Consider the following 72089-nt stretch of genomic DNA (forward strand, 5'->3'; position numbering starts at 1 on the left):
AAACACAAACAGTGCAAATGTCAGAGAACAGACTTTCAAAGTGCTTTTTACTGCTGCTTCTTTTTTGAATGGCTAAACTGTAGTCTTTTGTGAAGCCTCAATTGTACTACTTTGCCTCATCTCCCATCCCCCTTCACACCTAACTTCCCTAGCTGTCAAAGTGCTAAGGGTAATTTGAGCTGTTACCTACTGTAATTGACAGCTCACAGCAGGAGACTTGACTCATGTACTGTTTTCTTGTTCTAGCCTTTACTTTCTGTATGGGTAGGGGAAGGACCAGGGAGCTGTGACATCATAGCATGAGTGGGGTTTTAGGATGATAATGGTGATGTCAGTTTGGGGAGGGGAATGGCCAGAAAACTATCTGTATTCAGTGGCCTTAATGACATCAGTGAAATGGAGACTGCAGCAAGGGCAGGACAAAAGTTTTTTGAAAGTGAAACCACCACAGTACAGTAAGGTACTGTTCTAGTGGAGAGAAACAGTCAATTTAAAATATTTTAAATGCTGTATTGTTGTTTACTCATAGCAGGGACGGTAAATAGGGGAAAAAGGACAGAGAAGTTGAGCATTTAATAATAGAATCCCATTGCTGTCCTTTAAACAGCTGTCAGTGAAACCCTTTCAAGTTTTTCTTTTGCTCACTAAGCAGAGTTGCCTTATTGATCAACCATAGTCAATGCAAAGTATAGGTCCCTGTTATAGTCTTGGCTCTACCAGCACAGTCCTGTCAAATTAACCCATTTTTTCTATTTTCTAATAAGCATACAGTAAAAGCCTGCTGTCATGGATGGGCAGTTTACTATCATCTCTCTGGCCAGACTGATAGACATGGGCATCCTGAGGCAAGGTAGCAATTGTCTCAAGTATATTGACAACTGCTTACTTCTGAAAAAAGAAATACTTTATGTGAGAGATGCAGTTACACTATGAAAGTGGAGGCAAGACTCTTACATAAGGATGAATTAAGTGTCAAACAGACTGACATCACACACACACTTCTCACACTAAATAAGGACATGACACATAAACCTACATTTGCAGCAGTACTCACTAGTGATTTATCAAAAGATCAGAGGCCTCACAAACAGAAACCGCTTACACACATAACAATGCAAAAAACAACTACAACACATAATAACACACATACCAGTGTCTCAACAAATAAGCTCGTAAGGCATAACACCACAAAACCTAATGTGCTGGTCATAGGTGACTCCATTGTGAGACACATGGATCTTCCCCTCACCAGGCTGGATAAGGTGTCGGCTACAATTAGCTGCCTGTCAGATGTCAGGATCCGTCAAGTCACTCAAGCAAGTCACTCAACCACAAGTACCAGTATGACTCCATTGAAAAGAGACATGACTGAGCTCTCAGATTATGTGTCAGAGGCAGGTATAAGCCTAGCCTTAAGCAGCATTGTACCTTCTCCAAGGATGATGCCACAATATAAACAAAAAAATATTGGCTTAGCTTCTGGTGTCAGTCCAAGGAATCCAGTATCTGTCAGCCTGGGAAGATATGGTCGACAGGCCATGCTGCTTTGCCAGAGATGACCTGCACATCTCCACTAGGCTTTTGGATACTGGAAAAGGCATTAGCCACCCTTATTGTGCTTTTTTTAGGCAGTGTCAAACTAATCAACCTCTCAACATAACAAAATCCTCTCTAGATAAACTCAAGGTACTGCTGCTTAATGCTAGGGGTCTAAACAAGAAACTGCACTCCATACTTTGGAAGATGCTGAAGTCTATGCAGTCACCAAGACATGGTTCAAAGGTGTGGAATGCACCCCAGTCATACAGGGCTATAATGCCTTCCATACATTCAAACCACAAACTAAGCATGAAAGAGCCAAAGGAGGAGGTGTATCTATCTTAATTAAGGATAAGTACACCTCGAGACTGATTAAGCAGTATGACTCTGTTGAGCTACTCTATGTCAAATAAACTATAGCCAAAGCCCCTTACCACATCATAGCCAGCTATAAGGTCCCCCACCATGAAACAGGAAAAGCATACTGCATAACTGGACTTACTGGAGTCATTTGCCATGCAGCCCAACATCTTACATATGTGTGATTTTAATTATCCTGCAATCAGCTGGGAAACATACACAACCACAAACATGCTGGCTCAGAGGTTCTTGAACTTTGTCATTGCAAATGCTGTGGAACAGCTAGTAAGCACACCCACAAGAAGCTCAAATGTCCTGGACATAGTAGTCACTAATGTGGGAGAGTATTGTACCCCCCCCATGTGATGTCCTCCCTGGTAAGATCGGACCATAAATCAGTTTTCATAGGTTCAAAGCTTGGTACTAGGCTATTGGCCCTCGGGCCTATACAAGCCTAGCCATAACAATTCCCTGGATATTTCTTCCCACAATATTTACTTCCCTGGACCCCTGTCAAGCAGGGTGATTGACGTGATCCCCAGGGTGAATTTCCTATCTCCATTCCAATCGTCAAGGTTCCTTTTGAAGAGGGCCAAGGAGGCACTCTGCTTGACATGTATGGGCAGTCTATTCCAGAGTATGGGGAGTCTCTGGTTCAGGAACCTATCTCTCCAGCATGTTTTGTTCATTGTGATAAGGTTTAGATCCTTGCAGAGTGTGGCTCTGAGGGATTGGGATTTCTTTAAGTGGAGCATGTCCAACAGCTCAAGGTTTGACATGGCCTTGTATCGATATAATTATAAGACAGATACCCCATAAAGCTCAAAAGTGTTTAAGACTTTTTCAAAGACAAATTACCTCCTCCTATTAAGTGATGGTACAAGAAGTTTCAATGCCTCTTGAATGCAGATAACACAGACTCCTATGCTGAGGTGTACACTAATGCCTTGTATAACCACTTAAGCAGTTGTATAGAATCAGGTGTACCTGACTGGACTGAAACCAAGTTTTGCCGAAAAACAAGCCACCCTGGTGGACCCCCTACTATAAAAAAGGTTACACAACAAGAGAAAGACACTAATGTCCAAGAACAAGAGAGAACTGTCTCAGCAGAGCAAGAAATCCCTTTCTAGCTTAAACAAAAAAATTAGAGATCTTGTCAAGTCTTCCAAAGCTAATTATAAAGCAAAAGTAGCCTCCATTGCTAAGGATAATCATAAGGCATTATTTAACTGTCTGAAATCTAAAAAGGAATACCCAGCTATGCACTGAATGGGTTGTGGATGGCACCACCCATACTCAATCAAAGATAATAGCCAACCTGCTAGCTGAAAGATTTAGAGCAAGCTTCACCCCCCAGTCCCTCCCATCATCCTCCAAAGTATACCTGCTACCATTCATCATCCTATTATCTCAAGAGAGAATGTTATCTCTGTGCTCTTCAAGGCCAAAAACACAGCATCAACGGGATCAGACAACATCCCAGGTTACCTTTTAAACAACTTAAAACATGACCTAGCAGACCCACTTGGATCCCTATTTAACCACAGCCCGCAAACTGGCTATGTTCTGGTGGAATGGAGGACAGCAACAGTAATCACTCTGCACAAAGAGGGACCATCAACCAACCTTGGGAATTATAGGCCTATAAGCTTGACTGGCCTCATCTGCAAGACCATGGAAAGAATCATTATGGACCTCATTAACAAGGACATAGGTAATCTCCAAACTCTGGACCCAACCCAGTTCAGATTCATTAGAGGTAGATCATGCCTGTTAAACATGGGTGATTTCTGCAAGAAAGTCAGCTAGGCCCTGGAAGTGAGAAAGACAGTGCGTACCACCTATCTTGACCTAGCCAAGGCATTTGATACAATCCCCCACTCAGGTATTATAGAGCAGCTCTCTCAGTTTGGAATGAACTCCTGTATTACCAGATGGGTAGCCAACTAACTCGCCAGTAGGACACATGCTGTCAAAGTGGGTGAATTCACCTGTAGCAGAAGAGCAGTCACTGGTGGCTTACCACACGGTTCAGTGCTTGGCCCCTTACTGTTTGGAATTTATTTCTCAGAATTCCAGGCAAACTTGGACAGCCTGTGGCTGACTGAGTTCACTGGAGATTGCAAATTGGAAGCAATCACTGAGTCCCCCAACGATGTTAATATACTGCAGACAGGGTTAATGCAGACAAATGATTGGTGCCAAAACCATTGATTAAAGCTAAATGCAACAAAAATGCAATATTATTCTCTTTGGAATATCCTTAATAATTACATTATAGACAGCACCCCCCTAAGTGTAGATCCAATGTTACATGATCTGGGTACTCAGGTTGAGAACAGTCTAAACTTTGACCACCATGTATCAACAGTAGTAAGGAAATACTTATATGTGGCACATCTTATAAGTAAAGGCATTGCATCTAGATCTAAGGATGCTATAATTCTATTTTACTCAGCCCTCGTCAGACCAATAATTTATTACAATGCTCCTTTTTGCATGTACCTCTCCAGGCACCTGCAACAATTAGAGAAATCACAGAGTTTTTTCACCAAGAAATTATAGGATCCACAAAACAAGTCTTACGTGGAAAGACTGAAATCCCTGTCACTGTATTCTGTCTCCTACAGGTTGCTAAGGGGTGACTTGTGCCTGGCTCACAGGGCAGTCTCTGATCTGGCCCTGATGGAAATACTACACATTCATAAATCAAGCTGCATGAGGGTCATTTGCTCCAGGGATCTTTACCTAGACTCTGACATGAATAGGTCATACTGGAGAGATAAATACATCTCCCAGAGACTGTCAGTTCTCTGGACCAAGCTTCTGATTCATGTGAAACCTAGCTCTCCCTGACCCTCTTCAAGCATAACCTAGATCAATGGATGGGTGACTGCAAATTTACCTCTGTGAACTTCACTCACCTAACCACAGACAGTTGGGGTAACTCCGGATAAATATGGCTAGGCTTGTAGGGGCTCTAATAATCTTCTATGAACCTATGAACCTATTGTGATTGTGTGCAGTTTATCCACTGACGTGGCAACTAACCACGTAGATTCCAGGCTATCAGCACAGTGAAGATGCAAATGAGGTAAAAACTCATTGGTATTGCTGAATCCCAAAAAAAGAGTAACCCTGTAGGGATGTTCACTCCATGTAGGTACTTCCACTGTGTTTTTATTGTCAATGGATGTCAACAGTGAGTTAAGACATCAGGGGTGTGCATCAGGTTACACTTTCAAAGTTGTATAGGTCATCCAGTGGAAGGTGAAAGTGCATGTAAGCTATGCACAAATCACAGGTTGTATGTCATCCTCAGAATTTAATTGTAAAATGTGTCTTCTCTGTCCATTTTGAATCATTTTTGCACATTTTTAATGTCCTTGTTTGTACATCGCTCAGTGGAGGAATGAATGAATGGCAGCTTTTGTCTTGTAACTAATCATGTAGCACTATATATATATATATATATATATATATATATATATATATATATATATATATATATATATAGGGCTAGTTGTAGCATTCTTTGGGTTCGAGTACAGGATGGGCAAGCTTTCCTTTTTATACTGAATGTTTGCACGATATCACAGAAATGGAGGAAAATAATTACAATTTTGCTGTGCTTGCTTTATTTATAAAAAACTGCATGGAGTGGGCAGGGTTGCATGGAGGTGCGCCTAGCACAATGATGGGCAAGCAGCAGATGTTTGTAATAGATGCTAATTACAGTATAAGCAAGTGAATTCCATTTTCATGAATGAATCAAACATTGTGCAGCTATTCTACATGCTATAAAGCATCCATGTAACCTCCATTGTTGTTTTCCTAAATACTTCAATACCATTGGAGTACTGAAAAGGAAATTTTATCTGACACAATGTTAGAGGCTGCTGCAGCTATTCTACATCTGCATGTGCTAGATTCTGAAGTCAGTGCTGCTGGTGCTGATGACAATAGACCTAGGCAGATAAGGAGAAAAGTGTTCAGGCCCAAGGTAACTTATCAGACTCTACATGACCTGGAGATTGTAGAGCACTACAGGCTGGATGGGGACATCTTACAAGAACTCTGTGAGCTCTGCCACCCTGAACTCAGAGCCAGAGCCAATCGTGAGGAATCCATCCCAGTTTAAACTAAGGTATGTGTAGCCCTTAGAATATTAGCTACAGGTACTTTTCAAAGACCACCTGGGGACATGATGGGTGTGTCACAGGCATCAACATCCAGGACCTTCATCAATTCCTGGAGGTGATGCTCATACGTGCCAGTGAGAACCCATAGTTCTGAGGAGAGGGCTACCAATATGCAACAGTCCTACCTTGTAGCACACTACCCTAAAGTGCTGGGTGCCATAGAGTGCACTCATGTACACATCAAAGCACCACCTGGGGAACAGGGTAGAATCTGCATTAACCACAGTGAATACCACTCCAACTGCCAAATTATGTGCAATGCCCAGGGAATAATCTTCAATGTGTGTGCTGGCAACCCAAGTAGTTATCATGACTCCCATATGTGACACACATCACAGCTGTATCAGATGTTTGTTAGGGGGGACATCCCACATGGCCATTTACTAGGGGATGCTGGCTATGCACTGGAACCATGGACGATGACACCCATCAGAAGTGCACACATACCCATAGAAGATCATAATGAGAGATATGCCCAAACCAGAAGCATCATAGAGCATGTATTTGAGATGTTGAAGTCACAGTTCCAGTGCTTAGATACATCTGGTGGAGCCCTGCAGTATAATCCAGAGACATGTGCACAAGTCTTCAAAGTATGTGCTATGCTACACAATCTGATCTTGTGGAAACAGACACCACCCCCCACCAACACCTAGGTCACCACAGCCACAGTCAGAGGAGGGCTCAGAGGAGGAACCACCAGCTGCTGTGCCTACAGGCAGATGTAGGCATGCTCAGTATGCCCTTGCTTTGACTAAATAATGCATAGCCCATTCACTGACCACCTAGATGTCTAATTCCTTTCTCCTACTCACACACATAGTATAATTGAGGCCAGACAACTCACATAACCTGTACCTCCCCATGTATTGGCTGCATACTCCTTGAATCAGACAGATTCAGGCCTGAACTCAAAATGTGTCCACTGCTGCATTTGCAAGGTAAGTCCTGAATTTATAGTGTAGTTTTTGAATGATATGGCATACCCTGGTATTTAGTATGTTAGAATAGTAATTAAGTAAACAGTGCCATGGATTTGTGCAAAAAGTACTTTAACGTGACAGCAGGGAGACCTTTACTCTACTCATATGTGTCCATTAGTAAGTACTAGGCCTCTGGTTTCAAAGATTCATGCAGCCCTACCTCTAAAGTACACTGCTGTTCACTGCATGGCCTTATTTTTGCACTACACCTTTGTACTCGAAAATGTGTAAAGAGAGATGTTAAACAGTACTGATACACATTGCAGTTTCTGACTTCACAACCCTTCCCAAGATCAAACAACAGGCAGGAAATAGAACAAGGAGAATAACATGATCATCATATCATTGTTTGTGTCATAGCACTATCAACCTTGCTTATCCACAAAAATACAGGCTATGCTATGCTTGTTTGTGACATAACAGTACATGAGATACCCCACCAAAGAACAGTGTAGCCTTGCTTGTGCCTTTAGCAGTAACTCAGCAATGGTCTCCCCAAATGAAGTGTATATGTCTGTTTGTGCCATCCAACCTGGCCTTCACTTGCTGGCAAATGCATATCATATAACTCCCAGTTAATATCTGCACACATTTTAAGGCCAAGGATATTGAATGCTTTACACACTTGAATGTCTGACAGTATGCTCAAATAACTTGAAGTACCAAGAAACACAAACAAGTAAGACAAAGTTGTATATTTGACAACAGAATCCTAACAGGTTATGTGATCAGTAAGTGCACTATGTCTAAATGTAATAAAGAAGGTTAAAAGTACAAGTCACAGCTGAAGATCTCATAGCAGTGTACATTCTGATGCATTTATTTGTGTGAACAATGACTTCAGTTGTTTGCTGCAAAGCTGTTTGTGTGGCAAAAAGGGCTAAGAGATCCATCCTGTTTTCTGAATCTGCAGTGGTGAGTTCAAATCTTGAACTGTGTAGAAATATCTGATGTGTAGTATCATTTTGTAGTGTGTATGTCATACCTTGCTTTTGCTCAGTTCATGTATGTCTCCATTTCTATTTATTTTCCTACTTTTTTACCACTGTTTTTGCAATCCGCCGCATAGCACAAACAAAGGACTACAGGTTTGGCTGTGCTTATGTGGTTTGTGCAAAGCACAGTATTGCTAATACTGGACCATCTAGGAAGCAGACAGGCAGACATAGAACCTGTATTCATTCAATAAATGCTTTTAGCCAGCACAAAAACCTAGTGTGGAGCAACTGTCACACATTAGCAATGTGGCTCGCATTCGCTCACTGCTTATCTATATGTAAACAGCTGTATCTTACATGTACATGCACTTAGTTAACTACAGCTCAAATCTGCTGCCCAATGCATACCTTTCAACTGTATAGATATTTGTAGAATGTCCTGATTTTGGCATCACTGTTTTGCCCTGCTCCTCATAAACAATTTGTTTTCTGGCAAATCATTTGAAAATACTTGACTATTTAAGCCAGAAAACAATGACAGACATTTGAATTTCAAAACTCCTACACTTTAGACAATTCATATTAATGCAAAATATGATAATCTATTAACTGTATAAGTTTATAAGAGCAGTATGTAAAACGTGTCCCTATGTCTGGTTCTTGTTTAACCCAATATGTATGGCTTTGTCCAGATTCCTCACTATATATAATAGGTTAAGAGGTATGGCCCAATGTGCTTTGGAAATGTATATATGATGCTGTCTGACTTCAGTCCATATGTAGGCCACAAGCATTATAACCCTGGGTTTTCAGTTCATTTTTTTCCACACATATATCAACCATATGACAAAGTATAATTTATAATGTTGTGTGCTGCCTCATGAACAATGCCAGTTGGTGGTGCTCACAACCATGATCTGCTAACCTCAAACATCCCAATATGCTCAGTACACATACTTCTGTTGTTATACAGTTAGGCATCTAAGCAGCCTAGTGCTATTAGGCTATTAGCCTCATATAAATCTATGACCCTATGCTCCTATGCAAGCATCTCAAGCTGTTGTCCCTCACATGGTCTGCTGATGTCATCTACTATAAGTTCATCCACACTGCGGTATAAGTCAGACTTGTCCTGTGGTACATGCATTAAATATTGTGTTCTGTAGTCTGAGGAGTTACATAGGTAGGAGTTCTGTTCTCACTGCAAGTGTGTGTGTGTGTGTGTGTGTGTGTGTGTGTGTGTGTGTGTGTGTGTGTGTGTGTGTGTGTGTGTTTCTAGATAACACACTAGAAGTACTATCCTGCAGTTGCTTCTCCAATGGCATGGCTTGCCATTTTTTGGATAGCTACTCATCCTTACACAATCATTCCATAATGGCCTCCCAAGTTGTTGTCTCCCACAGGGCTTGCTGATGTCATCTAATATAAGTACACCTGGACTCCTGTGTAAGTCACACTTGTTCTGTGGGACGTGCATTAAGTACTGTGTTCTGTATGCTATGCACTTAGATAGGTAGGGGTTCTACTCTCACTACAGTCAACTGGATGTGTGTGAGTCTAGGCAGCAGAGTTTAACTGATATCTCACAGTTACCTCTCCAGTGATATGGCTGTCCATTTTTGATAGCTGCTCATCCATGTACAGCCATCCCATACCAGCCTCCCAAGCTGTTGTCCCCCACAGGGCCTGCTGATGTCATTTACTATAAGCCCACCAGCAATCATATGTACGTCAAACTTGTTCCATTGTGTGTGCATTAAGTACTGTGTTCTGTAGTCTGTGCACTTAGATAGGTAGGGTTTCTGTTCTCACTGCAGTCAATTCTGTGTGTGTGTGAGTGTGAGTCAGCTGTAACTTGATATTATAAAAAGCATTTTACACCAGTAGGTGGGACACTGTTATATTTGCCTCAACAGACAATGCTGATGTCAACAACTATAAAGTGTTGTCAGACACACTCCAAGCCAGCCTTGTTCTGTGGCACTTGTGTGAAGTACTAGGTTCTGTATTCTGTGTGTTTAGATAATTATGAGTTCTACTCTCACTGCAGTTAAGTGTGTGTGTGAGTCAGCTATAACTTGACATTACAGACATTTTACACCAGCAGGTGGGACATATTCCCATATGCTCAACAGACAATGCTGATATCATCAGCTACATCAGGGTACAGTATATGCTTGTATCTTAGTAGGGCATGATCAGACAGTGGCCTAGATGTCAGGCAAACATGACACCATGAGATAGATACAAGGCAGATTAAAGTGTCATGTGTTTTAATCTCTACGCATACATCATGACATGGTTTGTAGACTCTGTGTTAGCTTGATGAGAAAGCCCTGTGGGTTGTCCTGCAGATGCACATTTATGGTGAGCTACTTGCAGCAGAGAGCATGATACTGTACTGTTCTGATGACATTACACTACAGTGCTGTCACTCAATCTAGAGATCTGAATGTGATGGCCTGGCTTATGATGTGCACTATACATTTGCACTGGATAATCATTAAAGAGAACATTTAGAAAGTAATGAGGCACTTTGCAGTTGTTGATTTCACAACCCTTATAAGAGAATACACTAAAATTTAGTACAATGATGATACTATCCATTGTACAACTTGGCAAGGCAAACATAATTCACATGTACATTTAAACACCACAAGTGTAGATATACTAAGCAATAATGTAGATAAGCACCCTGTGCATTAGACACAAAGCTTTAGTTTCCCTGAATCCAAAAGAGAGAAATCAGGGATATGGCACAGTTATCATCACTTGCACAAGGTGTTTTTTGGGGTGGGCAGGAGGCCTAGGATGACAACAAAGGTGTGTGTGTGTGTGTGTGTGTGTGTGTGTGTGTGTGTGTGTGTGTGTGTGTGTGTGTGTGTGTGTGTGTAAGAATGGGGAAGCAGGCAGGCTGAACCATGTAATTGTTGTGTGTGTGTGTGTGTGTGTGTGTGTGTGTGTGTGTGTGTGTGTGTGTGTGTGTGTGTGTGTGTATATCTGTAGGGATCCTCCATGTGAAAGTGGTATGTGACAGTGTGCATGAACACAGCCAAGCTCAGTGCTAGTGCTACATCTTGGTATGTTGGACAGGTATGAGCTGTGTATGGTAGAGTTGTAATTTCATTGTTATTGCTCCCAACCATGAGACCTGGCTCTGCCAGGAGATGTATTGGCACCTCCACACCTAAGGTCAGATGCAGTGCTACTACCTGACTGTGACTGTTGTCTGCTGGATGTTCTCCCTTCATGGGAATGCCCAGGGCCACAACCCTATGTCCTACTACATCTGGGTGTTGACAGCACACTCTTGATGTCCCCCTCCCAGCAGATATGTCATCACAGACACTGAACAGTTCTTGATATAAACCCCTCATTCCATCACAGACATGCCATGTTCCAATATGTCATTCAACTGATCCACTGAATTGGCTACACAGTGGAGGCAGTCATGAATGTCAGACTGTACCACATCTATAGCCCTGAGCATTTGTCTGGAACTCCTTTCACAACATGCCTATGCCTTCATGATGGCCCTAAGCATCTCTTGAGTGACACTACATGGAGGAGGGACAGCAGGCCTCCTCCGAGCAATCCATCAACACTTCTGCATGACACTTTGCCAACACTTTAGCTATGGACAGATTTAACAGGCACTGAAAGCACAGTAGCCACACTTCTCTGATCAATGTCTTCATCCTCAACCTGTCCAATATCTCTGACCTTAGTGGACTGGGTAGGCATAGGCCTACTGGCTGTGCCCAGCGAAAATGAAGGGGGTCACTGGATGTCAACCTCTGTGCCAGAGTCAAACTCTACACCCCCCAACTCTGCCTCAGTTTGGTCACCTTCATCATCAGTGTCTGTGGAGACACTGACATCAGTTGTCAGAGTGCCCTTTTAATAATTTAGTTTTTATCTATTTGTTTAATTGATATGTGCTTAATTAAAAAGTTGTTATTTGATTGGTATTTAAGTAACTCAATGAGTCCTCCTTTTATTCTGCACTGAAGAAGGGTTGTTGTACCTGAAAGCTTTGCTCTACCAATAAATGTTTTAGCTGTATTGGTTTGTTATTCTGCTGCTTATTCTGGACTTTATAAGCTGTTACTTAACCCCTGTTCTTGTTCTACATTGAACAACATCACATTTAACAGTAACACAGAGGGTAATACATTTACAACTCTATATCTTCAGTACCTCAAATGTCAACAGGAGTGTGGTTGACAACTTCAAATTAAGCTTCTAAATGTAGCAATCCTAAATTCACCCACCCAATAAACAATTGACACAGATATATATATATCATTGAAGTTAGTGCACTATGCCACAGTATTCCAATTATCATCCAACAAAACATACCTGCCAGCTCCTCTTGGGATGCAGGAGTTGCACCCACATCCAGAATGTAATGTGCCATGGATTGCTGGGAGATATCCCGGGTGGCAATGCTCACCAAGAATTCTTCAGTGGCAGTGAGAAGGGGTTCTGCAGCGGGGCCTCCACCTGTGACATGATGATCACATGCCACTGCAGCTGCACTCCTACATCCAGCTGTTACCATGTCTGTTGGTCTGTGCCACACCTGCTAATATGTGTGATTGTGTCACCCAAGGTGTTAATGTTGGCCACTAATTCATCCCAAAGGGCTGTAAGCTCAGCCATATTAGCCCACCCCCTGGACAGCAGCACAGCAGCATATTGGCTTAAGACATCAATTATCAGATTATTCTCTGCATCTGTAAATGGATGCCTATGACAAGCAGATGGTTTACCATCACAATGTCACAATGTCGAGGTGCACATCTGTGATGGCAGATGTGCAAAAGGATGTTTTCAATGGTATGTTTTAGCGAACCAAAAGATGCCGAAAACACAAAAGAGCGAATGCCAGTGTGCATTCGCACTTTTGTGAGTTTGGCATTCTGAGTGGAAATCGCACTACAGTGGGGATTGGGACATGTACCCATTCCTTCACTGTAGTACATCCTCAGAGTTAGTATACATAATTAGCAGGGGTGTGGGGGGGGTGCAGGGGGGTTTGTCCCCTGCAAAACATGTTTTGAATGGCACCAGATGTTGAGGTAAGTTCGAAAAAATGTCAACAGTTCGATTTTGAATTGTTGACATTTTTTTTATTCATTCCGAAGGTCGTTCGCTAACATAATTTTCAACAATGTTTTTCGAGTAAGTCATTACTTGCACAAAACATTTTCGAAATTGTGATGGTAAACCCAAGCAGACATATTGTGTCCTACAAGACAAAAGAATAATAATACATGAGGATCACATAAATCCAAATTAACTGTTTACCAATAAAGATGCAAAGGAAAGATGTCGGTATTCTCCCCTGGATAAACATGAAAGAGTCTGCATAGTTCTACAAATAACAAGATGGAGGTTACAAAACAGGGAGACTACAAGAGAAACATATCTTTGTTTGTGCCATAATAGTAAGTATAATATGCTCACCCACCCAAAATAACAGTGCAGTCTAGTGAGTGCCCTAGCACTAACTCATCTTTGTTCCCCCCAAACAAAATGACAGACTAAAGACCCATTGTGCTAACAAAACATCTCTGAGATGCTAAAAGTGCTATCAAAAGACCTCTCCATGTAACATGCACATATTTATAAAGGGACAGAATATTAAAAGCCTGCTTGAACACAGAGTACCCCACAGGGTTAACAGCTTGAGAAAGACAGAGATGTATAAATGTGGTGCATGTTCACAATGCACGTATATAAGTCATGGAGTAGGATTTCATGTCAAGGGTAGGCAGATGCATCTGGTAGGGAAGGTTTTCTCTAACTGTAACTCTAGTGGGCTTGTGTAAATTGTCCAGTGTGACACCTGTGAAGCCTTTTATGTAGGCAAGACCGAGCGTCAATTAAAGAAAAGGGTTTATGAACATCTGTATGATGTTAAAAACCATAATAAATGAAATGCCCTATACAAGCATACTTTAAATTGTAAAAAAGCTTAGTTTATATTTTTTGTAATAGAAGTTGTCCCTAAGGATGTGAGGGGGGTCCATGGGAAACCAAACTGGAATAAATTTACTTACTCCGTAAAGGTGGCTCTTCCAAAGAGATAACTAACTTCTGCCCTATTGCCATTCTTTTCCCCTAGCAGAAATCTTAGAAAAATGCATCCACAAACAGTTCCTTAACTACCTCACCTCTAACAATCTCTTATGCAATTCACAACATGGTTTCAGACCCAAACACAGTACTTCCGCTGCTCTAATCTCTTTTACTAACACCATTCATCATCTCCTAAATGAAAGCCAGGCAGCCTCCTCCATCTTTCTGGACATGTCAAAAACCTTTGACACCATTTCCCATCAACTTCTACTCAACAAACTCTCAACCTCCAGCATCAGCTCAGCTGCTCTGTCTTGGTTCCTCAGCTATCTTTCCAATTGGCAGCAGGCCACCAAATGGCAAAACACTCTTTCCCCCTACTCCCCATCTCTGTTGGTGTGCCCCAAGGTTCAATAGTTGGCCCTCTCCTCTTCTTATTATTCACAAACGACCTCAGCTCTCCAACCAATCAAGCCACCACTGTCCAATATGCTGACGTTGCTACCTTTATATGCTCTACCCCCTCTCCCCATGAACTTCAAATAAAAATGCAATCAGCCTTACAAAGTATAGAAAAATACCTATCAGAACATCAACTAATTCTCAACCCAAATAAAACCAAATTAATAATCTTCAAAAATAATATCTCCAAACCTTGTCATACCTCTCTGCCAATCTGCTCATCAAATGAAACCAATATCGAACCCACAACTCATACTAAACTCCTAGGGGTCATTATTGACAAGAAAATAACTTTTGAAAAAAATGTCTCTCTGACAATCAAAAAAGTCCACATCAAGCTTGGCACTTTATATAGGGCCAAACCATATCTTACCCACAATGCCAGGCTTGCCACTGCCCATTCTCATCTGCTTTCTACCCTCCTCTATGGATCTTATATTATCACCAACCTTCACAAATCTGAACTAAATAATCTAGAATCTTGCTATCACAAAATTGCCACGTTTGCCATGAATGCCCCACACAGGACTAACCACTGTACTGTGCTCTCTCAACTAAAATGGCTAGAACTCCCCAACCTTCTAGCTCACAACCAACTTACAATGGTCCACAAATGAATTCACTAACCCTCTAACTGCCCTGCCCTCTCCAGTCTTGTCCAACCCACTCTCAACTCCAGGACCCCCAGATCTTCCAATAAACTTATGCTAAAGGTCACCCAATCCCTCAACTATCATGGGGACTGTCTTTATTCAAATAAAATTACAAAACTTTGGAATACTCTCCCTCCTACAATTACTAAAAATCCACACCATCATGAGTTCAAACAACTACTACTCGACCACCTAGCCAATAATTGGCACTGCTCCTATCTGACCCCTGGTTAAATCCTCTTATACTCATCCCACCCCTTCCCACTGCTACAGCTTCTCCCTGATTCCTTCTATCTACATTTTCTTTCTTATTAACCCTCCTTTTTAACTGTGTTTTTGGCACCACTGTTATTTTACTATATACATAATTCCATCCTGCAGGAATCTCAAACATCTGGCCTAGCAATGCTATTTTTGTGTAACATGCAATTTGTATATACCATATTTTTTCTAGCCTGTACTTACGTTTTGTACAATATGAGTGTTTTTAATTTCATATAATTACTGTAAACTGAATACTGTTGTTTATATTCAAAAGAATATATTGTACTGTTTTTGGAGCTTTTCTCCCTGGGTCTCCACTGAAAATGGGCTCCTAGCCCAGTCGAACTTTCCTGGTTAATAAATGCAATAAAATAAATGAATAAAAATATAGGGAAGCCTGCTGGCAGATAGTGCTGGAGACTAATAGACCCCCAGGGCTCAATGATCATTTTTCCCTGGCCCCGGTGTTAAAGCTTAGGGCAGCCAAGCTGTAATGAGACTATGGGTTAGTTTATAATGGAGGAGCCTTTTTCTCCCTTTATTTGATGTTAGTTTACAAATTCCTAGTTGGGTGTATTTTAAATGATTTTATGATGGGGTTGTACGTAATTGTTCATCTCTTCATTAGATGGCGCCATATGAGCAGAGATGTTTTTTATTGTAATAAGTATTTTTTATGTAATAAACATTTTTTAAACAAGGAATATTACTTTTTGATAGGTAGTTTTTATTTGTTGCAAAGTGTGTGTAACCTGATTTGGAGGTATAGTTTTAATGTATTTTAGTGTATTTTATAATGTGACATCCTGGGAATAGTTAATTGAGTGATTTATTGATTGTTAAAACTTTGATAAGCAATTAATGTTGTATTATAAAAGGAGATGGGAACGAGGTTTTGTGTTTATCTGATGAAGTCTTTTATCTTAAGAGATGAAAATGCATAGATTTTGGAGTGTTAATGTGTGTGCACCTTGAAAATAAAAGGAGTTTTTAGGACCTTTATTTGTGCCTGGATACTTTTTGGTGTTGGCTGTGGTTTGGCACATTCTTCATGTTTAGACTGTTTTGTGGATGTATGAAGGTGAACGAAGGGCAAAATATTCCCCCATGGCTTGTCCTGATGGAGGGAGAGTCAGAGATATGGCTGAATTTTGGAAGATCACAGGTCAATTGAAGCAATTGGTGGACCTGTTAACTCCTAGTGGGCAAGGTTTGGCTGCTATTTTGACTTCCGTGTCCATACCTTGCAATCAGGAAGTGATGTCACGTGCTGGATTTGTGAGTTCTATCTCAGTGGATGTTAATAATCATGGAGCTGGAGGGGACTTGGCTTCTGGTGTGCTAACACAGCATGAGCAAGATGATTTTACTACTACTCCGAGTATTTTTTATCCTTTGGGGATTGGGGATGATCATCAACGAGGTGGTGTAAAAAATATAGGAACTCAGAGCCAGAGCCAGTCGTGAGGAATCCATCCCAGTTTAAACTAAGGTATGTGTAGTCCTTAGAATATTAGCTACAGGTACTTTTCAAAGACCACCCGGGGACATGATGGGTGTCAGAATAATTTAGTTAAACTGCATGATGCTATGATGAAATACAAAACTCTAGTCTTGGACAATTTATATTTGAAAGAGTGTGTAAATCTCGGCATTGTTCCTAAGGGCTTAAGGATATGTAAATACCTAAATAATTTTCAAGTTGGTTCTGAATTTCATAAAGAGTTGATTTCTATTTTTGACCGCTGTGGTTTAGATATTTTAAGGGCCATTATTAAAAATAATGAATGAGAGATGGCTAACTTACATCAGTGTATTGAGGTTTTGAATTCTAGTTTAATTAATGATTTAATGTTTACTGTGGACTGCGAAAAAGTTAAATATTATGACATAAGGCATCAGATTGATGAGAGATGTAAGGAGACGTTGAATAGAAAGTATAAAAAGTTGGATAGGGATATTAGGGAATAACAAGAGGGCAAAAGTTACCCACCCCCTAAGACAGGTAATAACTCCCCCCAGAATGGAAGAGGGACATTTAAACCACCTGTAAGGAATGTTCGGTTTGGTCAGGGTGGTGATGAAGAGAGAGTGGTTAATCACCAGGGAGCTAATGGAGTTGATGGGTCTGTTGATTTGGAGGACCCTTTAGAATCTCCCCTTCCCCGGAGGTCCAAGAGACTCAAAAACAGATCTACACATTTTTAGTGGGACCCCTACCAGCGAGGGGGTAGGGCCCAAGGGGGACTGTGAGGTAAATATTATGTACCCTGATGAGTTACCAATATTGAAGGATAAATGTAAATTTAGTCTGGGGGAGATTTAACATTTTAAATCATTGTAATGTGGAAGTAAGTAGAGAACATTTTAAGTTGTTTTTGAAGGGATTTAAATTTATCCCCAAAAGTAAAACTGATTTAAGTAAGGTTATTTTGCATGTGAAGATGTTTGTTCAAAAATTGAATTTAGACAACATGTTTGGGGGAAGAGGTTTAGAGCCACCTCCAGAAGTGTTAAAGAAGAGGAGTACAATAAATCTCTCTTTGCACCCCCAATTGAGGAATCTGGGATCTGCATTGGACAGGAAAATTAGAAAAAGAGTCTGTAATAACAGGTTTAAGACCAATTTAACCTAGGCAGAGATAAAAGTGTCAAATGATATAAGGGCAAATCAAAATGTAAGGGTTATGGAAGGGAGGGGGAATAGTCATGATGGATAAAATCCCTTATGAGGCTAAAATGATGGCAATACTTCAGGATTACTCAAAAAAAACTGTACCTCTTTCTACTTCATTTTGCTGTTTGCCATATTTATTACTGCTTGTTGGTAGCTTCACTAAATTGATGGCAGTGTTCTACTGAATCACTGCTTTATTAGTGCTGTCTGTTACTGTTGTGATTTGTTTCAAAGCTATCTACTGATTAACTATATTTCATTGTTATCTACTGCAATTCATTACTGTTTAACTGCATTTTACTGCATTTTGTTGCTGTTTAACTGTATTTTTTCATACTCCAAGTGCTATTCTCTTGACTAAAAGTGATTAATCTGTGCTTCACTGTGAGTTTTTCCTTACTGAGTTCTTAAGCTTAAAATTGAGTAGCATAGTCTCAGTACAGGTCTGCAGTATCCAGAGCTTCAGCTGCACGGTTTTAAACCCTTTTTGAGGTATTCCAGCTATAAGTTAACTGTTTTTTTTTTATTGAAAAAAAGTTCTAAGCTTGTTTTCTACCTTTCCTGTTACTAGAGTAGTCCAGATACAGATTTGCTGTATCAAGGACTGTTTTGTAAGTTTCTGAGTTCCCCAGACCCTTCTGTGTTAGAGGGAAGCCTTTCAACTTATCAGTGGGAGCGGTAAGTACTAGGTAGCCTATCTACTACAAGAGGAGTGGCTTCTGGCTCTGAAATTGTAGTTTATTGGCCGTTTGGGTAGTTTTTTCTATCTCTTTCAACTTTCTCTTCTCTCTTGCACTTTAATTAGCTTATTCACCAGCACTTCATCAGGCTTTTTGTAGCAATTATTGTAGCACACATAAGTGCTATCAGCACTAGACGTCCTATAAGGAAACAGCTCCAGTACTTAGTAATGATGACCATCTCTCCTGGCATGTCTAAAGGTCAGTTTCCTGGGCTTTCTCCTATTAACCTGGTGAACTTGGGCATTCTGAGGCAGTCTAGCAACTGCCTCATGTACACAGACAACCCTCTCCTCTTACCTCCCAGCACTCAGACTTGTGAGAGATGCGCCTATATCTCCAAATTGGAAGCCATGCACTCTCCAGCCAAGATCGTAATAGCTGGTCAAGAGGAGAGTGGAACACATAGCCCTCTAGAACACCCACCACCACAGGCCTCACATAAAAATGCAAACCACACACCCACCTTCGAGGGGGCTCTAAATAGAAATCTACCCAAAAAGCAGAGACCTCCAAGGCATAAACGCACTAGACCACCACAACACAGCACAAACCACAAGGCACACAGCTCACCTACACAGTGTGCCCCTCAACTTAAGCCCCTAAGGCAAAACAGCTTGCCCAATACAATAATCATAGGTGACTCAATAGTGAGGCACACTGATGTCCCACTCACTACATTGAATAAGGAGAAGGTAACAGTCAGCTGTCTATATACATAATATATGCACTCAGGTCACTCCACAACAAGTACAAGTATGGCTCTGTCATTGTACATGTGGGTGTGAATGACCTGAAATGCACCTCACTGGACTACATGAAAAGAGAAATGGTGGAGGTCTCAGATTATATGGCCCAGGCAGGTATGACCCTAGCCCTGAGCAGCATCCCACCATCACCCAGAATGATGCCACCGTACAAATAGAAAATAATTGACTTCAACAATTGGGTAAGTTTCTGGTGTCATTTTAAGGGATTCCAGTATATGTCTGCTTGGGATGACATGATTGACAGACCTCAAGGCTTTTGGCCTGCATTTGTCACCCCTGGGTTTCCGGGTACTGGCTAAAGCTCCTGCCACCCCTATAGTGCCTTTTTTAGGAGGTGTTCCAAAGACCAAATTACCACTGTAACAGCTATAAATAAATGCAATCTGAGGGTCATGCTGCTCAATGCTAGAAGTCTAAATCTCCAGATGCACTCACTTAAAGCACTTCTCAAAATGGAGAACATTGACATTTGTGCTGTAACGGAGACCTGGGTTAAAACAGCAGAAAGCACCCCTGTGCTACCAGGCTATAACTTATTCCACACCTTTCAGCCCCAGAACATGGACCAAAGCTCCAAAGGCAGTGGTGTCTCCATATTCATAAAGGATATGCACATCTCCAGGCTAGTAGCCCAACATAATGCATCTGAGATACTCCAGGTACAAATAACATTGGGTTAGATGGCAATTCAGGTCATAACCTGCTATAGGTCCCCAACCATGTCCCAAGACTCTCACTCCACATTCGTAAGCACCCTGGAAACTATTATGATCCAACCCAACACTCTCATACTAGGTGACTTCAACTACCCCTCCATCAGCTGGGAAAACTACTCATGCACCAAAGCACTGGCCAAATGCTTCCTGGAATTCATCAATCCCAATGCCCCGGACCAGCTCATTCTTGCCCCCACTAGAGGAAGCAACATCCTTGACCTGGTTATTACTAACATGGGCAACTGTTGCTCTACACCAATAGTCAATTTCTCCCTGGTTAAATCCGACCACAATCTAACCACCATGGAAATCCACATCTCACCCACACACCCCGCAAAGGTATCCACCATGAAAATCATCTCCAAAGCTGACTTTGGACTCCTAAAAACAGAGGTGGTTAACTTCACTGCATCCATGCCAATGGAAAATAGATGCATGACTGCTGAATCATACACCAATGCACTGTACAAACACGTACATACATGCATGGAACTAGCCATACCCAATAGAACCAAGATGCTCTCCTCCAAAAAAAAGGAAGCCAGTCTGGTGGTCCCCTGCCATTAATAAACTCTACAACAGAAGGAAGAAACTGTTGCAGAATAGGTGAAGTCCCAATTCTGGAAAAATTCCCTTATTAGCCTTGACAAAAAGTGAGATCCCTCATCAAAACCTCCAAAGCCAGCTATGAAGACAAAATTGCAGCAGCCTCATAAAACAACCACAAAGCCTTCTATAGTTATATTAAGAATCTCTATGGCAATACCCAAATTTGCTCTGAGTTACTGCACAATGGTACCTCCTATGCTGAGCCAACAGATAATGCCAACATCCTGGCCGACAGATTCAGTGCCAACGTTAACCCCCCCAAGGACCAATCTCAATACCAGAAGAATGCCAGGCACCCAACATTACTGCAGCACAGGCTAAAGCTGCATTGTCTAAGGCCAATAATACAGCTTCCATGGGACCCAACAATATCACTGGCTGTGTTCTACTTGAATTATAAAGTGAACTGGCACCACATCTGTGTGCTCTGTTCACTCACAGCCTCACCTCAGGCTTTGGCCCTACCAAATGGTGCACTGCTACAGTCATCCCTCTCCACAAAGGAGGAGTGACTACAGACACTGGAAATTATCACCCCATTAGCCTGTCGAGTCTGATATGTAAGGCTATGGAGCACATCATCATGGATATAATTAACAAGGATATAGGGAATCTCCAAACTCTAGATCCCATGCAATTTGGTTTTGTGAAAGGTAGATCATGCCTGCTCAACCTGGTTGACTTCTGTGAGTCAGTCACCAGAGTGGTGGATGAAGGTAAGGCAGTTCATACAGCCTACCTTGATCTGGCCAAGGCTTTTGATACCATTCCTTACTCAGGCATTATTGATAAACTCAGCAAACTAGGCATCAACCCCTATATTGTTAGGTGGGTTGCAAACTGGCTCATAGATAGAACCCACAGTGTGAAAGTAGCAGACTCCAAGTCAGACTGCCGACCAGTCATGAGTGAAATCCCATATGGATTGGTCCTGGGTCCTCTCCTGTTTGGCATCTACTTCTCAGAAGTCCATGCCAATACAGATGGACTCTGGCTGACCAAATTCACAGATGGCTGTAAGCTGAGAGCCATTATTAACTCCCCAGGTGATGCAGACATCCTACAGAAAGGCCTCACTGAGACCAGTGACTGGTGTCAAATCCATGGCCTTAAGGTTAATGCCAAAAAATGCGTCATGATCCCCCTTTGAGAAAAACTCAGTTCCCACCAGTTACCACATCGATAGGAGCCCACTGAACACTGAAGGCATTATAAGAGATCTGGGGACACAGGTTGACAGCAACCTCTCCTTCGACAACTACATTGCCACTGTGGTTTGAAAGTCCTTCTATGTGGCACATCTCATTACCAAGGGTTTTGCATCCAGGAAGAAAGTGGTCATCATTTCTCTCTACTCTTACCTCATTAGACCAGTCATAGAGTATAATGCCCCTTTTGGCATGTACTTCACTAAACACCTGCAACAGCTGGAGAAGCCACAAAAGTACCTCACAAAGAGGATCCTAGGCCTTAAACACATGTCCTACATGGACAGACTCAGAAAAGTCCAGCTATTCTCTGTCTCATGTCATCTGCTAAGAGACAATCTCTTCTTGACTTACAAAGCCATGTCTGACCCAGCTCTGTTAGAAATGCTACATCTGAAGAAATCCCAATCCTTCTGCACCACACACTCCAGAGACCTCAACCTCATTACCACAATCAACAGAACATACTGGAGGGACAGGTTCATAACCCAGAGACTATCCATGCTCTGGAATAGACTTCCCATACATGTCAAGCAGTGGACCTCACTAGCCCTCTTCAAGTGAAATCTTGATGAGTGGATGGGAAATAGAAAGTTCACCCCAGGGATCACTCCAGTGGCTCTACTTGATAGAGACACTGGGAACTAACAACGGGCGGCACAATGCCAGTGCACATTTATGGGCTAGGCTTGTAAATGCCCTAGGGCCATTAGCCTAGTACACACCTATGAACCTCTATAGTAGGGTTTCTATTAATGAAATAAACATTGTCTACAGGAAAATAGATTTGGCATTAAAGGAACCATTTGATAAAGGGGCAATAGATTATGGAATCTCCTCTTATTTGGAAAATGATAAATCTAGGGTACCTTCAATATTTGGAATTCTGAAGGTACACAAAAATCCTAATGACCCTCCCTTCTACCAATTGTGGCAGCTGAGGGTTCCAAAACTGCCCCCTTGGTCAAAGATTTGGATTGGAAGTTAAAAAGTGTTTGGCTGGGGAAGGAAACATTTTGAAAAACTCCTGGGATTTCCTCCAAAATGTTAAGTTGGAATTTTTTTCTGAGCATCCATTTTTGTCACTATAGATGTGATATATTTATTTTCTGTTATCCCACATGATGTGGGGATTCAATGGTTAGAGGAAGCCCTTAGAATGAATGATGGATTCTCTGACAATGATGTCTATGTGTGTTTAGAGTTGGCTGAATTGGTACTGAAGAATAATTGTTTGCATTTTGAAGGAGAATTTGTCTGGCAGCTTAACGGTATTGCTATGGGGGCCAGTTGTGCCCTCACTTATGCAAATCTTGTTTTATCTATTTGGGAACGTAAATTTGTTATCCATTCCCAATACGCAACCTGTTGGAAGATGTATAGGAGATATCTGGATGATATCTGTCTTTCGTGGGTAGAAAGATTAGACAAGCTTAGGGAATTCATTGATTATATATCCACCACTACTGAATTTTTAAAGTTTACTTATAAGGCTACCCATGATCGTATGGATTACTTGGATGTATCCATACACAAATGGCAGGGAAGTTTTAAGTCCACCATTTACAGGAAGGAGACCTTCTCCAATTCCTACATTTGTTTTTCTAGTGCTCACCCCTTCTTTCAGAAGAGGGGGATTGTAAAAGGGCAATATCTTCTAGCCAGCAGAATGACTTCTGAGGATGGTGATTTTGAAAGGGAATGTAGGATAGTGTAGGAAATGTTTCTAGAGAGGGGTTACCCATTGGACCTGATACTTAAAATGAAAGATGAAAGATGAAGTGAGGGATGGTAGGGTGGATAAGTATTCCCCCATTTTGGGGAAGGAAATGGATTTAAACTGGGGAAGATTTTGTCAAGAGAATGCTGACAAAGGATATCATTGAGCTTTCATTACGAGTTTTAGTGATGATGCTCATGTCATCAGGGGGGTAGTAGAAAGGGAATGGAAAAAAAATTCCAAGTTTTTGGATTTGGAGAATTTAATGAGGAAGCCCCTTAAAGTCATATTTAGAAAGGGACAGAATATTAAAAGCCTGCTTGAACACAGAGTTCCCCCAGGGTTAACAGCTTGAGGAAGATAGGGACTTATAAATGTGGGGCATGTTCACAATGCACATATATAAGTCATGGTGAAGGATGTTATGTCAAGTGTAGACAGAAGCATCTGGTAGGGAAGGATTTCTCAAATTGTAGCTCTAAAGTGCTTGTGCATATTGCCCAGTGTGACACCTGCAAAGCCTTTTATGTAGGCAAGACAATTAAAGAAAAGGGTTTATGAACATCGGCATAATGTTAAAAGCCATAATGAATGAAATCCCTATACAAGCGTACTTTAATTTGCAAAAAGCTAAGTTTATATTCCTTGTAATAGATGTTGTCCCTGAGGATTTGAGGGGGAATCCATGTGAAACCAAATTGGAATATAAGGAAGCCTACTGGCAGATAGTGCTGGATGCTAATAGCCCCCTAGGGCTCAATGATCAGTTTTCCCTGGCCCCAGTGTTAAAGCTTAGGGTGGCCAAGCTGTAATGAGATTATGGGTTAGTTTATAATGGAGGAGCTTTTTTCTCCCTTTATTTGATGTTAGTTTACAAATTCCTAGTCGGGGTGATTTTATGATGAGGTTGTACATAATTGTTCATCTCTTCATTAGATGGCGCCATATGAGCAAAGATGTTTTTTATTGTAATAAGTATTTTTTATGTAATAAATAATTTTTAAACAAGGAATATTACTTTTTGATAGGTAGTTTTTATATGTTGAAAAGTATGTGAAACCCGATTTGGAGGTATATTTTGATATATTTTAGTGTATTTTATAATGTGACATCCTGGTAATAGTTAATTGAGTGATTTATTGATTGTTAAAACTTTGATAAGCAATTAATGTTGTGTTATAAAAGGAGATGGGAATGAGGTTTTATGTTTATCTGATGAAATATTTTATCTTAAGAGATGAAAATATGTAGATTTTGGAGAGTTCATGTGTTTACCTTGAAAATAAAAGGAGTTTTCAGGACCTTTTTTAGCCCCTTATTTGTGCCTGGATACTTTTTGGTGTTGGCTGTGGTTTGGCACATTCCTCGTGTTTAGACTGTCCTCAGCTGAGTGTCCAAGCCAAGTCCTTCAGCACTCTGTCTGTTTAACTAGTGCTTCATGTCCCTGCTTCAAGCAGCTGACACACACACAGACACACAGACACACACCTGGGAAGGTTTGGCAGAGATTTGCTAGCTATGGTCCCTCTGCCCAAACTATATAGTAGTTACTGCCACCACACACTCCTCAACCAGTTACGCTAAGGATCTTACATCGGTACCCATTACACTGAGTGAAATTAATATTAGTACAAATGGTAGTGTTTTGGACCAATGCAGTGAGGCTTTCAGAAGTAGCCACAGAGTCACCAAAAAGATATGAGTACTCTCCAAGGTTAAACTATTCTCTAAAAGTTTAGCCACAATGAAAAGTTTAAATATACGTAATAATATTAATAATTAAGAAAAGAGCATTAAAATGCAAAATATCCATTTACAGTAAACACCAGAGTTTCAGTCACAGGAAATATTAATATAACACAGACAAATAGATTCACACAGATAGAGAAAAACAGTATTTAACTAATCTCACTATATTTTCTTGACTGATCTAAGGAATTACTATTCACTGGTCACTTACTAGAGCAAGGGAAGATGAAGTAGCTGAGAGGTCCTTCTATATCAGGTTCCAAAAATAGACTGCAATGAGACTTCAGTCTCACCTGGTATTAAAATATATTTTTGTGATGGATTACAGAATGACAACACATACATCTGGTCATCTGGCTTCTGCTTCCCATGCTACCTCCCCCTTGGCTAGAAACTTTTAGGATTTAGCACATATGTGTCCAATAACACACACACACACACACACACACACACACACACACACACACACACACACACACACACACACACACACACACACACACACACACACACAAAACCTTGCTAAGATCTGCTGCAGCTCCTGGAAGTCATAAAACAATTTCAAAGTTCCACCCTTCCAGAGTAGCAATTTGTTTACCCCAAAGACAGTACAGAAAGCTTCCTAGACAGACTTTTTGTCTCTGGCTGCTTTGAGAACTGTAAGATACAATCCTTATCACCTAAGCCAGGTAATTTAATTTCAAACTATTTTCAAAGTTAGGTGGATTGTGATTAACCTCTTCTCTTCCAGTATCCTCAGTTAAGATATATACATTTAAACAGTTACAATAATGGCTGTATATTTCCTTTTCTGTCCAGCATGGCACACATAACACAAGCAGCTTTACAAATACAGTTTTCAACACAGTCATTTGTACAAATCAGTTTGATGTACAAATGACATATAATTCTTTATAACATTCCAGCTGGCTGTGTGGCATATGTTACACGTCCACTGCCCTATTTCTCCTGACATAGCTGGCAATATCTCTTATCATCACATCCTCGACCTTCAAGTCGAGGAATGTTGGCCTGGTGGCACCCCACAGATGTGTAAGCATGACTTTCAGACATTACTTGTAATAGCTTAAAGCTACATATAGTTAGGTTTGGTATTCATAATGGTATTCTGTTCTGTTCCTTTTTTTCACAGCTGAGGCAGATCATGATCTGAATGTAAGAACCCATGAAACTCAATTGGCAAGGATGAGAGCATCATGTGATATGTATGCATCACAACAGTACTGTTATTGTACAATTAAAAGTTAAATACAGCTTTGCAATACCTCTTAACTGTATGGGTTTTGCAGAATGTTCAGATTGTTGCCTCATAATTTTGGTTTGCTTCTCATAAATTGTTTATCTGGCAAATTTTAACCAAAGCATTGAGGACTGCAGTCAGAAAATGACATTTGTGTCTCATACTTCATACGTTTAAGAATATCTGTGCTACTGCAAAGCTTGTTATTGTATCACTTTTCTAGGTTTGTATAAAAATATGTAAAATGTGTTGCTATTTGTGTACCTTTGTACCCCAGTAGTTATTGCTTGGTCCACATTTGTGACTGTAAGAAGTTGTGTAAGAAGTAAGAAGTGTAAACAATAAGATTCACAACCTACATGCCCTTTTAGCTACTTGTTCCCCAGACCTACTACATCTCACAGAAACCTGGCTTAAACCAAGTACGAAAGACACACAGATAATCCCACCAGGGTATGATATACTAAGAGCAGACCGAATAACTCATAAAGGTGGCGGTGTAGCCATACTCTACAAAAATACATTACAAATCTCCCTTGCCTCTCCACAACCCCTCCTAACAAACAATGCCGAAATTCTACTTGTAAAACTTCAACCAAACAAACATAAAAGCATAAATATAGCATGTATTTACAACCCCCCAGGCAACAATAATAACAAAACCTTAGAGGACTTTCTCCACTGGTTAACTCAAACTCACCCCCAGGAATCCATAGTGTTAGGTGACTTCAACATCGATTGGAATTCCTTCTCATCTAGCTCCCCATCTAGCAGCATAAATCTACATGGCTTTTCTCAGCTCATATCCACTCCTACCAGACTAGGTAAACCCCAAAACAAAGACAGCATCCTGGACTGGATCCTTACTAATAAAGATCCTGACCAGTACTCAGCAGGTACTCACCCAGAGGACATGAGTGATCACTTACTCACCTATGTTATCAAATTCAAGAAAATCACCCCCTTCTTACAACCATAAAAAAATCAGGAACAATAATAAATTCAACGCCTCCATTTTTCAAACTGAACTTAAAGCCCACAACTGGACAATACTCAAGTCTCTTCCTCTTGAAGAGGCAGTTATCTACTTCAACACCACCTTCCTCAAGATTCTAGATTCCCATGCTCCAATACGGTCTATTAGAACTAAAACCAAAACCGCACCATGGCTCTCTAAGGAAACAAAATCCAAAATCCTATCTAGAAACAAGATGTGGGTCACATGGCGTACCTCTAAAGACCCACACTCCCACCAAACCTTCCGGCAACTAAGAAATGAAACTAAATGAATGATCTTAAATGATAAAAAAACTTCTTCCTCCACCTCCAACACAAACACCTTAATAATCCACAAAAATTCTGGGCAGGCTTAAACAAGCTCCTGCACCCAGACCAGGCAACCACCCCCACTCCAACAACTTGCAAACAACAGTGCCCTGTAAACATTGCTAACACATTCAATAGTTTCTTCACAGAAACTATACAATCCCTGGCCACACAATTCAAACAAACAACCAGCCCACTCCACTACCCATGCCAGCAGAATACTACAACTACATCAGATCATCTATTTACCTTTGATCCAGTACCCATATCCTCTATAACATCTCTTCTTAAAAAACTAAAACCCACTAAGCTAGCAGCTGACCTTCTCCCAGCTGAGTTTCTGCAAAAAGCAGCTGAGGCCATTTCCTATCCCATCTCCATAATCATAAACTGTACCTTGTCAGAAGCCTTCATCCCCTCCATATGGAAAATGTCCCACATTATTCCTCTCCATAAAGGTGGTAGCTCACTAGAGCTAACCAACTACAGACCTATAGCTATACAAATTATGGAAAAGTGTGTCCACAAACAACTGATGGAACACCTCACTAAAAATAAAATTCTAGCCAACTCCCAACATGGCTTCAGGCCAAATCACAGTACCACATCAGCCCTACTATCCTTTTCTAATACCATCAATAACTTCAGAAACAATAATAAACTATCATCTGCTCTTTTCTTAGACCTCTCCAAGGCCTTTGATATGGTGAACCACATTCAACTCCTCCATACATTAAAAAAACTATCACTCAGCAATTCCACGCTGTAATGGTTCCAATCCTACCTGTCCATTAGGCAACAGGCTGTTCTATGGCAGGACAAATTATCCACATGCCTACCTGTTACACTTGGAGTTCCCCAAGGATCTATTCTTGGCCCTCTTCTCTTCACCATCTTTGTTAATGACCTGCCCACAATCACCCCCCATGCCACATGCATTCAATATGCAGATGATTCGACTATCATCAGCACTGCCTCCAACCTGGCAGACCTCACTGCTTCAACCCAAGAAACCTTCAACCTAATAGAAAAATGGTTCTCAAGTCGTCAACTAGTTCTCAACCCCAACAAAACAAAACTACTTACTTTCTCACCCACTAACAAGACTCTTCCCCCCACCTTCTCTATTACATCCCACAATGGAATCACTATATCACCAGAAGCTCACACAAAGCTATTAGGTGTTACCATTGATAACTCCCTTAAATTTGACACCCATTTCAATCTAACCATCAAAACCGTCAATAAAAGCTTGTCTCTCTCTATAAAGTAAAACACTTTCTCACTCCTCACACTAAAATTACAATTGCCAGCACACACCTACTATCAACTCTTTTCTATGCCTCCCCTCTTTACAAACCTAAACAAGACAACCCTTAACAAACTTGCTTCTTGTTACAATCACATAGCTAGATTTGCCACAAATTCCACCTTTAGAACGCACCACTGCACTAACTTGAAGCAACTAGGGTGGTTAGAGTTTTCCAGCCAACTCCATTTCAACCAACTCAAAACGGCTCACCAGATACTGTATCACCCAGAGAAAACACCAGCTCTGAAAAACATCATTCACCCCTATATTAACCTGCAATCTTTACGCTCCTCCAATAAGATCTTAGCTCAAACTACCAAAGCCAATAATTCTGCTGGGGATTCTCTATTCTCCAACTTTGTAGGTAAAATGTGGAACTCCCTACCGACCATGCTCACCTCGGAACCTTCAGTCCTACAATTCAAAAAAAGCTTACACCACATCTCAATACTCTCTGGCAATGTCCCTGTTCCAAACCTGATTAACCACTATCATTTACCCTTCTCTTACCTCACTATCCTTAACCGCTTTTTAACAAGACGCCTCACCTTTGTAACTGACCTATGTTTTTTTTTTTATATGCTGCTGTTATTTTTTTCCCAAGATGTGATGTATCTTTATATTGTATTTAGAACTCAACTATCTTCCTTTTTTGCATTAACAATGTTCATATGTCTGTTATGTACCTGGAGCTTTTCTCCCCGGGCCTCCATTGAAAATGGACATGTATCCAGTCGGACTCTCCCGGTTAACAAATGTAAAATAAATAAAATAAATAAATTGTGAGGTATGGGCTTACTTGGTATGAAATGCAGTAATACATGTCAACTGTACAGATTTTCAAAGATTGCCCAGTTTTTGTATAGTTACAGATATAATTGCAGTTTTCAGTCACTAGACTTTTTAGGAAAAAATGTTATAGGAATACCCTACTCCATAGAAGTAGCATGCACCCAGGACATATTTTTAGGAACATTGTAAAAGGGCAAACTCTTAGAACTTCAAGGTTAACAGCTACAGATGATGAATTTGAGAAATAATTATTTAATTTAAAATTCAGATTCAATGAAAGGGGTTATGCAGATAGTACAACTACAGAAATCCTGGATGCAGCCACTTCATGGAGGGATAATATAGGGAAACCGTACTTCTCATCATTTGGTGAAAGAAGAAGTTTAGTCCAACAAAATAAAGGATCTGTCAGGTTTTTCAGCTTATTATACTAGAGATGTGAACACAGTAACCAGTGTGATTACAAAGAACTGGAATGTACTTATTCAGAATCCAGAAATTAAGCAAGTTGTAGGGGAAAATCCAAATTTTATATTTAAAAACAAAAAATCATTGAAGAGGATGTTATGCTACCCACGCAATGATAAAAGACAAGAAATGACAGTAGTGAAGGGGACGATGCCTTGTGGTGAATGTAACTAATGTATATACATTAATAAGAATAATATATTCATACATCCAGATACTAAGCGCACACATAGATTTAATGTGGTGGCAAATTGCAATACGAACCATGTAGTTTATTTAGCTGTCTGTGAATTATGCTCTGCCTTCTATATAGGCAAAACTGACAGACGGTTAAGGTTTAGGATCAGTGAACATTTACTCAACATTAGTAATGGTGTTTTAACAAATGCATTAGCCAAACATGTATCTCCAAAGGGAATGACCATAAATGTACTTTTCTGGTTGTTGAAAACATTAATCCTAGTGACAGAGGTGGTGATATAAGAAATCACACTGTGACCTCTGAAACCAGATGGATTATTAGGTTAAGGGCTAATAAAGGGAAAGGCCTTAACGACAGGATACCACTTAAGCCAGTTTTGAAGAATAGGAGGTTATTTAAATGAAACCATCATCTATTTATGAATGTTAGATATGTATTAAATACTTTTATGTATGTTTTTCAAAGTATTTTGAAATGTTTTTAAATATGGTCTTAAATGTAGTTTTAAATAAAGTATGTTTCTGCATATATATTTAGGATGATTACTTAAGTGATTAATTGCTATGTTTTAATTGGTTCAAGTATATTTAAAATGGAGATGGCAGAATGTTTTCTCTAAAGTTCTGATGAAGTGATATGTGTATCATGAAAGTGCTTACCTACCTATAATAAAAGTATACTGGATTTTATTGGTGCTTTGACTGTGTTTGAACAACAACTTTGTGCCTTGGTTACCCTACCGATATTTTTGTGGACTTTTCAGTCACATAATTGCATAAGGGTTGAGTACTGACATCACTAATATCAGGCATGTGAGATCCAGATCCAAACCCTTCAGAAAAGTCATGCAAGTACAAAGCCTGCTACTGTAAAAGCTTAATGGTTTTGTAAGAGCAAGTATGCAAGAGTCATTCATATTTTTTCAGACTTTGGCCCTGTATTCCATATGACTTTGACAACATTTATTGCTGTAAGAGTTTGAGGCCTATAAATACAGTACTATAAACTACAGCATATATCTCACAACTGTAAAAGGAAAATATGCATGCAGTTCTCTGTAGGAACACAGTACACTATGGTTGCAAAGAGTAGTTGGCAGTCATGGGGAAAAAAACACATTTACAAAATTAACAAGTAATGTTACATTTTCATCATTATTGCAGTGTAACTGCAGACCTCTCAAGCAGTGCCAGAAGTGGCCTGCTGGAAAAATTAATTAGTAGATCTGGAGCCTGCATATGGGTAATATATGCACACGTCAAGTATTCCTAGCTGAAATCTATACTATAGTGTGCATCTGTTATCAAGTGCTTATTCAGACAGGTTATAAAAAAAGTTTGTTTTACAGTTTGTACTGTTTATAGTAAAGGTAACATAATAGAGTGAAAGAATTGTATCACTGTTTTGTATATCACTTATGATGTTGCTGATGTTCTCCCTTTTTTCCTCTCTCTCCCTACCCCTTATACTCTTTTTTTCAATTTTTCTCCACAGCACAGTGGGGTAGAACTGTTGAATTGGAGCCACCTGCCCCCACTCCACCAGCTGTGGCGTCACATCCTAGCACAACAGGGACACACCCTGGTTGCACCTCCTCTGCTACCCCTGCACTACCTTGGTCTCAGGTGGCTCTGCCCCACAGGATAGACCAGTGGTTCCCTCTGGGAGCAGTGGCAGAGGTGGTGATTTTATCACCTGCAATGAACTGCCAGGGTTGGTGCATAGGATTGTGTGACACTCGGTTGGTGCACATCTATGCCAGGTGGAGACTCTGTTCTCCATTGTTGTTCTGAATAATACAAGAAGACACAGATGTCAGACACTGCAGGAATCAGTACAGTGAGGTGACAGTGATGATAGTCCACTGGGTGAGGACTCAATTCTCACTATCTCTAAACTTGATGTCCATGGGCTCTTTAATGTCCACCCTCTCTCCCCAGCCATGGTGTTCACCCCCTCTTGTGTCCTTCACCATCTCTTTGTCTTGTCTTGCATGTCCTGTCTGTCTGTCGTTGCTTCCTCACCTACCCACATTACCTCACCCACACATACCTAGGTCCCTACCCCAACATTCCTCTCTCTCTGCAAAAAGGAAGAAAGGGCATCTGTCCCAAAGAAATGTTGTCCCATACATAGCTCTCCATTTCACACCATTGTCTTCATGACACCCTTGATTTGGTCCAATAGGCTATAAAACATGACTCTGGTGTTGTCACCTCTCTCTCTCTCTCTCTCTTTCTGGAGGTGACAATCCAAATTCAGCTAATAGTTATCATATATTATCAGGTTTTGCTGTTGCATAAATAGATAGATATGTCTCTTTCTTACACCCTTCCTGTACATTCCTGTCCTCCATTCACTTTGTTTTACCCCCTGCTTGCTCCCCGTTTCATCACTTTCCTGTCTTCACCCATTTCTTTTCTTTAGAGACATTGCACAATGGTGTGAGATGCTGTGCATCACACAACAACATGCTCCTACAGGAAAAGTAAGTGTACTTATTATATAAACCTGTATTTGAAACCACTACCATGTTCTACAAAATGGTGACACATATTCATGAGTATCCAAATGTATAATATTTCTTTACACTTAAAGTATGTGAAACTGTCACATAGACCTATATCTGAACCCAGTGCCAGCTGAATGAAAACAAGGTTAAAACAATGCATAAACAGATGGTGCTACAGAGTCAGTTGAGTAGCAGGTGTATTTTATTCACCGAGTAGAAAATTGCAGACTTCACTGCTGCTGTATACACCTGCTACTTAACTGAATCTTTGGCTGCATGTAGTAATTGACATCAGTCAGTGATAAGTTTCTTTCATTGACCACATAGAACTGGTTTTGAATAAAGCTGTAGCCAGTACTGTTCCCTACTATTCATATTTCTGTAATTTATTAACATTTTTATTTGCCTTGCTTAGTGAGGCTGTGTGATGTGCAGCATGGTGCACACATGCTTTATAAACATAAATGTGGATTGCACACTAAGGATTTATAAAAAAATAATGTTTATCTTGCAGTGTTGCTTCATGCACAGCCAATGTTGAAAATATGGTGTTGGCGATATAAGGAGCAAGCACTGGGGAGTACAAAGGGTAAATATCACCATAACATGTGACAGTTAATATTGATTGCATAAAATATACCTGCTAAGGAACTGACTGTGTGTCCAGATGGGTTAATGCATTGTTGTTGGAAGCAGATGATATTAGGGTCAAAATGGGCTGTAGGTATGAATTTTACAAGTGTGTATACTAATTTTACATACATTTACTGATACTACTGCCTTTTACCATTGCTTAGCAATGGTGTACATCATGCACCATTGTGCAATGATTCTTTAAAGAAAACAAATGGGTAAGATAGGAAAGTGGTGAAATGGGAAGCAAGCTGGGGGAAAAATAAAGTGAAAGGAGGGTGGGAATATGTAGGAAGGGTGTAAGAAAGAACCATGGCTATCTATTTCTTCAACAGTAAAAACTGATCAGATGTATACAATATTAGCTGAATTTGGATTGTTACCTCCAGAGACAGAGGTGACAACAACATAATCATGTTGCATAGCCAACTGGACTGAGTCAAGTGTGTCAAGTAGATGTGTGCAAAATGGAGAGCTGTGTAAGGAATTATTTTTTTTTTTAGGACAGATGCCTTTTTTGGTGAGAGAGGAATGTTGGGGAAGGGACAGAGGCATGTCTGGGGCAGGCAAGTTGGCAAGGTGAGGAAGCAATTACTGACAGACAGGACACAAAAGACAAGATGCAGGGATGGTGAAGGACATAAGAGGGAGTGAAAACCATGGTCGGGGTAAGGGTGGGAAAATCAAGGTCTAGTGGACATCTGGATGGGTGACAGTGGGAGTCAAGTTCTTACCCAGTGGACTGTCACCACTGTCCCCTCACTGTGCTGGCAGCTGCAGTACCTGACATGTGCCTCTACAACAGGTACTCTGTACCAGGATGGAAAGCAGGCACTCCACCCACCATAGGCATGTGTCCACTGTGCAGTGGACAATCCTATGCACCATACCTGGCAACTCATTTTGGGTAGTAAATGCACCCCCCTCCACCAATGCTCCCAGAGGGGACTGTTTGCCTATCCACTGGGACAGAACTACCTGAGGGTCCTGGTAGTGCAGGGGGAACAGAGGGGATGCTGCCAGGCTGCAACTCTGACATGCTGGGCCTCGGTGCTGTAGCTGATGGAGTGAGAGTAAGATGATGGTGGAGGACCTGCCTACCTCGCTGTGCTGTAGTAATAAAAAAAAAATGAACATTCAATTATAAAATAAAAAAAACATAAAAAATAAAAACATTAGACAAATACATAAATAGATGAACAAATAAAAACAAATATTAAACATATTAATAACAAAAATATGAAAAATAAATTATATAATAACAAAATAATTTTTTTAACATTTGTTTAACAGGAAAGTCTGACTGGCACATAGCCCATTTTCAGCAGAGGTCTGGGGAGAAATGCTCCAGATACATGTCTTTGGAATAACCAATTTGGTTCAAAACTAGTAACAAAAACCAAATAGATTCGTAGCAAAACAACATCTACTTTATTAATAAAGTCGATGTTGTTTTGCTACAGATCTATCTGTTTTTTGTTACATGTCTTTGGAATGTTGGAGGAAACCCACACAAAAGCAGGAAGACATGCAGACTCCACACAGAAGGCATACCAGTCAAGAACTGAACCATAAAACCTCTTGCTGTCAGACAACAACACTAACACTGCAACACTGTGCAAATACAAGCAAAATCAGGAATAATAGATTTAAACAAATAAATACAAAATTATACATAATAACAACAAAATGAACACAAATTAAACAACAAAAAAAGAAAAAAGGGGGTTGAGAGAAAAAAAGGAAACATTACTAACCTCATAGTTAATATACAAAAGCTTTCCACAATTATTTCACTCTATTCTGTTATGTTTTACTTTTAAAAGCCAACTCCTAAGAAATGTCTTTACTACTTTGAAGACTACCCAGTCACTAAAAGATGGACACTGTAGTACTGAGCAGATTGCACCCAGCAATCATTCATGTGTGCATTTATTGCACATACACATGCTTACACTTGACAGCAGGACAGTCATGCCAGAGTTATTGAGGTCTGAAAATAACTTCCTATAACAAAGATTAGCTAACAGTTTTGTGTATAAAATGCTGAAAGCATAACACTATTGTACACACTATTTTATATGTGGAGAGTGTGGTCTTTGAACCCACAACCGCTGACTACTGTACTTTTCTTTTGGACTACAGACTACTACATACATACTGTCCTTTTACACTGTATACATGCCTGTTCACTGTTATTTGAGAATGTGAAATGATTGCTATTTGGTACAGAGCATGCCATGCATACTTTCTTTTACAGCTGAGATATGCATGCTCAATTATATACAACTGCCTGAAATAACAAGTAATCTGTCTTTATCAGTTAAAGCTACAATAACAGTACTTTATATATGCATACATACCACATGCTTCCCTCATTCTTGACTGAGGTGATCCATGAGACCACACATTTGAAGCCCTTTCTTCAGCAGCTGTGGGAAAGAAAAGCAAAACAGAATGCCATTACGAAACCAGTCTTGACTATATTCAGCTATAGCTTTTATAATTGGTCAATGCATTTTATACTTACACATCTGTGGAGTGTTTCTCCCTCTACATTCCCTGATACAATGATCAAGGGTATCCCTCTTCCTCATACAGAGGTGTCATAATGATGGCGGCACTGTTCACCAGTGTGTGGGAAATCTGTAGCAATGGTCAAAGCCCTAGCCAAACAAGTCCAGGCCTGAGAGTTATACTGAGAATTGGTTTAGTCTCACTGTAATTGGCTTGGGTGATGCTCCTTAACTAGGAGGCCAATAAAACTTTGGACTCCTGAACACCCCAGCTCTGCACAAAAAAGAGCACACCCATTCCAACACCAGCCATGTCTCCTAAAGATCAAGCTCACTGTCTAATAAGAATTCCCCTGCCAATTCCACATTAAATATATGCTTTCCCACCAACTGCACTTATTGCGCTTACTAAGAGTGTGTACTGTCTGGTTTTTGCTACATTTGAAAATGCTGCGCCCTGCTTATCATCGTGCAAATACGGTAAGCCAGGGTGCGCAATGGTAAACTGCATGCTACAATGGGCAATAAAAAAAACAGAAGAAAATGCAATTCCAAGGTTCTTCAATGGAAAGGGGATAGAACTAAAGGCAGAAGTAGGAATACAATGCAAAGATGGTACTTCCTAAGAAGCAAAAAGCCTACAACACCTGGTATTCCCAGGCAGTCTCCCATCAGGGTACTAACCAGGCCCAACTCTGCTTAGCTTTAAAGGTCAGATAACATCAGGCACATTCAGGTTGGTATGACTATAAGCATTTGCTGCTTCTGCAAGACAGCCTCTTGTCATTGGTCCTGCCCTAGATGATATATCTGCTGCTGTTATGTACGCTGCACCTACTTAACTTCCTGGGTCAGCAAAAAATAATTACATAAAGAAAAGAAATAAAAAAAAATAAACAATAAATAAAATAAAAATAGCACCCGTGATTCATCATAAAGTCGCCCAACCAGGCCCAGCCATATTTACTTCAAAGACAATATTTGAAAAAGAGGCATGTGAATTGTCATAGCCAGCTGGTAACTACATGCTCCTTGAGGTCTCTAGAGCACTGATGTTATGCAGACTTTGTTGCTTCTACTTGCTAGTCACGGATGGATTTTATTATTTATTTATTTATTTATTCTTTTATTTGAGTGACTGACTGACTGAGCTGCCTGCTTGTATCTGAATTCCTGAGCATTCCAATTTGTCAGTTCCTTTTCTTGCTCAACTCTGAAAGGCAAAAGAAGAGGGACACAAATTTAAAACTGCAAAATGCAGACTCAGTAGAATGAGCCCACCACCAACATGGAACTTCTTCAGTGATAAAAAGTCTACAACATCTGGTATTCCCAGGCAGTCTCCCATCCCAGTGCTAACAAGGCCCAACCCTGCTTAGCTTCTGAGATCAGACAAAATCAGGCTCATTCGGGGTGGTATGGCCACATGTGCTGCATACACACTTGCAGAACAGCCTTTTCTTCTTCTTCTTCTTCTTGGTATTCACAGGCAGTCACCCACACAAGTACTAACCAAGCCCAACCCTGCTTATTTTCTGAGATCAGACGTATTCAGGGTAGTATGGCTATAGGCAGTGCATCCTGTTGTAGAGCAGCCTTTTCTTCTTTGGTCCTGTCCTGCATGACATCTGCCTGCCAGACCTGTCTCTGTTTATTTCATGTATATTACCCCTCTGGCTTAGGAAACTTAACATCTCAAGTCAGCAAGATGTGAAAAATGCAGGACATCATCTTGGGAAGAAGGGGCTGAGGGTGGGATACAGAGGTAAATAAGTAAAGAAAGAATGATACAGCACATGACACTACACAAAAGATCTCCCACTCAGATTTGGAGAGAGACCACAGTTTCCCAGAACGGATGATTAACAAAACAAGAGAAAGAGAGAAAGAAAACAGAACAAACACAACAGCACATGTCTGAGATGATACAGTCAGCTACTACACCCACTTTGGGGTCTCTAGAACACTGCTGCCCTATCATGCTTTTGTCTCGGCCTCTGTCTGTTAGTTTCAGGTAGATTCTTCTGATTTATTTCTTTACAGAGGCAACCATGGGTACTTGTAGTCTGGCACAGTCCTACTTGACAGTACTTTTTTTCTACTCAGTTATGCCAGGAAAAGAGGCTGGAACTAAACATAGATGTAGAAACCCATTGTAAAGATGGTACTTCTTAAGTGGCAAAAAGTCTACATTGTCTGAAATTACCAGGTAGTCTTCCATCCAGATACTACGAAGGCCCAACACAGCCACATTTCAACATCAGCCAAGATCTGGAGCATTCAGGGTGGTATGGCCATAAGCATTTGCTGTTTTTTCTGTGAAACGGCCTCTTGTTTTTGGTCCTGCCCTACATGATAGTTCTGCTGGTGTTACGCACATTGCACTTACTTAACTTCCCGGGTCAGCAAAAACTAATTACATAAAGAAAAGAGATAAATTAAAATTAAAAAAAAAATAAATAAAACACATTAAAAATTAAAATAAAAATAGCACCTGTGATTCAACAGAAGGTCACCCAAACATATTTGAACTGGGCCCCACCCTGCTTTGCTTCCAGGAAGAGATGTGAAAAACAAAATCATGTGAGCTGTCACAGCCAGCTTGTGGTTGCATCCTCCTTGGTGTCTCTAGAGCACTGCTGCACTGCAGACTTTGCTGCTTCTACTTGTTAGTCTCTGATGGATTTTATTATTTATTTATTTGAGTGACTGACTGACTGACTGACTGACTGACTGACTGACTGAGCTGCCTGCTTGCATATAAATTCCTAGACATTTCAATTTGCTGATTCCTTTTCTTGCTTGACTCTGAAAGGCAAAGAGGATGGACCCAAATGTAAAACTGCAAAATGCAGACTCAGTAGCATGAGCCCACCACCAACGTGGGACTTCTTCAGTGGCAAAAGGCCTACAGTACCTGGTATTCCAAGGCAGTCACCAACCCAAGTACTAATCAGGCCCAACCCTACTTAGCTTCCTTGATCAGATGCATTCAGTGTGGCATGGGTGTAGGCACTGCATACTGTTGCAGAACAACCTTTTCTTCTTTGGCCCTGTCTTGCATGACATCTGCCTAGTAGACCTGTCTCTACTTATTTCACATATATTACCCCTTTGGCTTAGGAAACTCAGATTCTCAAGTCAGTGAGACATGAAAAAATGCAGGATGTTATCTTGGGAAGAAGGGGCAGAGGGTGAGACATGAAGGCAAATAAGTAATACAGCATGTGACACTACACAGAAGGTCTCCCACTCAGATTTGAAGAGAGACCATAGCTTCCCAGAACAGACCATTAACAAAACAAGAGAGAGACAAAGAAAAAACAAACACAGCTGCACACCTCTGAGCTGATACAGTCAACTACCACACCCACTTTGGGGTCTCCAAAAGAATGCTGCTGTGCCCTGTTTTTGTCTTGGCCTCTCTATATTAGTCTCTGGTAGATTTTTAGGACTTATTTCTTTACAGATGTGACCCCTGGTACTTATACTCTGGCACAGTCCTACTCGACAGTTCTTTTCTTCTGCTCGGTTCTGCCAGAGAAATGGGACGGAACTAAAGGCAAACAAAGAAAAAAAGCATAGCAGAAGCGCTCAGTTAAATTCTCTTTACTTTATTTTCAACGACAGCAAAGCTTTCAGGTTTCCCCTTCTTCAGTGCTAACATAATAAATCAATTATCCATTCAAATAAATAGTAGCAGCAATAAAACATGTGACACAGCCCATCCAATGTAAAATAAACTAAAAGCAATAATTAGTTAAAACACAATTAACACAATACAAGTATTTCACTTATATAGTAAATGCAACTTTTGTTGCTTTTTGCATAGAACTGGTTTAATACTTAACGCATTATTAATGCCAGGATATATGTCTGCTTGCAGCCTTATAATCCAAGCATATTCTGTATTTTCAAGCATGTTATTAACATTAACCCCTCTTATACTCTTATATACTAACTTAATCACTCTAAATTTAAAAATAAGGTCATTACCTTTCTCATTTACATGCTTAACCAGTGCATTAGTGGGTATATTTTTTTCTGATATCAGATCTATGCTCAATTATATGATCTCTCAACCTTCTAGTACTTTTTCCCACATAAAAACAGGAACATTTTTGGTACATGGCTAAGTATACAATCTGTGCTGTATTACAATTTGCATAACATTCAAATGTATTAATTTATTTTGTGAACGGATGCACAAATTTAGTTTCAGTAATATCAGCACAACAGCTGCAATTTGTACAAGGATAAGTACATTATCTATGCAACTCATTCCTGATTTTTCCTAAATGTAGGTCTTTATAGCACAGCCTCTGTTTGAAATTCCTTTCATTTTTATAGGCAAAAAAGGGGGATTCCCCAATAACGTGCTTCAATTCTGGCATGGACATTAAAACAGTCCAGTTTCTATGTATTATAGCTTCCACTTCCTTAGACTTAGTATTTTTCCCACATAAAAACAGGAACATTTTTGGCACATGGCTAAGTATACAATCTGTGCTGTATTACAATTTGCATAACATTCAAATTTATAAATGTTTTTTTAGTGTATGCACAAATTTAATTTCAGTAATAATATCAGCACAACACTTGCAATTTGTACAAAGATAAGTATCTTGTCTATGTGACTCATTCCTGATTTTTCCAAAATGTAGGTCTTTATAGCACAGCCTCCATTTCAAATTCCTATCATTTTTATAGGCAAAAAAGGGGGATTCCCCAATAACATGCTTCACTTCTGGCATGGACATTAAAACATTCCAGTTTCTACGTATTATAGCTTCCACTTCCTTAGACTTAGTATTAAAATACATTATATATATAAATTTATTAGCACCTCTCCCACTGTCAGTCCTTACATTAGTCCTACTACTAAAAAGGGGGATTCCCCAATAACATGCTTCACTTCTGGCATGGACATTAAAACATTCCAGTTTCTACGTATTATAGCTTCCACTTCCTTAGACTTAGTATTAAAATACATTATATATATAAATTTATTAGCACCTCTCCCACTGTCAGTCCTTACATTAGTCCTACTACTAAAATAGAGGTCAGGCTGGTCTACCTTTCATCCCTAACTTTCTCCGCTACACTATTTAAATCAAAGCCATCAAAGCCTCTATCAGTAAATTCACTCATCATTGCTTCCATCTGACTTTGGAAGGTACATTCTGTTGTATTTAGTCTGCTGACTCTACTCAGCTGACTTTTCACAATATGTAATATATAATATATATAATAAAATCCATCGTATACTAGCAAGTAAAAGCAGCAATATCTGCAGCAAAGCAGTGTTCAAGAGGACCCCATGGACCAAGCAGCAGCCGGCTGGCTGTGACAGCTCACTTGCCTTTTTTTCATGTCTCGTCCTGGAAGCTAAGCAGGGATGGGTCCAGTTGAGTTTGGATGGGTAAACTTTTGTTGAATCACAGGTGCTATTTTTATGTTTACTTATTTATTTTTTTGTTTTTCTGTTGATTTATTTTTTCTTATTTTATTTTATGTTTTTTTTTTCCTGATGTAATTATTTTTTGCTGACGCTGGAAGTTAAGTAGGTGCAGAGTACATTACAGCAGCAGAGATATCATCCAGGGCAGCACCAGAGACAAGAGGCTGTTTCGCAACAGCAGCGGATGCCTACAGCCATACCACTCTGAATGCGTCTAATCTCAAAAGCTAAGCAGCGTCGGGCCTGATTAGTACTTGGATGGAGACCGTCTGGGAATACTAGGCGCTGTATGCTTTCTGCCGCTGAACAAGTCCCATGTGGGTGGTGGGCTCACTCTATTAAGTATGCATTTTCCAGTTTTACATTTGCGTCCATCCTCTTTGCCTTTCAGAGTCCAGAAAGAAAAGGAACCGGCAAGTTGGAATGTCCAGGAATTCAGATGCAAGCAGGCAGCACAGTCACTCAGTCAGTCAGCCCCTCAAATACATAAAAGAATGAATGAATACATAAATAAATAAATAGTAAAATTCATCTGGAAATAGCAATATAAAGCAGTGACATCTGCAGCACAGCAGTGCTCTACAAGACCCCAAGGAGCAAATAACAATCAGCTTGCTGTGACTGCTCACTTGCCTTTTTTTCACAGCTCGTCCTGGAAGCTGAGCAGGGTTGGGCCCTTTCGAATCTGGATGGGTGACCTTGTGGTGAAACACAGGTGGTATTTTTCTATTTACTTATTTAATTTTTTGTTTTTATGTTGATTTATTTTTTCTTATTTTATTTTATTTTATGGGTTTTTTGGTTTAATTATTTTTTGCTGACCCAGGAAGTTAAGTAGGTGCAGTGTACATAACAGCAGCAGAGATATCATCCAGGGCAGGACCAGAGACAAGTTGCTGTTTCACAGCAGCAACTGATGCCTATGGTCATACCACCCTGAATGCACCCGATCTTCTCTGATCTCAGAAACTAAGCTGGGTCGGGCCTGGTTAGTACTTGGATGGGAGACCGCCTGGGAATACCAGGTGCAGTAGGCTTTTTGCTGCTGAACAAGTCCCACATTGATACTGGGCTCACTCTACTGAGTCTGCATTTTACAATTTTATATTTGGGTGCATTCTCTTTGCCTCTTAGAGTCCAACAAGAAAAGGAACTGGCAAGTTGGAACGTCCAGGAATTCAGATGCAAGCAGGCAGCTCAGTCACTCAGTCAGTCAGCCCCTCAAATAAATAAAAGAATGAATAAATAAATAAATAAATAATAAAATCCCTCGGAGACTAAAAAGTGAAAGCAGCGGTGTCTGCAGAACAGCACTGCTCCAGAAGACCCCAAGGGGTACACAGCCTCTGGCTGGCTGAGACAGCTCACTTGCCTTTTTTTCACGTCTTGTCCTGGAAGCTAAGCAGAGCTGGTCCCAGTCAAATCTGTATGGGTGACCTTGTGTTGAATCACAGGTGCTATTTTTATGTTTACTTATTTGATTTTTTTGTTTTTCTGTTGATTTATTTTTTTCTTATTTTATTTTATTTTTTTCTTGATTTAATTATTCTTTGCTGACCTGGGAATTAAGTAGGTTCAGTGTACATAACAGCAGCAGAGAAATCGTCCAGGGCAAGACCACAGTGAAGAGGCTGTTTGGCAGGAGAACCTGATGCCTACGGCCATACCACCCTCAATGTGCCTGATCTCAAAAGCAAAGCAGTGTCGGACTTGGTTAGTACTTGGATGAGAGACTGCCTGGGAGTACCAGGTGGTAGACATTTTGCCGCTGAACAAGTCCCTCGTGGCTGGTGGGCTCACTCTACTAAGTCTGCATTTTGCAGTTTTACATTTGGGTCAGTCTTCATTGCCTGTCAGAGTCCAGCAAGAAAAGGAACCAGCAAGTTGGAATGTCCACGAATTCAGATGCAAACAGGCAGCTAAGTCACTCAGTCAGTTGGCCCCTCAAACAAATAAAAGAATGAATAAATAAATAAAAAAAAATAAAATCCATCAGGGACTAGTAAGTAAAAGCAGCGATGTCTGCAGCACGCAGTGCTCTAGAAGACCCCAAGGATCAAGCAGTAGCCGGCTGGCTGTGACAGCTCACTTGCTTTTTTTCACATCTCATCCTGGAAGCTAAGCAGGGCCGGGCCTGGTCGAATCTGGATGGATGACTTTTTGTTGAATCACAGGTGCTATTTTATGTTTACTTATTTAATTTTTTGTTTTTCTGTTGATTTTTTTTCTTGCTTTATTTTATGTTTTTTGTTTCTTGATTTAATTATTTTTGCTGACCCTGGAAGTTAAGTAGGTCCACAGTTCGTAACAGCAACAGAGATATCATCTAGGGCAGGACCAGAGACAACAGGCTGTTTTGCAGCAGCACCTGATGCCTGCGGCCATACCACTTTGAAATAACCTGATCTCAGAAGCTAAGCATGGTCGGGCCTGTTTAGTACTTGGATGGGAGACTGCCTGGGAATACCAGGTGCTGTAGGCTTTTTGCCACTGAACAAGTCCCACGCGGGTGGTGGGCTCAGACTACTGAGTCTGCATTTTGCAGTTTTACATTTAGGTCCATCCTCTTTGCCTTTCAGAGTCCAGCAAGAAAAGGAACCGGCAAGTTGGAATGTCCAGGAATTCAGCTGCAAGCAGGCAGCTCAGTCATTCAGTCAGCCCTTTAGACAAATAAAAGAATGAATGAATAAAAGAATAAATAATAAAATCTCTTGGGTACTTGCAAGTAAAAGCAGCAGAGTGTGCAGATCAGCAGTGCTCTTGAAGACCCCAAGGAGCAAGCCGCAGCTGGCAGACTGTGACAGCTCACTTGCCTTTTCTTTCACGTCTCGTCCTGGAAGCTAAGCAGGGCCGGGCCCGGATTAATCTGGATGGGTTACCTTGTGATGAATCACAGGTGCTATTTTTATGTTTTTGTTTCATGATTTAATTATTTTTTGCTGAGCCTGGAAGTTAAGTAGGTGCAGAGAACATAACAGCAGCAGAGATATCATCCAGGGCAGCAACAGAGACAAGAGGCTGTTTCGCAGCAGCAGTTGATGCCTACGGCCATACCACCCTGAATGCACCCGATCTCGTCTGATCTCGGAAGCTAAGCAGCGTTGGGCCTAGATACACAAGGATGGGAGACCGCCTGGGGATACCAGGTGCTGTAGGCTTTTTGCCACTGAAAAAGTCCCACATTGGTGGTGGGCTCACTCTACTGAGTCTGCATTTTGCAGTTTTACATTTGCGTCTGTCCTCTTTGCCTTTCAGAGTCCAGCAAGAAAAGGAACTGGCAAGTTGGAATGTCCAGGAATTCAGATGCAAGGAGGCAGCTCAGTCACTGTCCCCTTAGTTTGCAAATAACAGTTTCTCTTGTAAAAGAATACATTCTTCATCAATACATGTTCTGTCAAACACAACAGAAGGGTATTAAAGCCGGGTTTGTATAATTCAGTCTTGCTGAGCCAATATTCTAAGGCCTCCAAACCAGCCCAGTGGGGAATGTTGGTGTATAGTGATGTTACATCCAATGTACAAAGTAACCAGTCTGGTTCCAACTGTGTTTCGGGAATGATTTGAAGAAATTCTGTGGTGTCCCTAACCCTTGCTCTGACACATTTTAAAAGCGGCTGTAAGTATTTGGTTAAGAAGAGAGATAAAGGTTCAGTTAGTGAATTCCTGCCAGAAACAATAGGTCTACCAGGAGGATTCTGGAGGTTTTTATGTATTTTGGATAGAAAATATATGTACTGTGGGCAAGGGTTGGATATAGTGAGTTGGGACCGTGTGTTTTTGGTGATGATACCTTCTTCAACAGCTAATGTAAGGAAAGAATCAATCTGTTGTTTGAAGACAGGTGTTGGGTCAATGGTTAATTTGGTATAGTATCGTACATTGGTCAATTGTCTAAAAGCTTCATTGTCATATTGATACAGATCCTGTACTACTATCGAACCCCCTTTGTCAGCACCAATGATAACCAGCTCCTGATTGTTGGCTAATTTGGTAATGTTGTCCATGCATGTTCTGGATATATTATTGGGTAAAGGGGGAAATGACCTGTATTGAAAGTGAAGGTCTTTAATAATCGCATGTTGAAACATGGAAACATGTTGATTTATGGGAGGCATAAAAGAGGATTTGTGATATTTAAATTCATCAGAGATCTTTGACGACTGTTGTTCCTGAAAAAATAATTTAAGGTTGAGAATCCTGCAATATGAAATGATGTTATTAACAAAACTTTCTTCTGAAACAAAGAAACCAGGAATAAATGATAACCCTTTATTGAGAATTTCAATTTCAGAGGAGGTAAGGACATGAGATGAAATGTTTGTTATATTCACATTTGTTCTTTGGTCACAAACATCTGTAGTAGACTTTCCATATTGTCTACAGCTTTTATGTTTTCTGCCCCCCCCTCCTCCTGTGTGTAAACCCTGAATGGTTAGGGAATTCCTTCTTTTCAATGCTGGTGAGCCTGTAGCACCCACAGAGTCAGTGTCTAAACCTGAAGAAGAATCTTCAGCTGATGTGTCTGTGTTATAAAGTGCACCCTTTTTTAGAATAGATTTAGTGCGTTTCCTTTTGGAAGTAGTCCGATTTTGTGAACTAAATCGGACATGTTTTACTTTATTTTCAAAATTGAAGGGATCACCTTTGATGTAATCATCTAAGTCTCTTTGAAACTTCTTTCTTTTCCTTTCTTTTAACTGGGTTTCTAATGTTAACAATTCTTTACTTAAATTTTTTATGCTATTGGTATATATAGTCTGTCCCTCAAACCGCTTGGCTTTATCACTGAGTAAGGTAATGGATGCTATTTCTTGTTCAATAATCCTGTTGTGATAATTAGCCAATATTTCAACAAATTTAAGAAATGTTTCTTGTTGTACCTCCCCCCATTGTTTGAGTAAGAGATCATCAGGGTTATTCACCAGTGGTTGTGTGCGTATACTTAAACCACGTGGAGTAATTCTTTTGGTCAAATAGGCACGGAAAAGCTTATAATGCCAAACATTATTTCGCAAAGATCTCATATGTTTATTTAAGTTCAAGAAAATATTCTCACAACTGTCATTATTGGATGCAGCACCAGAACCCTGCAAACATTCACCAAGTGGCCCTAATCCAAAAGCTGATAGATCATCTCTATCAGCAGATAAGCCTGTAAGTAAATGATCCAATTCCATGTTGAGCATGGAGATGATGTTGACTTGAAAAATACAAAATTTATATATAGAAAAATAATTAACTAATGGACAAAATGTAAGAACACAAAATTGTCATATATATTTGAAATCCTGTATATTCCAAAATGCCATATGAATTGACCTTGGCCAGTTCAAAACATGGATCAATAAGCAATAAGCCTGTACTAATATATAAATGTGAAGGATTAGCCACCAAAAGAACTATGTGGACTAAACCAGGTCATTTGCCGGTCCTTATTTGAACCAATAAGCCACTGGTCAGTTTAATGAAGAATAAAAATATATGTTTTTTTCTAAGTCAAAATCAGAGTCCCACTTAGCTCACAAAGTAGGAATAGGTGGGATGGAGATGGTGCTGCAAACAAAACCACAGGCATGAATAGCCTAAAAAATAAAAATAATTTTGGCATGCATAAGCTTCACAATAAGCCCGGACCAATGAATATGAAACCATTCAAAAGCATATATTCAGTGGTTATAAGGGCAGAAATGCCTTGATATAAAAAATGTATATATCAAATCATTATAACAATTCAATATACCCTGTGCTACTCAAAACGAGGCCCAATCTACTGTAATAAAGATAATCCAAAAAATATAAACAAGGTTACATAACCACAATCCAACAATCAGAAAAGCTGCCTGACTATAATAATGTCAAAATATTTTTTAGTGCACAAAAAAACATATAGGGCCAGATTCAGGAAGCCTCCGTGTAAGAGTTATAACTCTTACACGGAGGCTGCAGTTAAACGGTGTGATGTCAGCATGTCATGCATATGCATGAGGTGCATGAGGCATGCTGAATCACACTGTAACTCTTACATGGTCCGTGTAAGAGAGTAGGGGGCGTGTCCGTAGGCTAAGCCCTGCATGCGGACACGCCCCCGGAAGTGTAGAATGGCTGAAAGTAAACAGCCACAAGAGAGGCCATGGAAATGTAAATAAACACACTACACAACACATTCCCCCACAGACCATCAGTGTACAAAGTGAACAGATGCTATAAAATGAAAATAAAAACTGTTTTATTTTTTTAAACCCCGTAAATGTGTGCTACTGTGTGCGCTCGTGTGCACGGGTGTGCTACTAGCGCAATTGCAGTTAGCAGGCAGTGGAGAAGGATATGAGAACTAAATATGCAAAGTAAGCCAAGACAAAATAGCTTAGTGGTAGAGTTGCCGGCTTAAGAGTAGGCAGGTAGGATTTGAGCCCACACAACAACCTTTTTTTTTTTTTTTTTTGTAAATAAGCACTAAAAAGGCCCCTGACAGTATTGTACAAATGTAAAAGTATACCATTTTGTAAAATGGAATGAAATGGAGCATTTATTTTGAAGTAACACAATAATAAAAATATTTAGAAATGTACTGATAGCTAAGCTGCAGTGAGACAGAGTGCTTGTAGCTGAGTAGTGTTTAAAAAGCTGCAAATTGCTTGCCCGTAGCTAAGCACTGGTTTAACAGGCTCAAACTGTGTGCAACAAGCTGTGCTCAGCTTAACATGTGTGTCACCAGCCAATTAAGGTTTATCCCAGCGCACACTGTTTGCGCGCCGCTCCCACAAGCTAACTGCCAGTGCGCATGCGTTAGCTCCGTGCAAACGAGCGCAGACCTGGTTTTAAGTGCTTAAAAGTGCTTTTGGCATGTTTGATTGACAGGTCCTCAACTCATTTCTAGACAGTCTTGAAAATTAAAAATCAGTGGTTAGATTCGAACCCTGGACACCATGCACTAGAGTTAAGGTACTAAACCACTAAGCCATGACAGCAGTACTTAGAAATGCAGAAATAGCATATATATAGGATATAATCCAGAATGGAGCATGATAAAGCAGTTTCTGTGAAGTAGATACAATTCCAAAACGGCCAATCATAGAAATGTGCGGGAAAATCAGCATATATAAGCCCCATAGGCGGGAATACACAGCAGAACTGATTGTAGAACAGACCTGCAGGCAGAATGAGTGGAGTAGGGGAGGGACGTTGCTTTCGAGCACAGCGGTGGGGCGTTGAGGAGTCCAGATACATGGTCTGGCTCCTAGTTCACCATCATGAGGCCCAACTCATGCAGGGCCAGGTCTCATGGGGAGCGTACAGGGCGGAGGCATGGGACCAGTTGGCTCATGATCTTACTAGTGCTACTGGCATACCACGCACTGGTGAGCAGGTCCGTCACCACCATGCGGACCTGAAGCAGCGTAAGCAAGACCAGTTGACCCAATGGATCCAGGAGGCCCGGGATACGCCCAACCCCCCACTACTGAGTAAGTTACATTTTACTTATGTATGTAAGGAATTCAACTAGCTGATACCATGGAGATGTGTATTCCAATATTACATGTTTTGTATTACAGCTGCAGGTGTCCGCTCTGCGAACTGAAGGGCGCATGACCGCAGGCTGGTGCGGCTGCGCCACCATGCAGGTTAGTAACCCCACATAGTACTTGTAAATAAATATTATAGTGTAGCACGTATCAGAACACTGCACTGTATTGATTAAATGAAATATAATGTGCAAGCAAGAAGTGAAAGTCTGCAGGTATGGCTGCAACAAGTTCAGCAGTATGCAAGTGTAACTGGAAATATAATTGATAGAAATAAATAGTGCTGTAATACAGATGTCCCACCATTAATTAAATACAGTATAACCTGCAGTAGTCTCAAGAGTACAGCTTCAGAATCCGAGGTAATCACATGTGAGATATATCCCCTGTTGAAATGCTGAATCATGACAGAAGTGAGGCTGCTGGAAAGTGTTTGAATCACCACAGGTCTAATATGTGAACAAAGCCTAGAAGTACCAACCTGAACTGTGAAATTGCAGGATGTGTGAGAGTGACAGAAAGGGTCATGTAACAATCAATAAAGTAGTAATAACCCCCGAATATATAAGTCTCAGTGTGTCTCCACAGAAATAAATGCATGTGGGTATTACAAATTAACATCCCAAACTGATTTCAGTGTGTCTGAATCTTGAATGTTTAAGCCAGAATCTGTATATGGTGATGACAGTAAACAATTTGCAGATAGAATGAATGATTGTCTGACAAACTAAACAGCCATAGTTGTCCCCTGTCCTGTCATCGAAGTGTAGCAGGATGATGTATCTGATCAAATTCAAAATAACTAGGATAGCGATGTATCTGTAACAGGTCTAGCATGACAGTCAAATAAAAATCATTTTGAAACATCAGCCTCAAGTTAATTGTGTACCTATTACAAATGTATATCAATGTATAACTTATGAATGTGTCATCATTTTCTTTCTCCACCCCACCCTATAATTGCAAATTAAAACACTCACTAAATATTGGTATGTGAACATTTCATTAACCATGGACATTTGTCCTGTTCACAAATATATGCATGTCTGTTTGTGCATGTGCCCTGTTCATACCTGCAAACCTGATGGCCTGTTGCCATTAATCAACCCTGCATGTCATTTGATTGTGTATTTCCGTTCAAATAATGCATGTGATATTGATATGCCCGTTGTTCAATGGTGTTAATATCTGGGTGTTTGTTTAATGGGAATACCAATGCATGCTGTTACAACTAATTGGAATGGAATAATATGCCACTAACCCAAACTAACATAACATACCCACAAACCTAGAACGCTTGGGAAGGCAGGTCCCAGTGGACCCACCTCTCCCACCTCAGCTGGCGACTGCACCTGGAACTAGTGCCCAGGCTGGACCCTCCTCCGGTGGCCCTGTGCCACCTTTGGGTGGGAGCGCTGCAGGGGATGGGGCCCGTCCCCCCTCTGCAAGCGTGGCCGGAGGAGTACGTCCACTCACCCTCCAAGGTGTCCAGTCTGTGGTGCGAAGGGAGATCCAAGACTCTGTACTTGGGCCCCTACGCCAGCTCGAGGCTCGGGTGGCACAGCTTACGGGCATGCCCGTTGTCCCGCCTGCACAGCCCCCAGCACAGCCCTGACCTGGGCTGTGAAGGAACAGTGGCAACTGCCTATGGGTGGGGATATCAGTTCCACTGTTGCCATCTGTGGGCTCATGCGCCTTGGATATCCCAACCTCCGTCCCCGTCAATTGTGTAACCCCCCCCCACTTGTGTCATACACCGCTCCTGTATGCGTCTTGTCTGTCTTGTCTGTTAACCTACCCAACCTACCTCCCCAGCTATACTGACTTCCTTCACCTGACATACCACTCTCACCTGAAAAAAAAAAGGGCACTCTGTACCCACAAAAAAATTACGCCCCATACATAGCTGTCCATGTCGCACACATGTCCGCTGGACATTGAAACTGTTAATTACAATTGGCTTTACAACAAATATTAATGTTGTCCTGACACCTCTCTCAGGGGTGGAAGGTTTCAAATGTCCCATCAAAATACATAGAAATACACAGCTGTTGCTGCTAAAGACATGGGCATCTATGGGCCTTACCCACATCCTTCCTGCAAATCCCACGTTTGTGTCCCTACTGTCTTACCCTCTTTGTGACCCCTTTTTCACCACTTTCCTGTCATTTCTTTTTCTTTTCTTTCAAAGAAAATAGCGCGGGTCTGCACTTGTGTGTGCGGAGCTCACCGCCAGTGCGCATGCGTGAGCTCCGCGCAAACGAGCGCAGACCTGGTTTTAAGTGCTTAAAAGTGCCTTTATGGCACTTTGATTGACAGGTCCTGTACTCATTTTGAAAACCTGGAAAGAAAAATAAATTCCCACTGCCAGTCTCAAACCCAGGACCTTGGTAACAGCAGTCTGTATGACCTACCACTAAGCCATGACTGCCATATAAGAACATAGTGCTAAAATAAATATAACATGTAATAGTAGGAATCAATATAAAGGCAATATAGGAGGTGTACTACCCAAAGCATTTCAGCTAGAGTTTTAATGGCCGAATTACTGGATTCCCACACTAGTTCAGTGTTAACAGAAACAGCCCTGCTAATTGTTAGCTTGTACATAATAATGTAAGGTAATGTACACATAAGAAGGTATGTATATGTACACATACATATATATAAATATATAGTAATACATATGAAATATAGTCGTAGGTGTCAGTATCAATACACACTCACTACAGGAAACAGTGAAGATAAATGCAGCAGCCAGAATCTGCAACACAGCCTGACCCCTGTGAGACCTACTAACCCTTTTAACTGCTTAAAGGTGCCTCCAGCACTTTGATTGATAGACCCTGTATTCAATTTGAAAGCAAAATACAAGCATACTAGTAGGCCCTACCACAAGACCATTGTAACACTAGTCTGTATGCCCTACCAGCAAGACATGACTCTCATACAGGAATATAGTGCTAAATAAGTAGAACATGTAATAGTAGGAATGAAGATAAAGGCAATATAGTATGTCTACTACCCAAAGCATGTCAGGCAGACTTTTACTGTCCCAATTACTGGATTCCCATACTAGTGTAGTGTTAACAGAAACAGCCCTGCTAATTGTTAGCTTGTACCCAATAATGTCAGCTAATGTACATATATGAAAGTATGTATATGTACACACACACACATATATATATATATATATATATATATATATATATATATATATATATATATATATATATAGCAATACATATGAAATATAGTCATAGGTGTCAGTATGCATACACACTCACTACAGGGAACAGGCGAGAGAGATGCAGCAACCTGAATCTACAACACAGCATGAAGCATGGGAGATGTACTAACCTTCACACTCACAGAACACTGTCAACAGCATACCAGCATGGTCCACGCCCTTACAATCTGAAAGGGCAACGCCTATCTCACATACCCTTTTATAGCAGTGTCCTGAAATCACAGTGAGACATGCAATCAGTACACACCTGGCTGCATGCAATTAGCAAATGCTGCCTTACAATTGATGCAGAGGCCATCACATGGACCTATGCAGATACCTACAAAAGCATCGAGTACCCACACTCCACTCATGCAATACATTCATTGCACAAAACCTACAGAGAAAGAGAGAGAGAGAGAGACAGAGAGAGAAATAAAATAAATATAAAGACAGCCAGCAGCAAAACCAGCAGCAGCAGCAGCAGCAAACAGCAAGCAGCAAGCAGCAGCAGCAGCAAACAGCAAGCAGCAAGCAGCAAGCAGCACCACTGACACAGCAACAGCTGACACAAACACAGGTAATGCAGAGTAGCAGGTTAATCCTGTGTATACTGTGACACCTCCAAATGTATCATAGTTCACTATCTATAGGTATGTCCATGAGATAGGTTGTGTGTACATAGTCCTGAAATATATACATATGTAATATTGCTGTACATGTTGCCCATACTTAAAACTTCCATAGCTTAGAACACAAGGCCAGTTGTGCATATGATGCAGTAGTTCCCAGGGTCAGTAGAGGTTCCTCCTCATTGGTGTGGGACCACTGTGTATGTATGGCACTGTTCAGGTACATATCCTGTAGTATGGCCAGGGATTAATATCAGTCTGTAATGTGGTGCTATGTCCTCCAGGGGTGAACGTAGCACACATCCAGGGATATCATTTTGTAACAGTGATGCTATGTGTCCTGCAATGTTGAGGGTGGCCCTCACCTGGACATGTGAGAGGATAGGGAGGTTACAGTCATCTGTGATAACTAATACCACATGTGTAGGAGAATGGGGGGGGGGTACCTGCACCTAAACTGTCTGCAACAATGTTGCCAATATCTGTGCATTTGGTGAATGTGAAGCATCTTAACACTGCTGATCACAGATGCCTTGCCTTCATGTGAATATGCCCTGTGCTGCAGTAGCCTCCTGCTATTGTTATACAATGTGCCTGTATCTGTAGTCTACTGGACAGGATAAATAAGTGGTGTGCATATGGTCTGAGTTAGATATGTGTGTGCACAGTACATGCACTATGTGGGATGTCTGTGGTAAGCTTTTGCAAAGGGGCCAGCAGTGTGTGTTGTGGCCTCCACTGGCCCAGTGGGCTGCATGGATAACATCACAGTCCTGACTAGTGAATAACTGTGTAATTACATGCATACATAGCAAGGTAGTGTACTGTGCTCGTGGTGTTGTTGGGATATGTATATCCAGGCTGACTAATGTGTGTCCACATCACAGGGTTGGATGGCAACACACATACAGTATGTAGGGATGAACACCCAGAGTGTTTCAGATGTGTTGCCTGTGCAGAAATATCTGGACATTACCTGTGCATCCCCCACAACAAACACACATGCAACATATGGCAGAAGTACTATAGCAGTACACATAGGTGCATAGGTTCATACTAGGCTATTTGCCCTAGGGCATTGATAAGCCTAGTAGAATGTGTTTGTCTCGCCACCCAATTAAATTATATGCTGCTATGCCCTTTTCCAAGGTTAGTATACTGTGCCTCTGTCTAACAGTGACATAGAAGTGATACCTGGGGTACAACTATGATCTCCATCCACTCATCCAGATCCCTATGGAAGAGAGTCAATGAGGGACTCTGCCTAACCTGTACTGTGAGCTCATTACAGAGTGAAGTGAGCTTCTGGGTTAGGAATATGCCCCTCCAGCATGTCCTATTTATGTCAGTGCTGAGTTTCAGGTCTCCTGAGCGTGTGGCTGTATGGGACTTTGATTTCCTGAGGTGCAGCATGCTCATTACGTCTGGGTTGGACATGGCTGTATATGGCAGGCACAGATTGCCTCTGAACAGGCAGTATGCCACTGAGTCCAGCTGGAATTCCTTTAACTGGGCAGCATATGGCATCTGTTTGAGCCCTTTGATCCACCTGACGAGGTACTGTTGGGCTTTATCAGTTGCTGTACGTGTCTGGTTAGGTACATCCCAAAAGGTGCATTGTACTCAATTATAGGCCTGATGATGGATGAGTAAAGAGGCACAATGACCTCCCCTGCCGTAAATGTGAATCCTTTCATGATTACCTGGGCTATATAACATGTCTTTCAATCCATGTTGGCCATGTGGTTGACAAATGACAGATTGCTATCAAGTGTGTTCCCCAGGTCCCCAATTACATCTTCTGTACTCAATGGCTTAACACCTATGTGGTTCTTTGCCACCAATGTGGAGGTGTGGGAATCTGCGATGAATATCGATACTCCCCCTCCTTTGTTGTCTGTTCCAAGTGTTGGGGCCGACAAGAATGGTAACAGGTATAACTTGTTAGTGCTGGTGAGCTCCTGGGAATCCTGAAACAGGTTACTGTTACTGCACAGTTATCGATGTCCATAATGCTAGGTAGAGTTTTGAGTGTGTGTATCCTGAGGTCTAGACCTCTGGTGTTGAGTAGCATCACTCTAAGTTCCTCATCCTTTGTGATATGAATGGATGTGGGTTTGCCTTATGAGCCTTGCCTAATAAAGACACTATGGGTGTAGCAAGAGCCTCTGCCAAAATCCAAAAGGCCAGGGGTGACAGGTGCAAGCTGTCCCTAGCAAAGCATCGTGGCTTGTAGAGCATATCACCCCAAGATGGCAGGCATTGGCTCACCTGTGAATGACACCAGTACTTCAGTCAATTGTTGGAAGGGATCATCTTGCCTTGATATTGTGGCATCATTCTTGGTGAGGGTAAGATGCTACTCAAGGTCAGGGTCATACTGTCTTGGGCTACATGCTCAGAGAGCTCCTTTCTGTCTCATGTCATGTAGTCCAGGGAGGTATGTGTCAGGTCATTCACACCAGCATGGACATTGAGTGAGTAATACCTGTACTTGCCTTGGAGTTACTTGAGTGTCTGTGTTATGTGGCGGGTCGTAGTGCCCGACAGGCTGCACACTGTGACCCTCTCCTCGTTTAGCCTGGTGAACGTGATGTCAGTGTGCCTGATGATAGAGGCACCTAGTACAGGTGTATGAGGTGTGTTGTTTACTGTTAAGGGCAGTGAGTGTTCAGCACATTGGCTTTGTGAGATATGTGCTGCACGTGTTTCTTTGTGTGGTAGTGGTTGCTTGGGTGTCTGCTTTGGAGGTCTCTGCTGCGTAGGCAGATCTGTAGTCTGAGCCTATGAGTATGTTTTTGTGTGATTATGTGTTAGGTTTGCTGTCGTGGTAGGTCTATGTGAGACTGGAAGTGTAGTGAGTGTGGTTTCCTTCTCCACCTGACTGGTTATGGCAGTATTGAGTATAGGGAGCCCAGCCTCCAGTATGGTATATGGTTGCATCACTCACATGTGTTTGAATTTGTTGTTAGGAGGGGGGTTATCTGTGTACATGCAGCTGTTATAACATTGCCTGTGGATCACCACTGTCACCAGCTGGACTGGGGAGGAGACTGACAACTGACCTTTGGACATGCTAGAATACTACTGTGAATTCTGTAATACTTGAAAACAAGGTCCAGTGGGGAGTGAGGGTGTACTGATATTACTTACTACTGCTGACTGATATAATAGCTTCAGTGAGCAAGTGCCAGGTAATTTAAGTGCAATGTGTCACAATTAAGTAAATGTAACAATGACAAGCAGTCACTTGCTGTCATGTGTAACAAGGAAATATGTACAGCAAGCAATGCAGATATCAGTAGTGAGTCACAGAAGTGCTGAGAAGCTGTGTATGATGTGGAAGTAGCGTACCAGTGAAATAACAAGCTAACAAATAGCAAGCATATAAACAAAGCTACATTCAGGAGGCTTGGATGTAGTGTTTGCTACAGCAAACAAGGTGTACCAATGTCAGTAAGATACAGCTCAAATATGCAGGCACTATAAACCTGAAACCAGAGGTTCCCAGCTATGAATGGCAGAGTACAGCCTATTCTCACACAAGAGTGCAGACCACAAACCTTGTTAATGTTAAATAACTGGCCTGAAGGCCATCTGCCTATACCAGAACTAATACACTTCGACACTGGGCTCCCAATCAGCAGTCACCAACTTCGAAGGATGAAAGCTATGTGTCCTGCCACCACAGTGCTTGCCACAAACCTCCCTAATGTAAACCAACTGGTCTGAAGGCCAAGTGCTTAATCCAAATGACTTAGAATTATAGCTACACTTTAACCAAGTTACAACCAAGCAGTAATAAGTACAATGTAATACACCCTGTATAGAATGTGTACCATGTATTGCTGAGATACTATGCTGATAACCTGTTTGTGTACCTTTCCAGGGGAAAATGGCTCCGAAAAGGAACCCCGCCTACTCTGCTGCAGAGGATGAAGTGATCCACCAGAGCTTGGTGCGTGACTATGCCATCCTGTTTTCACGCGCCACCCAGAATCAGCAGGAGAGGTCTGCACTGTGGCAAAATCTTGTTAGCAGGATAAATGATGTTGGCATGCATGATAGGACATATGAGCAGGTGAGACATCACTGCAGTGATTTGATTAGAAATGTCCGCCAGCGTGCTGCAGATATCCGCAGGCAACAGGTTGCCACAGGTGGGGGGGTGGCCACACCCCCCCTCACCAGACAGGAGGGGCTACTGCTAAGTGTTGTGGATCCAGCCCCAGAACTACAACAGCATCAGTCGTGCATCATGATGGAGGTTGGATCCACACAGCAGCAAGACACCGAGCGTGCAGGTAAGATGCCATATTTAGTTATTGTTATTAGTTCTACATTTGTTGACCGAGCTAGTCTAGCTGGATATATGTCCATTTTCAGTAGAGGCCTGGGGAGAAAAGCTCCACACAAAACATAATAAAGGCAGACAGACAAGTTGTTAATACAGACATCCAAAATAATAGTAATATAAATCAGCTTGTTAATGTAATCAACATACATGTAAGGAACTCAAAGAGTTTAAAGTCATACACAATGTTCTGTTGGTTTCAAAGCAATTCTACCTAAAACATAATGGTTATGCAATAAGGCAAAAGCCATATAGATAATAGTTAAAGCTCAGAAGGGTAGATAAGTAGAAGGAGTATGAAAGATAAAATAATAGGTAAGAGGCAGGAGTCAAGACGGGAAGTGAGGAAAAGAAGGAAGACAGTCAAGAGGAGGTGGGAGGGATGGGAGAAGTAGGTCAGAGCATAGAAGGACAGCAAGGGAAAAGAAACAGGGTAGAAGCTAGTTGTTATGCACAATGAGGGGTTAAAGGTAAAGAGAGGGTGGGGAGAGGGATGTTAGCCTGGAGTACTATGAGAACAAAGTCAGTGGTTTTGGAAGTACAGTTTGATTTGTTGTTTGAAGAGAGGTAAGGGTGAGATTAGAGTTAACTCCTTGTATGTACATATGACTGTTCTGTACACTGTTACTTCATGCACGCATAAGGTGTGCATGTGGTATGTATCTGTCATCATGATATGTAATTGTGCATGTGTGATACAGACATTATGAGCAGCTGATGTGTATAAGGGAACTAGTGTACTACTGTACTGTATCATATGCAAAACAAATGGCACACTTGTGCCCACTGACATTACTTTCTTCATATTTCCAGGTCCCTCCCATCTAGCAACGAGGCAGGCCATACATGCTGGTGAGTGTCTTTAACATTACCTGTAAAACAATTTATAATACTAGTAAGAGTAGTGTAACTCTGTAGTATACCTGCTGGTGAGTGTCTTTTATAATACCTGCAATGCACAGTTTAACAATAGTAGGAGTAGTGTAAGTCAGTACTGATGTGTGTTTACTGTGGGGTGTGCATGTGTGCAAGTGTGCCTGTGCCCATGTGTGCATGTGTGTGTGTGTGTGTCCATGAGTGCATGTGTCCATTTCTGAATATGTGCATTAGTATTGAAGTGCATCTCTGTCAGATATGTGTTGGGACTGTAATCTGTGGTCCCTGCTTTCCTCCCGTAGGTTCTGGTGCTGCTCTGGTGACCTGCAGCAGGGAACCTGAATCTTGTGCCCCAGGTACTGATGATGATGAAATGTCTATAATGGTGCAGGAAGGTGTGTCTGGGTCCGCCATTGGTCAGCCAAATGACAGTACACAGCTGTCAACCCCTTCAATGCGCACAGTCATCCTGCCATTACATCCTGTGTCACCATTGTCCCTAGGTGATGGACAGTATGCAGTGGGCATAGATCAGGGTAATGTGGTACCTGTGGTACATGAATCCCCACAAAGCAGCCATGAGCAGGGTCCTCCAATGGTACCATGCAGACAGTCACCCATGGGTTCTCGTGAGGGCATCCGTGGCCGTACTGCCTCTGGCCGACGTGCCCAAGGAGGTATGTCAACCTCCACTATGTTTTGGACTGTTATGCAGGCACAGGCACGTATGGAAAGGTACACCAGACAGGGTCTGAGGGAGCTGAGAGCATGTCGCACAGCCATGACAGACGGCATGCGTGATGTTGCGAATGCTATCTGTAACTTCACAGATGTCGTTCACAGACGTTGTGGGGACATACAACAGCTGCTCCACAACCAGATGTCCATGGGCCAGGGCGATGGTGTGCGTTTGCGATGTCGACGTGGCCGTACGCCAGCAACAGCACCAGCTGGCAGTGGCCGCGGACGACAATAGGCCCACTCACGCACCTCAAGTGCCAGCAACAGCCCCAGCAATGCTGGGTCTGTGCTGTCATCAGGACGCCCCAGGAGACCACGTGCACATGGCTCTGGACAGTCCCAACTGGGAACTGTGTCCAGTCAACACACCCCCGCTTCTGATGACAGTACCCAGTCTGGGTTGGTACCGGATACGGTCCGTAGCACCCCTGCCAGGCACAGGTACCATGTCCGTGCCCACAGACACTGATCTGGATGACCTGACAGGTGCAGTCTGTGGCTGTCCACAAAACCCTGTACATGGCAGCCATTATGTGGGACTGTGTGCATGCTTACACACATGCAGAAATTTAACACCTAGGGCAAACACATACACACACACACACTGCACCAACACCAGTCCACCCTGTACTGCTGCCCCTCACAAACACACATACACACACATGTCAATTGGTGTTACCAGTGGCTGGCTTGGGCATACCTAACCCACACTCTGTGCATATGATGACACTGTGCCACCTCCTGCATACTATAACATGAGTGCAGGAAAAGGTAAACACATTGCTGATGCACAGGGTGACTACATAGATGTGTATACGTAGTAACATGTTTGTAACTGTTCACTGTTCCACTATGATTGTGTGTATATCCCAACATTCCTGCTGCAGTAACTGTATGAATGTCCTGAATTGTTATCTGCACCCATACTACTTACCAAAGTGTACCAGCTGCACACCATCACATGCTACCATTGACTATGGGAATGTGCACCATGTGCTGTTATGTAGATTCAGCTATATGTATCTGTTCCATCACACATGCATTTACACACACCCTGCTACCCCCACACATGCACACGATCACCTGCCATTCCCATTATTTATTACCCTACATGAGTAGCTGTCAATACATGACAGGTACACATTTGAAAGGGCACTATGTGGATTACTACCGATTTCCTCCTCTCTACCTGTACTCATAGGGTGCAGGCAACCCCATTAGTTTAAAAGTGTAATGTGCATCAGGTACTGTGGTACCCTGATTGCCACATCAAACATGTTTTCCATACGGAAATGCACACACAGAAACATCCCACATCCACACACTTGCCACGTTCAGGCTTCAAAACACTATCTAGGTATATTCTGGTACATGTGTGTGTTACAGTAGCATGTAGCACTATACTGAGTACTGGCAGCTGTCTGTTGCCATGTTGTTTGGATAGAGTAAAAGGATTGTTCGTTTATCCTACTTTGTTTTGTGGACATTACTTGAAGTGTTACCTTACATGCGTTATTGGTACCAACACCTTCTCTTTTGTTGTTTTGATTGTATAGGGTGCTGTCAACATCACTGTTTGTTAAGGGAAATGTGCACCCTGCAGTGCATAGCCCCATTTGGCAAAAGCCACATCCCACCCCCACCATTGTGCACACACACCAACCCCACCCACAGTAAAACACATACTTTCCATTTGCAAGATTCAAGCCCCTACCTAACTGTGTTATGACACTAGAGACAGACACATTAGCAGAGTGTGCTATTTGCATTAGTGGGAGAAATCCTTTCTAATGCTGTACTTAGAGGGTGCTGACATCATCTGTGTTTAGGAAGAGGGATGTGCACCCTGTAGTGTGTTCTCCCAGTTGGCAAAAGGCACTTTTCCTCCACAGCATGATGCACACACACAAACCCCACTCATACTAACACACATACATTCCCTTTGCAGGATTCAAACCCCTACCTAACCATGTTACGACACTGGAAAAAGCTGCATTAGCAGAGCACGCTATACAAATTACTAGAGAATTTTAATTCAGGTAATATAGTTATAGAGTGCTGACATCATCAGTGTTTCAAAAGGGGAATCTGCATCCTGTAGTGTACCGTCACAGTTGCTAATAGGGGCATTTCCCACACACACATCGATGTGTTCGAGGTTTGCATATGTGGGGGATCCAGTACCCCAGTGTGATTAGTATATGGTTCAATTGCAACAATGAGGGATATACTTCAAGTGGTGAGCATTTTGTACTCATGTTTGTGATGATCAGGTCTAGTATATCTGCCCCTCTTGTGGGAAAGTTGACTACCTGTTCCATAGCTAAAGAGTGTCTGAACTATGGGAACCCTAGAGTGTGGGTATTGTGGCTTGAGTAATGTTCACAGTTTATGTTTGGGTAGCTGACGTCACCCAGTATGATGGTGTTTGCAGAGAAATCTATACTGTCCTTTGTCAGCATGAAGGCTGTGTGGGAGTCCTGAGTTTGAGAGGGTGCCGTAAGAGCTCCTCTGTGTCCCATTCCATGTGGTCCAGGGAGGTACGTCTCAGGTTGTTCACACCAGCATGGACAATGACTGCCTCATACTTGTACTTGCTGTGGAGTGACCTGTGTGCTTGTGTTATGCGGCACATTCTATCACTCGACAGGTAGCTAAATGTGACCCTCACCTTGCTCAGTCTGGAGGGCGGGACGTCAGTTAACAGCTCATGTCAAGCATGTTCACACTCCTCAGAAATGATGTGGAAACCTTCAAAGCCCCAGGCCTGCTGAAAATATGGACCAGACTGCAGATACCTGTAGAAAGGCATTCTATGGACACATTCAGGAATGCATGGATCATGCAATCACATATGAAAGCAAGACCCAATCCTCCAAAGGCAGACGTCCTGTGTGCTGGACACCAGCCATAAACAAACTATACAATAGAAGGATGAAGCTACTACATGATACAACAAACCCCCAAAATGTGAAGGCATCACTGATGACTATTAGAAGACAACTACAGGCACACATAAGATTGTCTCAGGCCATCTTCGAGAGAAGATTCCACAAGACACTGAGGATAATCACAAGGCTTTCTGTAGTTACATTAGGAACCTGGGTGGTAATACCCAGATATGTTCAGAGGTAGTCCAAGATGTCACACGGAATACCAAACACACAGACATTGCCATCATCCTAGTGGACAGGTTCACTGCTACCTTCTCCCCCCCTCCACACCAAAAGGACAGATATTTCCCCCAGCAGAGTGATGCCACCCCCCTGACATCTCAGATGCTCAGGTAAGAGCTGCCCTCTCCAAAGCAATAAACACTGCATCAATGGGACCAGACAGTGTCCCAGGCTGTGTCCTACATTAACCCCATGAAGAGCTACACACAGACATAACACTACTGTTCAATCCCAGCCTTACTACACGATATGTGGTCGAAGTGTGGCGTACAGCAACAGTGGTCCCTCTACATGCAGGTGGTGCTTTAACAGATCCTGGACACTATTCGCACCATACGTCTGAATAGCTCGGTCTGCAAAGCTATGGCAAGGATCATCAGGGACCTCATAAATGTAGATATTGGGGACCTACTGACACGTCATCATACACAGTTTGGCTTTGTTAATGGCAGATCCTGCCTCTCAAACATGTTTGAATCCCTTGAAACAGTCACCAAGGCCACTGTCAAGGGGAAGGTGGTCCACACAGCCTACCTGGACCTTGCATAAGCCTATGATACAATACCCCACTTGTGCATTCTAGGGAAGCTCACCAGTGTACATATTAACCCCTATGTCACTACAGATATTGCACAGTGGCTCAAGGGCAGAACACACATGGTTAGAATTGCTGGAGCCATGTCAGCCTCCAAACCAGTTACAAGTGGTGTCCCACAAGGATCATCCCTGGGATCTGTCTTGTTCAGTATATATGTATCAGAGGTACAGGCAAACATGGAAGTACTGTGGCTGAGCAAGTCGCAGATGACTGCAAACCAGACGCCATAATCAACTCTGCAGCTAACACACGCATCCTCCAAAAGGGCCTCTTGGAAGCACACAACTTGTGCCACAGCCATGGCCTCAAGCTGAATTCCAAAACGTGTATAGTCATCCCATGTGTCAGAAACAAAGTGACCAGAAAGTACCACATATGTGTTAATCCATTAAGTGCAGACGATGGCATTATGGACATTGGGGTATACAGGTTGATAGCATTCCCTCATTTGATAACAACATGGCCACAGTGGTTAGGAAAACATTTATGGGCCACATCGTCATGAAGGGATTCACATGTAGATTAGGGGAGGACATTGTGCCTCTTTACTCATCCCTCATCATGCCCATAATTGACTACAATGCCCCTGTCGGCATGCACCTTACCAGACACCTGCAGCAACTGGAAAGAGCACAAAAGTACCTCAACAAGAGGATCAAAGGGCTCAAACAGATGCCACATACTGACTGGTTAAAGAAACAGCAGCTCTACTCAGTGGCATACTGCCTCTTCATAGGCAATCTGTGCCTGACATATAAAGCCATGTCAAACCCTGACCTAATGGCCATGCTGCACCTCAGAATATCCAGATCCCATCAGGCTACATGCTGGAAAGACATGAACCTCAGGAGTGATATACATAGGACATGCTGGAGGGACACATTCATAACTCAGAGGCTCCCTTCACTCTGGAATATTATCCCAATAGAGGTTAGGCAGAGTCACTCAGTGACTATCTGCAAGAGGGATATCAGTGTCTGGATGTGACATTGTAGGTTTACCCTGGGTATCACTTATGTGTCACTGTTAGATAGAGGCACAGTATACTAACCTTGGAAAAGGGCATAGCAAGATAGATTTAGAATGCTTGGTGAAAGCCACACACATTCTGGCTAGGTGTATAAATGCCCTAGGGCAGATAGCCTAGTATGAACCTATGGACCTATGTATCTTGTTCATCATTGGCCCTATGTGCTGTTAATCACCAATGCAATCCCAATACTATGGTAGCATGTGCAAAGGTCAGTTGTCAGTCACCTCTATGGTACAGTTGTGGAATATGTGAGTCATGTAGTAATGTCACAGCTGCCACATGTACACAGTCAACCCTAACCCCTACCCATGGATGTACAACACATGTATGAGATGGAAACACATGGCCAAACTGTGGACTAAGCACTCTGAGCCCAGTACTGGCATAACCTGTCAGGTGGCATGGAATACTACAGTGACTGCAATACCAGTCTGATGTGGACCTACACTGACAGCAATACAAGCACGGAAACACACCGGGCCATTCGTGGAGCCTAAGGATAGCATCCTGCCTGTGTGACAGACACCTGTGCAGCTGGCACACAGGCATATGTTAGGCCTGAACACAGCACGCATAATACATAGCACACAAATCCTGTGTGCCAAACGAGCACAGTCTGTACAGCTATACAGCACTACTGCTGCAGGTGTGTTAGGTACTTTTATTGTCCAGTACAGTGAGGTCATGCTCACCAGGCTGGACAAGGTGAAGGTCACAGTTATATGCTCATGGGGCACTATGGTCCACCACATAACACAAGCATACAGGTCAGTCAGATGCATGGACACATATGACATAGTCATTGTCCATGCCACTACAGCTGATGTGTGATGTCCCTGACTGGGATACATGATAGGGAACATGGAAAGGCTCACTGAGCAAGTGACACAAGCTGGTAGAACCCTGACCTTGGTTGGCATCAGACCCTCACCAGGAATGCTGACATATTACTGAATGCTAATGAATTACTGTAGCTACAACACCCTAGCTGAACGGTTCTTAGCATGCAATCACTGCATTGCTATGGAACAACGTCTTACCACTCCCACAACAGATGGAAACATGCAGCACCTGTTCATCAGCAACATGTAGACTATATGCCCCAGACCAGGTGTGTATCCCTCACTACTAGGCTGATAGCATCTACATCTCACACTGTATATACACATCCCACATGCAGCACCTGCACAGAAGACCACAGACATAATGTTACCCTGTGCAAATACCATGTATTCACATGTGGCAGGCATCACACATGGTAACTATTGAAGGTCACAGGTACATATGTGTATTTGGCACACACATACATCATGTGTGCATTCCCATAACTACTTTAATCGGTCATGCATTATTGTGAGAAACAACCCGCACACATGGGCAGTCTGTGTGAGCAAAACACACGTGACATGTCTGGAATCAGAAGCCATAGATAATTGTGATCTCGTTTAGAAAGGGGTATGTGCATCCTGTAGTGTGTTTTCCCAGTTGCCAAAAGGGATGTTTTTTTCAAACACACTTACACACACTCTTAACCCCATTCACACAAACATGCCACTTGCTATATTCAAACCCCTATCTAACTATGTTATGACACTAGAAACAGATGCATTAGGAGAGCGCGCTATTTGGATTGCTGGAGGTTCCCTTTTCTCCTGATCTACTTATAGGGTGCTGACATCATTGGTGTTTAGAAAGGGGAATGAGCATCCTGTGGTGTGTTTTCACAGTTGCCAAAAGGGGTGTTCTTTTCATACACACTTACACACAAACTTACCCCCCGTCATACACACTTGCCACGGGCTGGATTCAAACGCCTATCTAATTATGTTATGACACTAGAGATGGACGCATTAGCGGAGCACACTATTCAAATTGCTGGAGGTTCCCTTTTCTCCTGATCTACTTATAGGGTGCTGACATCATCGGTGTTTAGAAAGGGAAATGAGCTTCCTGTGGTGTGTTTTCACAGTTGCCAAAAGGGGTAGTCTTTTCATACACACTAACTTACCCCCATTCACACACACTTGCAGGATTCAAACCCCTACCTAGCTATGCTATGACACTAGAAACGGACGCATTAGCAGAGCATGCTATTCGGATTACTGGCAGATTTTATTTCTCCTGATCTACTTATAGGGTGCTGACATCATCAGTGTTTAGAAAGGGGAATGAGCTTCCTATGATGTGTTTTCACAGTTGCCAAAAGGGATGTTCTTTTCATACACCCTTACACACACACTTACCCCCATTCACACACACTTGCTGGATTCAAACCCCTACCTAACCATGTTATGGCACTAGAGACGGACGCATTAGCGGAGCGCGCTATTCGGATTACTGGGAGATTTCATTTCTCCTGATCTACTTATAGGGTGCTGACATCTTCAGTGTTTAGAATGGGGAATGTGCATCCTGTGGTGTGTTTTCACAGTTGTTAAGAGGAACATTTGAACTAAGTGTGTGAGCATGCCCAGTTCAGCCTTCCCATGGCATGTTGTGTGAAAGATGTCTCATTTATCAAAGTGTGTGAGCATGCCCAGTGTGAGCTTTCCATATGTTGAACTCTGCAGCCCATCACAGTTGTGGATGAGTGTGAACTCCAACAAATATCTCCTGTTTATGGTTGTGTGTTCTGTGTCATGTTGTGTAGTTACTGTCAAAATGCTTTTTGTGAACACAACAGGGATTATACTGTGCCTGCAGGTTTTGCATGGGATACTTTGCATACAATTGTCAACATCGGTTCATACTGACCTAACACTGTAGGTGTATAGTGTATAGTGTAGTGGTTCAGTACTTTCACTGTGGTGGACAGTATCCTGGGCTTTAGTCCTATCACTGCTTTACATTTCCATACTGTGCACAACTGCATGGTTAGGGTCCAGTTGTGCACATCTGCACAAAGGTGGTGCCTCTACAGACCCTGGTAATTACTGCCCCATAAGCTTAACAAGTCTAGTCTGCAAAGCTATGGAGAGGATCATAATTGAGCTCATAAACAAAGATATAGGGGACATGCAGACATTGTACCCATCCCAGTTTGGCTTGGTCAAGGGCAGATCATGCCTTTTGTACTTGGTTGACATCTTCAAAACAGTCACTAAGGCCATTGATGAGGGAAAGGCAGTCCATACAGCCTACCTTGGCCTTGCAAACACTTTCGACACAATACCCCACTCAGGTATTGTAGAAAACCCTACCAACTGAAATGTAAACCCATATGTCACAAGATGGGTTGCAAACTGGCTTAAGGACGGGACCCACAGGGTTAGAGTTGCTGGCACTATGTCAGACTCCAGGCCGGTCACAAGTGGTGTCACACAGGGCTCAATCCTTGGCCCCCTATTGTTTGTCATCTACTTCTCAGAAGTACAGGCCAACATGGGAGGACTTTGGCTGACAAAGTTTGCAGATGACTGCACACTGGGCGCCATAGTGGACAGTGCATCAGACACAGATATCCTTCAGAAGGGACTCACGGAAACTGATAGCTGGTGCCAGAGCCATGGCCTGAAATCAAATTGCAAAACATGTGTAGTCATACCCTTTGGGAAAAGCAAGGTAACCCCAAGCTACCATATAGGTGGCAATCCTCTAAGCACAGAGGAGGTTATCATGGACCTGGGGACCCAGGTTGACAGTCGCCGTTCTTCTGACACTCACATTGCTAAAGTGGCTAGAAAGACCTTCTACATTGCCCACCTGATCAGGAAGGGATTCACATCCAGATCTAGTGGGTCATTGTTCCCCTGTACTCTTCACTTATCAGACCGGTGATCGAGTACAATGCCCTATTCCGGATGTATCACACCCGACATCTGCAGCAATTGGAGAGACCCTGAATGTCCCCCACCAAAAGGATAAAGGGACTCCAACATCTGTCATATGCTGCCAGATTGAAGACACTCCCGCTCTATTCAGTCACATACCATCTGCTTAGAGGTGACATGTGCCTGACATGCAAGGCCATGTCCAACCAGGAATTAATGGACATGCTCCACCTCAAAATTGGCAGATCCACCTGAACCACTAGTGCAAGTGACTTACACCTTAGCATGGATGTACGTTGGACATGTTGGAGGGATGGATTTATCACTCGGAGACTCCTATGCTGTGGAATACAATCCCGGTCCATGTGAGGCAGAGCACCTTGCTGGCTCTGTTCAAGAGGTATCTTGACCTGTGGATGGGAGATCATAGGTTTACCCCGGGGATCGTCACTGTGTCACTGCTGGAGAGAGGCACGACAAACTAATGGGCACAGTACTGTTTCCATATAAGGGGTGGTGTACGCCAACAAACTCTGGGCTAGGCTTATAACTGCCTTAGGGCAGATAGCCTAGTATAAACCTATGAACCTATGAACCTATCTGACCATGTTGCATTATGTTCAGATGTGAACTACTTACAACAGCCTCATCCAGCATCAGTAGTTCATAGGTTCATAGGTTCATACTAGGCTATCTGCCCGAGGGCATTTACAAGCCTAGCCCATCGTTTTGTGGCTTAGGCCACCCCTTTAGTATGGGGAACTATACCCATTATTTTTCTGTGCCTCTGTCGAGCAGTGACACTGAGGTAATCCCTGGGGTATATCTGCGATCTCCCATCCATTGGTCAAGATTTCTCTTGAACAAGGCCAGCGAGGTGCTCTGCCTCACATGTACCGGGATTTTGTTCCACAGCATAGGGAGTCTTTGGGTGATGAATCTATCCTCCAGCACGTCTATTAATAGCCGTGTCAAGGTTTAAGTCTCCGCCTTGTGGCTCTGATGGATCTAGATTTTTGAGGTGAAGCATATTCATCAAATCTGGGTTTGACATGGCCTTGTATGTTAGGCAAAGGTCACCTCTGAGCAGCGATAGCGACTGAATAGAGCTGGAGTTCTTTCAGTCGGGCAGCATAGGACAGATTTTTGAGACCCTTTATCCTTTTGGTGAGGAACTTTGTGGCCTCTCCAGCTGCTGCAAGTGTCGGGTCAGATACATTCGAATGGGGCATTGTACTCAATCATTGGTCTGATGAGTGATGAGTAAAGGGAGACTATGACCTCCTTGATCTAGATGAGAATCCTTCATGATAAGGTGGGCAATGTAGAAGGTCTTCTAACTACTTTAGCTACATGGGTGTCGAATGACAGACTACTATCAACCTGGGTCCCCAGGTCCCTGATAACTTCTTCTGTGCTCAGTGGATTGCCACCTATTTGGTAGCTAGGTAACCTTGTTTTTCCCGAAGGGTATGACTATGCATTTTTGGCATTTAACTTTAGGCCGTGGCTCTGGCACCAGTTATCCGTTTCTGTGAGACCCTTCTGAAGGATATCTGTGTCAGATGTGTTTTCTACTATGGCCAGTTTGCAGTCATCTGCAAACTTTGTCAGCCATAACCCTCCTGTGTTTGCTTGTACCGGAAAAGTAGATGCCAAACAAGAGTGGGCCCAGGACTGAGCCCTGTGGGACACCACTTGTGACAGGCTTTGAGTCTGACATGGCGCCAGCAGCTCTGACCCTGTGGGTTCTGTCACTCAGCCAGTTTGCAACCCATCTTGTGATGTATGGGTTGACATTTAAGCTGATGAGTTTTTCAATGATACCCGAATGGGGTATTGTATCGAAGGCCTTAGCCAGATCGAGGTAGGCTGTATGGACTGCCTTTCCCTCATCAATGGCTTTGGTGACTGTTTGAAAAAGTCAACCAAGTTTAAAAGGCATGATCTGCCTTTGACAAAGCCAAACTGGGTTGGATCCAAAGTCTGCAAATTCCTATGTCTTTATTTATGAGGTCCATTATGATCCTCTCCATGGCTTTGCAGATAAGGCTTGTCAAGCTAATGGGCGGTAATTTCCAGGGTCGGTGGAGGCACCGCCTTTGTGAAGTGGTACCACAGTTGCAGTCGCCACTCCTGGGTGCGTATCCAGAGGTAAGACTTTGATTAAACAGCTGTCCTAGCTGTGGGTTTAATTCCTCATTGAGTTCATGGAGCACACAGCCGGGGACACCATCAGGTCCCATGGATGCTGTGTTTTTGCTTTGGAGAGAGCAGTTCTCACTTGGCTGGAGATGTTTGGGGGCTGCAATCGTTTGGTATAGATATCTCTCCTTTGGGGAGGGGAGAAGTTTGCACTGAACCTGTCAGCCAGTATGTTGGCAATGTCTGTAGGATCAGTAATCTTCACATCATTTTGAACTAGCTCTGAGCATATCTGGGAGTTTCCTCCCAGGTTTCTAACATAGCTAAAGAAGGCCTTATGATTGTCTTTTGAGTCTTTAGCTATTTTTCTCTCGAAATTTGCTTTGGATGATTTTATGAGAGCTCTTAGTTTTTACTTATAGTGATCAAGGGTGTCTTACCTTTTAAGGATTTTGCTCTATCTTGTAGTAGCTTCCTCCTTTTGTTGTAGAGTTTGTTTATGGCTGGGGTCCACCAGACTGGACGCTTGCCTTTGGTACAAAGAGTCTTTGTTTTGCTTGGGATTGCCTTATCCATGCAGTCCTGCAGGTGCTGGTAGAAGGCATTTGTAAGTGATTCAGCGGCTTGAGTACTGTTTTCCGCCGGCTCGGGGCCTTAAAGGAGACCACACTAGTCTTTAGAAGTGTGAAGTCGGCTTTGAGAAGTTCTTTACTGTGGTCTTTTTATTTCAGGTCGGGGTGGGATGAGGACCTCCAGCGAGATTAGTTTGTGGTCTGATCTCACCAGTGAGGGGTACACCTCCGGTGTTGAACATTGTGCTCCCATGTTCGTGATGATGAGATCAAGTATGTTATCTCCTCTTGTGGGGATGGTGACTAGTTGTTCCATGGTATTTGAGTTTATGAATTCCAGGAACTTTTGGGCTAGGGTGTTTGGGCTTGAGTAGTGTTCCCAGTCTATATTAGGGTAATTGAAGTCACCTAGTATGATGGTGTTTGGTGATACATTTATCCCCTCTAGTGTTTTCAGGAAGGCCATGTGAGGTTCCTGAGTTTGTGAGGGTGGCCTGTAACATGCTACAATTTTCAGAGCAGTCTTGCCTATGGTTAATTGCACCTGGATGGTCTCCGATGCATCGTGCATTGCCACCAGTCTTGAGGTGTGGGTGTCCTTGATGAATATGGATACCCCCCCTCCTTTCTTGGTATTGTCCAGATTTTGGGGCCGGAACGCATGATATGAGGTAAAACCTGATAGCGCCGGGGTGCTCTCAGGAGCCTTGAACCAGGTTTCTGTCACAGCACAGACATCGATGTTCTCCATACAGAAGGGCCTCGAGTGCGTGCATTTTGAGATTTAGACTTCTGGCATTGAGCAGCATTACCCTTAGTTTTTTTCCTTTGTGTTCTAGGGTGGTAGGTTTAGAATTTGAGCCTTGCCTAAAAAAGGCACTATGGGGTGGCAAGAGCCTTTGCCAATATCCGAATCCCAGGGTGACAGGTGCAAGCCGTCCCTGAAGCAGCGTGGCTTGTCCAGCATGTCATCCCAGGCAGACAGACACTGGATCCCCTTTGAATGACACCAGTGTTTAAGCCAATTGTTAAAGCTGATCATCTTATCTCTGTATTGTGGCATCATTCTTGGTGAAGGTAGGATACTGCTCAAGGTCAGGGTCATACCTGTCTGGGCTACATAATCAGAGAGCTCCTCAATGTCTCTTTTCATGTAGTCCAAGGAGGTATGTCTCAGGTCATTTACACCAGCATGGACAATGACTGAATCATATTTGTACCTGCTGTTGAGAGACCTGAGTGCTTGCGTTATGTGGCGGATTCTAGCGCCCGACAGG

The 72089-nt window shown here is 42.0% G+C and overlaps 4 pseudogenes; 3 read left to right on the plus strand and 1 right to left on the minus strand.

The window, feature by feature from the left end:
• Positions 1 to 37337: 37337 nt before the first annotated feature.
• Positions 37338 to 37456, minus strand: LOC122805743 (annotated as a pseudogene).
• Positions 37457 to 43081: 5625 nt separating this feature from the next.
• Positions 43082 to 43200, plus strand: LOC122805734 (annotated as a pseudogene).
• Positions 43201 to 44536: 1336 nt separating this feature from the next.
• LOC122805739 lies at positions 44537 to 44645 on the plus strand (annotated as a pseudogene).
• A 558-nt stretch (positions 44646 to 45203) lies between these two features.
• LOC122805737 lies at positions 45204 to 45321 on the plus strand (annotated as a pseudogene).
• The last annotated feature ends 26768 nt before the right edge of the window (positions 45322 to 72089 follow it).

Source organism: Protopterus annectens, chromosome 6.part1, assembly GCF_019279795.1.
Source record: "Protopterus annectens isolate FY-2018-M chromosome 6.part1, PAN1.0, whole genome shotgun sequence".
NCBI classification, from domain to species: Eukaryota; Metazoa; Chordata; order Ceratodontiformes; family Protopteridae; genus Protopterus; species Protopterus annectens.